The sequence below is a fragment of the Eutrema salsugineum genome, unplaced genomic scaffold, assembly GCF_000478725.1.
Source record: "Eutrema salsugineum unplaced genomic scaffold, Eutsalg1_0 scaffold_8, whole genome shotgun sequence".
Taxonomy (NCBI): Eukaryota; Viridiplantae; Streptophyta; class Magnoliopsida; order Brassicales; family Brassicaceae; genus Eutrema; species Eutrema salsugineum.
Window position 1 is genome coordinate 8,986,800 of NW_006256414.1, and position 68,810 is coordinate 9,055,609.

The 68,810-nt window shown below is 39.0% G+C and overlaps 8 protein-coding genes and 3 pseudogenes across 11 annotated transcripts in view; 5 read left to right on the forward strand and 6 right to left on the reverse strand.

Moving 5' to 3' along the window:
- Window positions 1–2,179: 2,179 nt before the first annotated feature.
- LOC18010349 (protein SUPPRESSOR OF QUENCHING 1, chloroplastic) lies at window positions 2,180–10,244 on the reverse strand. The gene is made up of 28 exons (XM_024159622.1): window positions 9,764–10,244; window positions 9,340–9,440; window positions 9,082–9,138; window positions 8,903–8,997; window positions 8,670–8,769; window positions 8,283–8,341; window positions 7,867–7,991; window positions 7,519–7,576; window positions 7,068–7,155; window positions 6,890–6,968; window positions 6,522–6,576; window positions 6,237–6,312; window positions 5,970–6,080; window positions 5,759–5,854; window positions 5,285–5,407; window positions 4,879–5,076; window positions 4,695–4,799; window positions 4,535–4,599; window positions 4,359–4,452; window positions 4,107–4,264; window positions 3,982–4,031; window positions 3,771–3,892; window positions 3,543–3,650; window positions 3,327–3,419; window positions 3,197–3,233; window positions 2,868–3,118; window positions 2,636–2,785; window positions 2,180–2,517 (listed from the first exon to the last, which is right to left on the reverse strand). The coding sequence occupies exons 1-28, from the start codon at window positions 10,155–10,157 to the stop codon at window positions 2,368–2,370; spliced, it is 3,198 nt and encodes a 1,065-aa protein (XP_024015390.1). The 5' UTR covers window positions 10,158–10,244; the 3' UTR covers window positions 2,180–2,367.
- A 1,597-nt stretch (window positions 10,245–11,841) lies between these two features.
- Window positions 11,842–15,630, reverse strand: LOC18010361. 4 transcript variants are annotated; one of them, XM_006392360.2, is made up of 7 exons: window positions 15,279–15,630; window positions 14,057–14,250; window positions 12,963–13,785; window positions 12,654–12,754; window positions 12,490–12,579; window positions 12,282–12,409; window positions 11,842–12,191 (listed from the first exon to the last, which is right to left on the reverse strand). In XM_006392360.2, the coding sequence occupies exons 2-7, from the start codon at window positions 14,198–14,200 to the stop codon at window positions 12,071–12,073; spliced, it is 1,407 nt and encodes a 468-aa protein (XP_006392422.1). In that variant the 5' UTR covers window positions 14,201–14,250; window positions 15,279–15,630; the 3' UTR covers window positions 11,842–12,070. The 4 variants fall into 4 exon arrangements, with proteins under 4 accessions (XP_006392422.1, XP_024004328.1, XP_024004332.1 ...); XM_024148560.1 differs by having other exon boundaries at window positions 12,963–13,806; XM_024148564.1 differs by having other exon boundaries at window positions 12,963–13,806; window positions 14,057–14,240; window positions 15,279–15,580.
- Window positions 15,631–29,265: 13,635 nt separating this feature from the next.
- LOC112088523 lies at window positions 29,266–30,552 on the forward strand (annotated as a pseudogene).
- Window positions 30,553–30,558: 6 nt separating this feature from the next.
- LOC112081450 lies at window positions 30,559–32,066 on the reverse strand. The gene is made up of 4 exons (XM_024147991.1): window positions 31,919–32,066; window positions 31,704–31,824; window positions 31,057–31,604; window positions 30,559–30,848 (listed from the first exon to the last, which is right to left on the reverse strand). Exons 3-4 carry the CDS (start codon window positions 31,599–31,601, stop codon window positions 30,821–30,823), a joined length of 573 nt encoding a protein of 190 aa, XP_024003759.1. The 5' UTR covers window positions 31,602–31,604; window positions 31,704–31,824; window positions 31,919–32,066; the 3' UTR covers window positions 30,559–30,820.
- Window positions 32,067–37,088: 5,022 nt separating this feature from the next.
- On the forward strand, window positions 37,089–44,774 carry LOC112088526 (annotated as a pseudogene).
- A 713-nt stretch (window positions 44,775–45,487) lies between these two features.
- On the forward strand, window positions 45,488–46,375 carry LOC112088528 (glutathione S-transferase T3-like). Its single transcript, XM_024158899.1, has 2 exons — window positions 45,488–45,743; window positions 45,885–46,375. Exons 1-2 carry the CDS (start codon window positions 45,488–45,490, stop codon window positions 46,373–46,375), a joined length of 747 nt encoding a protein of 248 aa, XP_024014667.1.
- Window positions 46,376–47,046: 671 nt separating this feature from the next.
- LOC112088529 lies at window positions 47,047–51,189 on the forward strand. The gene is made up of 4 exons (XM_024158904.1): window positions 47,047–47,236; window positions 47,332–47,640; window positions 47,817–47,906; window positions 50,945–51,189. The coding sequence occupies exons 1-4, from the start codon at window positions 47,047–47,049 to the stop codon at window positions 51,187–51,189; spliced, it is 834 nt and encodes a 277-aa protein (XP_024014672.1).
- A 1,323-nt stretch (window positions 51,190–52,512) lies between these two features.
- On the forward strand, window positions 52,513–54,486 carry LOC112088531. Its single transcript, XM_024158906.1, has 5 exons — window positions 52,513–52,798; window positions 52,880–53,086; window positions 53,168–53,715; window positions 53,783–54,110; window positions 54,218–54,486. Exons 1-5 carry the CDS (start codon window positions 52,513–52,515, stop codon window positions 54,484–54,486), a joined length of 1,638 nt encoding a protein of 545 aa, XP_024014674.1.
- A 152-nt stretch (window positions 54,487–54,638) lies between these two features.
- On the reverse strand, window positions 54,639–57,822 carry LOC112088533 (annotated as a pseudogene).
- A 222-nt stretch (window positions 57,823–58,044) lies between these two features.
- On the reverse strand, window positions 58,045–59,850 carry LOC112088534. Its single transcript, XM_024158918.1, has one exon. The coding sequence runs from the start codon at window positions 59,848–59,850 to the stop codon at window positions 58,045–58,047; it is 1,806 nt and encodes a 601-aa protein (XP_024014686.1).
- Window positions 59,851–68,696: 8,846 nt separating this feature from the next.
- LOC18010157 (proteasome subunit beta type-4) overlaps window positions 68,697–68,810 on the reverse strand; it is a 2,599-nt gene continuing 2,485 nt past the window's right edge. The window contains exon 7 of the mRNA XM_006392363.2: window positions 68,697–68,810. This exon is cut by the window's right edge and continues 182 nt beyond it. The gene's annotated coding sequence lies outside the window, so the exon portion shown is untranslated.

A 68,810-nucleotide genomic window follows, 5' to 3' on the forward strand; every position in this document is an offset into this window, starting at 1 on the left:
CCTGCACCTCCGTATTCTCCATATCTTCTATAAGATGAAGAAACTCATCGATGTTTCCTTCTATGGAGATGCTTTCTGACATTCTAAAGTTGTATAGCTTCTGTTTTAGATAGATCCGGTTGGGAAGAGCTTTAGACATGTACAGTTGGTCTAAAGCCGCCATCATTGAAGCTGCAGTCTTCATTTTTTTGACCTTCCTTAGGACTCTATCTGTCAGGCTCAAGACTAGCGTACTCCGAGCCATCTTGCATTTTTCTTCAAGTTTTTCTGATTCATTCTTGCTCTCTACGCGTGCTTCCTTCGAGGTATCAGCTTCCTTGAGAGCTACACTGAGGCCTAGTATATCTAGGTGTGCCTCGAGCTTTTCTTTCTACATAGTGTAGTCTCCATGACCGTCAAACTTTTCCATCTCAACTCTTGACGATGACATGGTTCACGGCTTTGAGATTCAGACTTTGGAACCACAGATACCGCAACCTTCGCTCAGATACCACTCTGTTAGGACTCAAAGACCTAAAGATGTCGACTCTCTTTAGCTTGAGACACAACAAACCAAGATCTGAGACTTTGACAGACAGGCAACAGAACACACTCAAGAACAAAGTTCTAAAACAGAGGAAAAAGATTGCAGAGATGATGAAATGCAGTAACAAAATGAAAGAAAAGGAGCACACGCAGGCTTAACGAGTTCACGCCATTAAAGGATGCTACATCTCGCCGAGGCTCACCTCGGAATCCACTAGAATCAATAGAGAGCAGCTGTTTACAACAAGAAGAATCAAGAGATCCGCCTAATGCCCTTCACTAGCACTTAGACACTTTTTGATTCTTACTTGTACCAAGAAAACTGCTACAAAGCTTATACTAAACGGTTTTCTCTAAGCTATAAATCTCTCTACAACCTCTCAAGTTCTTCTCACACCTCTCTCTCTTCCAAATCATCTTCCTTTTATCGTGCTTAGGCACCAAGGGCTTCCACATGACCCAGCTGCTTGCTCTAGTCGATCCAAAACGCTAAACGCCAGTTGTTGTTGCTTGCTTTAGCTGTTGCAGACTGCAGAGCGTGACTTACTGCTTTTGTATACACGCGACAATAAGCCCTTAGAGGATAGACAATGCTCTTGTTCTTCTATTTTAAGCAATCGCCATTTTCCCATGTATGTGGTCCCAAAAGTATGTTCACCTCAGTTCAAAAATAGTCAATGCAGTTAACTTCCTTTTGTTACCATTGGGTCATTCAAACAAAGAACAGACTTGCTCATCAAGACATTGTCTCCACAAGAACTAACCCAGATTGGGAAATCACGATCCGTTCAATTGCGTGGAACCAGAGAGGCAAAGTGGATTTAATTCTAGCTTGTCTGGCATTACAAGCTATGATCTATGGCATTTGGAGAGAGGAATGGAAGACGCCACCAACGCCCTTCTCTCGCTCCGCTATTCTCCTCACCTCACACATGATATTGACCAGTGGCGGAGGGAGCATGTTGGGAAGGGGTGCAATTGAACCAGGTGAAATTCAAATTTTTTTTATAAATATTTGTATTTTTTATGTAAAAATTAGATATAATATTAATAGTTTAGCTAAATGACCTCCGTAAAATTTGTTTATAATATATTATAAATTAAAATTGACCCCGTAAAATTTTTTTCTAGCTCCGCCACTGATATTTACAGAGATATCCGCTCCTGAATCGTCTCAGCAAGCAGATGATTCAGAATTATTACACCGTCGGCAAAGTGCTGGAAGCATTCCCCACCACTGATCGACATTCTTCCAAAATGCATAAAAATCTCTTTGCTTCTTTACTCCTGCTCTGCTTCTATGTTGGTCCGAATCGTCCGATGCAAGTTTATTGTTTCAACCAGGTTATTTTACTCTCCTTGTAAATATCTTCCTTTTGTTGATTGATTAATATTACATTTCAGCAAAAATAAAATAAAAAGAGTTAGAGACAGGAATTGGCCATTTTCCGATCATCTAATGTTGAAATATGTTGATAGTATACGTAAGAGGAACAATATCTTTAGATTTTAAATCTAAGCTTAATATATTCTGAACTTTGGCGCCTAAACCATATATGTTAAATTTCTCTTTCCAGAACTTATGTTTTCATTGATTTAGAACTGTTTTTAGCACTGAGAATTCTTCATAAAATTGGTTTTTAAAGCCTGAAGATTAGTGCAAAAGCTTTCCCACTTTCCTGTTTCAGCATTGTTCAGGAATTTCTTACAATATTTGGAAGACTTGTTCTTTGATCAGGTTCTTCTATATATTTCAGCTTTGGTCAAAAAGAAAAACTCCAAAAAGCACTAAATTTTACCATATCATGATCATGATAATAATCATGTGGTTCAGCTAGTAGCTTAAAGCTGTAATCCACCGGAATATGAGGCTCTTGGTTTAACGGTGAATGCAATCTCCCGAGAAGCAGATGCTTCTGATTCCACCTTGAAAGGTACCTCAAATTGAACGGACTGGTACAAGCAAACCTCGTCTTCTTTGCAATAGTACACCTGAAAACACAACTTTCATAAAATATCTTTGCAAAACATAAAAGCATACTAAAACTGTTTAAAAATACTAAAACTGTTTTGTTTTAGTTTCAGCTGAATCAAAGATACATAAACAAACCTTGCAACTGATTTTTCCAACAGAAGCCGAAGTTGAAGACTGTCTAAACTGAAGCATCGTCGAACCTTCAGGGCTGAGATTTCCTTCAAATGGATCGACCGTTACTGCGTTTTCAGGCTCAACATCAACTACAAACTTACTCCGCGCTTCCTGTTCACAACAAGCAGTGTGTATAAGAAATTAAGAGAGACCAAAAATGTATATATAAACAGGATAGGAAGAAGAGATGGACCTTAGAGAAATGGTAACCATCTGGTAATGAGATTTTAAGAGTCAAATTTCCTTCACGAGATGTAACAGCATCCACTGTAACAATCTTTGTATCGGCCGAGGCACGTTTCCTCAAACGTTTCAAGGATTTCGTCTTTGGCATTGGCGGTTGGACGCCGTTTAACTCCAACGTAAAGATTTTAGGGTCTTCTTCCTTGTTCAAATCTATGTATCGGATTAGACTATTGTTTGTATCCGCCACGAAAAGCCTCCCTGAAAACATAATAGGCAAACCAAATTTGCACTTGATCATTCCTCATTAATAATGGTTACCAATTAAAATTGTGTTACCGTTTTCAGTTAGAGCAAGTCCTGCAGGCTCTGAAAGCTGCAACAAACATTGGTAGTTTTTTTTTTGTTAAAGTACAAAACAGACCATTAATTGATTAACGTACAAGATTGTAGTAAACCTAGATCAGACCTGAGCAACCATAACCTTCCCATCTTTGAAACCGGCTTTTCCTGTGCCAGCGAGAGTCACAACACGTTTGGTCACAGGGTCCAGCTTCTTAATCTACACATCAAAAGTTTATAGTTAAGATATAGCACTGAGATAAGATCTTGTAACAGTCAAGAATCGGTGCGATCCATATAATATATTGACGATTGTTTTCTTGGATTTTCCAAATGAAGTTACCTTGTGGTTATAGCTATCAGTTAGATATATTTGACCGTCCTTTGCGCATAGCACACCTAACGGATGTTGCAGGAGAACTTCTGCTCCCACGCCGTCATTGTCTCCAAACTGTTCAAGACTTAGCCTGTGTTAGAGACTGATATAGCTAGAGATGACCATTCAAATTTGTAAAGTCAGTAACAAATGCCAATGAATAGTCAAGATAGATGCTTAAATTTATTACAATACCTTGAAAAGATTCTCAGAGAAATAAGGATCTCCACCAGCAAGCAATCTTGATCCTCCGGTTTGAAGATCAAGGGCACGAATAGAACTGCTCTCGCTATCAGCGATATAAGCTTCCTTTAAATCTAATAGTCACATTACGCCCATCGAACTCATTTTTTTCTATTAGCTTTGAAAGAATTAAAGAGACGAGTGTCAAGTTAATAGTGATTACCAGGGCCTAACGAGATTCCCGAAGGCTGAGCAAATGATGTCGTCTGAGGGCTGCATCAACAAGAAAAACAAGCATAAAGAAAAGCAAACAGTGTGCAAGTAATTCAACAGTGAATTTATACATACGTAGAACCATTGAGGTTTCTTTCATAGCCGTTTCCACTGAAAACTTTGGTAACACCATCAAGCACATTGTATTCCCAAATCTGGTGCGTACCCGCCATTGCAACATAGACCTTCTCATTCACCGGCTCAAAGCATACATCCCAAGGAGAATTCAAAAGCTGATATATTCAAAATCCAAAACGTTTACTCCGGAGTAGTTCAGAGTCGATAAGTTAACAGTTCAAAACCGATGTTCCGAATCAAGTTTCTTGCCTGTGAGGTTCCCTTTCTTCCACCTTGGTAGTCTGAGCCTTTAGTTCCATTACCAGCCAGAGTCTGTACTCTCTCGTTGACAAAGTCAATCTCCCTAGGAAGAACAATAAATGAGATTCCAACACAGCATGTCTACACCAACAATTTGAGATTCTTGGACATAAATCTATGCATACCTCAAAGCATGATTTTCAGTGTCGGCAACATAAAGAAGATTCTTTTTTGCATTATAAGCAAGTCCCTGAAAAAAAATACAATCATGTATACAAGAACAAAGCTATGGTTTGAAGACACATTGAAGAACAATTTATATAAAGTGAGACTGTTAATAAGTACCTGAGGACGATTGAATGCAGCTTCTTCAAAGGAACCATCACGGAAACCTTCTTCTCCGGTACTGCCAATTTGGACGATGAAATTTCCATCAAGATCAGTTACGATCTGAAATCACCGTATAAATGTTGATATCAGACAACAAGAAGAGATAACAAGGGTTACATAAAGAGTCTCAAGGACATACAATCCGGTTATGGTTACTGTCTGAGATAAATAGCCGGTTGTTAAGTGTATCAATCGCCAACTTCCCTGGGAATTTCAATGGAGACGCGGCCAAGCGCGGATCGTTATCTTTCTCCAAACGTGTAGGAAGTGGAGTACTGTCTAAGACATTCTTCTCACCATAATACTTTAGAGCTGCTGCCACCAAGTCATCAAGATCCTTAAAAGAAAAGCATCAATAAACAGATAATGAGTATTTTGGTGAACAAAATTATTATATAGTTCAGTTTTTAGCATTCCAAAGTTGAAAACAAAAACAAATCAACCTGAGATTCTTGGTTTTCTTTAAGGTTATATATACGTATGTTAGTTATTATAAACTTAGGGATGAGAGAAAAAATGGAATAACAAAGAGATGAGGATGTTACTTTCCGGTGACCTTCTCCGGCGATCTGTGCTATGAGTTTACCGTTTGGTGAGACAACAGCAAATGTCGGCCACGAGTTAATGCCTAGCTCTCTCCACATATACATGTCTCCATCATTCACAACCTTCAATGTGAGAGCATAACTACTTAAGCGATTACGCCGATAATTAATGAATAATGGTTATAAAAGACAACTTTGAAGGATAAATGCAAATGATAAATTCAACAAAGAAGGGGAATAATAAACGCTAAACCATGTAATTCACAAAGAAAGGACAATCTACACTGGTTGCATCAAACATGCGAAAATGATGCAAAATTCTGACCAGCTAAACTCTTTCCAATAAAGAAATGTGATCTCATAAATACAAATGCACCAGAACAGTCAGTTCACAAACAAAGCGAAGTCCAGGAATTGGCAAGTAACCAGTTTCACAAATAACGAAATATTCAAAATATGGAACATGGAATTTACCGGGTGAGTGATTTCGTAGCGTAGAACTGCATTTCGTATGGCTTCTAAGTCCTTCTCATTGTCGAACTTAGCCGAGTGCACACCCACAACGGTAAACTGCGAAAGAAAGAAAAAACAATGGCGAATCATAGGTTCAAGCGTTGTTCATCCCTAGTGAAATTTGAAGTTCGTGCAGATCCATATAAGAGCACAGAAACTGTAAAAGACTCACTGGCATGTCCTTGTACTTCTTCTCAAGAAACGCTAGATCCGGTAATACGTGCATACAGTTTATGCAGCAGTAGGTCCAAAAATCAAGTATAACCACTTTCCCTTTCAAATCCTGCTCACAAATTTCACAAGTTATTAAGAAGCATGTGTTGCTCCCTGTTATCACTCAAGAGCTCACATGGAAAAAAACAAACCAGAGAATTTACAAAAGTCTATAAACAAAAATCTATGTAATCCACTCTTCACATAAATTAAAATGAGAATTTACCCGGCGAAGCTGGAGAGGGGCAGTGTTTAGCCAATCGAGTTTAGACGGGAATTCTGGCACTACTGTAGCTGTTTTCCTAGAAATAAAAATAAGAAAAACAGAACTATTGAGGAACAGAGGATCATCAAACAAGAAGATCATCCCCAACTTCTTTTTACTTGTGATAATTTTCCATTTTGTATCTATAATACCAATAAATGATAATCCTTTTTCGATGAGAGAAGAAGCAAACTCTTGCATTGCCATTTATATTAGACTGAATTATTATCAAATAGTTATTCGTACTTGCTCTCTAGATCAGCAATGTATTCCACAAACTGTTGGACTCTGTTGAATCCACCTACAATGTACGACCAAAACCAGGATTCAGTAGCGATGAAACTTTATAGAATGTTCTGTAGACAACTTCTCTTGTAAGAAAGTCATTTTTCTGGCCCTAGGCATGTTCGTTTTTTAGCCATAGATGTTTTATAATGTATTAAACATGTCGATTTGTTCAGCTTAGTGCAATTGCAAAGCTAACTACTGAAAACATTTGTGTAAGTTTGCAAAGACCATATAATTATTCAAGAGAACTGAGTATTGGTTATAAGAAGGCTGTAAATAAAGTTTATCTTAAAAAGTCTGGTGGAAATTCTGACAAGAGGCCAAACCTTGGTTCTGTGTAAAAGAAGGGCTTTTTGCTCCGACAAATGCGTTCCACAAAGCTTTCGGAGAAGCATATTGCATTGCCTATACATAAAAAAAGCAACTCCATAACATAAATATATATATATATATAAAGCTTTGACAACAAAGAAGATGTTCTTGAATGTAGGCTTTCAGGTTTACCTTCCAGTTGGTAGCGGCGAAGTAAACACAAGAAAGAGCAATTCCAAGACTCCCGTACCTCAGTATATCTCGACGAGAACCCTGAAACCTGTTGGAAATTTTCATCTGCAATCTCTAGTATATGAAATTTTCCACATGCCAAATCATTTATCCAATCTTGTATGATGAAACCAGTCAATGAGTAGAATGTTTCTTTCTTTCTTCATAGATTTTACTGTCTCAACGTTTACTTAATGTCCATGAGATACATTCATGGACTTTTAAGTAGTGCGACTCAATATTAATATCGTAGAACTAAAACAGGGGGGCTCTAGAGGTTTTTGCATACTATAAACATAAACCCTATTCTTGATGCTCAGTTACAAACAACGTACATGAAGAATATGAGTATGACTGATAACAAGAGGACTTCTACTTGTTTTTTATTGTGTGTTTAATGAACCTTTCTTACCCGTAGCCGTTGGTTTTGTCACTGACAGTTTTCTCTTCGAGTATACTTGCAGAATTTCCTGCGGAAGCACTTAAGCTCTCAGTTCTATGGGGCTGCAATCTTATGAGTACTCAAGTATGTAAAACAAAAAGGTTGAAATTATGTAAGCTACTATGAACTTGATGAAGAATTATAGGCAAGAGATAACTACAGTATAAATGAATGTCTGCAGTGTCAAATTTGATATGATAAATGTAATCTCATTACAAAGAAAGCCCCTGTATTTAGATTTTCTTTCTTTCAAAAGGATAAACAAGAGATAAAGACACGAACAATGTTTTTGCAGCGAATTTCTTTGAGACTACATACTGGTAGAATCTGAGCCACCAGTGAGAATGTCATTGATTGAAATGTTTCCAATATCGTCTCGGATCATTGACGGACCAGCGTCCTTAAGAACTGCTTCGGATAAAGTAGTTTTTACAGCTATGCATCTGCAAAGGAATAAAAATGATCCAAAACCAAAGGTAAGATAACAAGTAGATGGATTTAACAATTACAGAGAGCTACAACTTCTTCATTCTACATTGTGAATAATTTGTAAATTCTTCGGATGAAACAATATGAATAAAGCAAAGTGATGGATTTAACATAAAATGGTAGAGACATCTTGAAGCTACTAATGTTGTATAAAATCAAGCTGAATACAAAATGCTATGAGAAATAACAAAATTTTGACTTGTAGTAACATTTTGCCTCATTCTGACACACATAAGCAAAAATACCTCATGTTTGCAGCTTGTGCAGCCTGGACTCCGGCAAGTGCATCTTCAATAACAACACACTACAAAATTTGTACAAAAGACATCAATTGTGTAATAGCTCTATCGACAAAACAAGTATCCGATCTATAACTCTGTAAGGCTGGTACAAGAAGTACTCTTTTACTCTACTTGATTTTTAGCTTCTAGAATGTGCAATTTATACAACTAATTATGTTGTTGGCGCAATTATAACTATCTTAACAGTAACGGATCCTTTCTCTAAGGCACGCTTTGTTCAACTATTCCACGAGACTTCTTAGAGACTACAAATGGACTTAAGAGAGTAAAATCTGAATCATGAGATACGGTTTTCCATCAATATATTTCGGTTATATCCATGACTATTACCTCGCTTGTCGGCACACCCAAGTTCTTTGAAGCAGCCAAGAAAATATCTGGAGCTGGTTTCAAATTCTCAAAGGCATCTGCTGAAACAATGGCGTCAAACCTGAAAAGTTAACATCAACAGACATTAAATTTAAACATGGAACCTGAAAAGCAGCAGAAACATCTCAAAATACATAAAGAGAAGATAATTAGGATATGATTACACAAGAGATCAGAGGTTGTTATAGTCTTACATGGTTAGAGACAAACCAGCAGCTTTCAGGTTTGCATCAACTTTGATACGGTCGGCGCTAGATGCAACAGCAACTTTAAGACCTCTGTTCTTACACTGTTTCAAAGAGTTTCACAAAAAATCATAATCACCAGAGCCAAAAACTATAATTGTGGCTACAACTTCAGTTTTTTTCCACACCTCGGTAACAAGCTCTAGTGCTCCTGGAAATCCAATCCCAGATTCTGGCTTTGCGTACTATAAATCGGTAGAAGAATATAAAAGTTACATAAAGTCAAACACAAAGAAGCATGACTTTTGGTCACATTCTCTTTCAAGAACATCAAAGAAACTTTCTTTATCAATCCTTAATGTAAAGTTGATTACTCTCCTAATGAATTCTAACCAAGAAGCATGAATATATCAATCTTCTATTATTAAACTCGATAGAGCATTTACCTTATCGAGATAAATCTCGAAGAACCTCTTCTTAGCTGCATCAGGATCAAATCCTTTTACTCCTTTGACGGAAGCAACACCTCCCAAGAACTTGGCTTCACCTGTGAATTGCCAAATCAAATAAATTGATTATCATCTTAAACGCTCATTGAAATCAAATCATTCTCTACTCATTAGACCTTAAAGTGACCAAATTTTGGAGAGGATGACATATTAATTTTGACAATTCGAGAGTGACCGGTTAAATGTGGTGATTTTTTGTTTTTCTTTCTTTTTGAATTGAGTGTAAAATTTATTCAACAAAAAAACTCATTTCTTAATGAAATTCGAGAAACAACATCAGAAATTTGGAATCATCAACATAAAAACCAGTTCAAATTTCATAAACGAAGAGCCAAAATTGGAAATTGAAATCTGTATTTACCTGTTCCCATAAAAGGAACGAAATCATCCACGGTGACTTCAACACCCATCTCTGTGAAAACATCGACGGCGGCGCGTCTGGAAAGATCCTCACTGTTGCAAAGCACACCGTCCATATCGAATAGCACCGCCGATACTTTTCCCCAATCCTCCGCCGCAACTGTCGCCGGAGGACTCTCCGCTGCCACACTCATTTTCCAAGACGCCGTTTTGCTCAGATAAACTCCGATTTTTGAGCGAAATCCAGAGGATGAAGAGGCTCTTAGTGTGGATTTTGATCTTATTGGAATCAGCGAAGAAGAGAATCTCCTTGATTGCGAGAACATTGAAGGTGGAGAAGAGAGGGAGTAGAGTTTCAAAGCCATTTTTTTGTTTTTGTGTTTTTTCTTCTTCATTTTTGTTTTTTCGGAGTCATTTTTAAACCGATAGTCTAATTTTAAGTGGCGGGTGTTAATTTATCCAAAGGAGGACGAAATAACCCTCATATCTTTTCGCATATAAAAATGGTTAGATTAGCAGAGGACGACGATGAAATTTAACTTCTTGGTTTTGCTTTTGTGATACGAACCTGGAACCAGCGGACGATCCATGGGTCGAGCAGCCAGACGAAACGCGGGACGAGAAACAAGACCTGATAGAGAATCTGACCGTGCCAAATGGACCGATGACACGATCATGTATTAAGAAGCTATCATTGGCTGTTTGGAGGTTATGTACGACCTACGAGTCCAATACTCGGACGTTACACCAAACGCTTAGGCTGTAACGCTGCTGACTTATTCGATCGGTATAATTCTTTAATATTCTTTTTTCTTGTACTCAAGTTTGTCCCAATAGGTTTATGGGATGGAATTTTAATGAGGTTAAAGGCTACGCCCAACTCATTGATCGTGGTTTGTTGGTGGATCGTTATATGGTTTGGAAGGCAAAGGATCACTCGCGGAGAGAACCGAAGAGTCAGTCAAGGGGAGTCGAGTGGTCATTCAACTGTTTTAAATGCTATCATTTATTTTTTATGTCTTTTTTCTTTTGCACTTCTTTTCGCCTCTATATAAAAACCAGACTCTTATGTATTTTCATTCACTTCTTTTTTTTATCAAATTTTCGAGATTTTTCTTGTTTTTTCTGAGTTTTTCTTTCATATGTAGTTAGCCTTGAAAGTTTCATAGGTTTATCGAGTTCAATCCATAGAATTCGACGCAGCCTCTATCTCATCTAGTTTCCGATTTCGTTCAAAGTAGTTTAGGGACAACAGAATTTTCGAGACTTGTCTCACGCCTGTTCATCATTTACCCGCGAAATCTCAAACTCGGTGTAATTATTCTCTCATTCTTGATCTGTTTCCGCGAATTGGGCCTAAGGAATTTTGAAATAATCTTTCACGCTTTAGCATCTCTCCAAGCAACGTTCCTGACCGAGTTTCTTTCAACCTCAACCGATCAAGCAAATGCAATTTCTTAGGAGGATCGTATCATTTTGCCCTTATATCTCGAGATCGTATCTAATGTTTTTAAGTTCACTTCACCTTAGTCGCCATAAATGGTCTTTAAGTCTGAAAATTCGATCATTATATTCAATCACATTAGTTCACTAGTTTGAATGAGTATTTGGTGTTGTCAAAGTTGGCATTTGGTCTTCTCTAACCGCAAACTTGCACCTTGGTAGACCATACAGCTTGGCTCATAATCTCAACTCTTCATTTCACCTTATCTAAACTCGTTGGCTACATCGGGCTAGACTGCTTAATATGCCAAATTTTTTTGCCTGAGTTTTTTCCCCACATTTATCCTTCTAATCGATTACTGTAGGTCATCTTATTAGATGTATAAATAGGACTTGCTTAGCATCATTGTAATATGGTCTTGAATTACTATAACTTTCTTCTCATCAAAAGTTTTTGATCTCAACAAGTTTGAGCTCCGAGCACACGCTATCGAACTCGTGAGCCCATGATCAAATCCTATTAACGGTGCATTAGTTGGTATCAGAGACAAAACGGTCCTATCATCATCATGCTTCCCAAGAAGACAATTCAGCAAAACTTAATCACCCCCACACAAGTCAAGTCACAGCCATACATCATATTCTATGCAATATAACATCATGAGATAAAAGCACATAACAATTACATAAGACCGTTTTCATACATCATATTCTATGTTTATTTACATACACTTGATTATTATAACAAAAACGCACAAATCTATATATCGGTTCGTTATACCATACCTATGTTGCTCCATTACTATTATTTACAAGAACCATATTATTTTCTGTCACAAACTTTAGTAACGGCTTGAATAAGCACTTAGCCTTTGATGGCCTTGTAGCATCGGAGGCTGCACAATGGAAGATTTGATTCTGAATCTCTGTATTTGTATGGGTTGGTACATTCTGGACCCGCGCATCTCTCCCGAGGTGGAGGATAGCTGCCTCGTTAAATCTCCAAATCAAAAAAATTGTATGCAAAAACATAACATTATGAGCTAATCCAAGTTTGTGTTAATAAAACCATATACCTGTGAGGTCCAGAGTTGAATATAGCTGGTAATCCAAGTTCTTCTGGGAAGGTTACAACGGTTCTTGAAGGACCCATCACCCACTTCACCGTGTCTGATCTACGGGCAAACGAGTCTGCAGCTTTCTCCTGCATAAAAACAGAAAATGGTTTATACAGTCATGAACCAAAAGAAACAAATACAAATGATCTTTCCACAGTTTTTATACCTTAGCCTTCTCTTCTTGGCGTTTCTTTATCTTATCTTCCTTCTTTTTTCTGCTAGAGTCTTGGCCAAGGATCTTCCTGATTGCTTCAGCCTACCAATGTGAGAAAGATTATGTAAGCTTTGATTTTAACCACATGCCAACTGAAACGAAAATCAGGACCAAACCTCTGACTCTCTAGCTGCTTTTTCAACTTGCAGTTTACGTCTCTGTGCAGCCTCAGCTTTCTTTAGTTGCTGATCACCCTCTAATCCATTTTCTTTCCGCTCTGTAAACAAACAAAACAAGTGAAAAAGCTTTAACTCGGAGAACTATTTGATAAGAACCTAGACTGGAACATAGATTAAGCAAATATATAGCCTATCTATTGTGTGCACAACATTGAATGTCCATAACACCATCACGATTATGATTTTAGTGACTGTCTTGATATATAACAGAAAACGAAGAGCAGGTTAGATGTTTATCAAGCTCACTTCTAGGTGGCGCCGGAGGTAGGCCAAGAGGAAACTCAATGGCATTTCCGCTATGTCCAGAGCGTCGACGAGTAGTCACAGTCATTTCTGGCTTAAGCTCACTAAAACCTTCATCATCTGCTCTTCTTCTAGTTCTCGCGCTCTTGTTTTCTACCCCAACCTCTGCCTCACTCAGAACTTCTTCCTCATCTTCCTTGACATAATCAGCATCGTCAAATGTTTTCACCGTCTTAACCTTCTTGCTTGACTTCTCTGATGTTCCTACGTTTTGTTTCATCACCTTGGAGAGCTTTTTATGTTTTCTGCTCCTTTCTCCATCGTCATCAACATCTTCTTCCACAGTAACAGCTTTAGCCATTTTCACCCTTCTGAGAAACTGAATTTTTTCGTCATCATCATCATCATCAAGACTATCGAGTTCCTCATCAAGAACCCGTCGTTTAGAGATCCGATTGCTTTTACGAATCGGATATGTGTTTGTTTTGCTATCTCGTGTATCATTACATGAATTTGCTTTGCTTGCTGAATCCAACGGTGTCCCTCTTAGTTCAGAAGCACTGTCGGATGCAGATACTGCATTTATAGTTCTTGACGAACCACCGATCTTGAGTTTAACCTTCTTGACGACGGGTAGAACATCAAAACCAGCTCGACGCTCTGATGTGTCTATCGAGTCTTTCTTATTGGAAGGGGCAAGAAACCCTTCAGTGGATGCAGTGCTGTGTCCTCCACCTTGCTTCACTAGGTTGCTTCCTTGGAACGAACCATTTGTTGAACCTTCGTCTGACTCCACCGCTTCTCTCTCTTCCATCTTATTCTCATTCTGCAAACAAAAGGCCAATTCCTACTCATGATTATTCATATAGTAGTAGTAGAAGAAATGAAGATCCACAGTAAGAAGGGACTCAAAAGTTTTCACAATGATTCAAAGGTTTCTTGATTTGGATAGGAAGATAAGAGAAGAAACTGATTACATAAATACTACAGAGTACAGAAGAATGAAGACACAACACTTACTGGGGAAACTAGTCTTGTCCTGTACTACAGAATGAGGTTTGGATTGCAAAAATGTACATATGTTGGTGGTTACTTACATTGTCAGGGATTGGTGTGGATGGCAATGAGGAAGCATCCTGTAACTGCCGTTCATTCCAAGGCCGGCGCAGTGTGGTGCTTCTCTTCTTCCTTGTTGTTGCACTGCTCGTGTTACTGAACCCTATACCTCCGAGACTTGACATAATGGTTTTTTCTCTGACTCAAAAACTGAAGCTGCACATACTGAACGTCCCTAAGATATATTCATCCGCATCAAATGACTAAATTGGAATATCCAACAACAGCCAAATAAGAGAAGGGCTTTAAGCTGTAAGTACAGCTAATTCAGATTCTTAGTAAGGAATATTTTCTTCGCATAACAAGGATGGACAAAGTATTAAAATCTCTTTTGTTTAAGAGGTTAGAATTTCCGACTATGTTCTGTCTATTTTAATAGGTCCTTAACAGACACGCTAGTATAAACGGCAATAAGCTCAATCTAAACTATTTGAAAAAAGATTGAATAATGAAGAATTTCAGCCTTCAATTTACAATTCATGTTCAACAATTCCCAACAAGACTGGAGAGCAAACAAAAGAATCAATCAAAGAAAACCCTTCACATAAGCGAAAACCCAACGCACAATTGGTGAATGATTTGAGTTTCTAACAACAAATCAAAAACTTGATGATTGTAGATTCTTTAAAAGGATCATGTTTTAGAGTCAGAAATCTGGTTGGATTGGTAGTTTGTTTTGAAAAACTTAGTATTCAGAAATTCGGGTTTTAAGTTCCATTTCAACTTCTTAACTTGATCACAGAAAAATGATTTTCTTATACCAAAACAAACTTGGATATCAAATTTGTTTCCCAGTTTCATTGGTTCGATCCAAACAATTGATAAGAAAGACAAAAGCTAACTAAGAAGCCGATTAGATCCAACGACACAATTCGTGAAGGCTTTTTTAAGTTTCTAACAACAAAGGAGCAAAAAATCTGATAGATTCTTGATTCGTTTCAAGAATCATCTTTTAGTCTGAAACCTAGTTGAATCGGTGAATACAGTGAAATAACAAAATCAACACACCCAAAATGTTGGTAATTCAGAGATTCAGGTTTTGTCAGTTTGATTTCAAAATTCTTAACTTTGATCATTAAGGATTAGATTTCGAAATTGTTACGATTCAAAGCAATTGAAAACAAACACACAAAGCTATGTGTACTCCAAACAAAGACAAAACAATTGTTTCGAAGTTGTGTCGATTAAACCAAATTTATTTACCTGGTGGTTTTCTGCGACACCAATCTGATTAGATTCCAAAAGGATCCAAAGTTTTGAGCAATCGAAAGTTGAAATTAGGGTTTATGGTTTATTGTAGTTGACGAAGAACACCAAAAAGTTGTCAAATATCTTTCTGGGTCACACTGACTTCACTCTTTTGTGCTTCTTAGAAGCCTAAGAAAAAAAGTGCGTAGATTAGACGAAACTACGCGGAGTTGGTGGACGTTAGCGTTCACGGACCGGGGTTACCGCCAAAGAGAGGCCTTGTACTTGCACCGTGTCTGTTACATCTACGCCCCAACAGCCTCCACCTCTCTATCAGTACCAGATGAGAGGTGTTCCGGCCCAGTCCAAATGAAAGGTGTTCTAGAAGGTGGTTCCAGATATTGACGTGGCAAGTTGGAGCTTTTAACCTCAGGTTAAGAAATAACCAGGCTTATATTCTGTTGCTAGGTATTTAGTCCGTAACTTGCGCGGACCAAAAAGTTTAAAAAAAAAAATTTAATGCTATAAATTAAAAATAATTAAAACAACTATTTAAAACATAATTTAATTAAGATAAATTCTAGTTTTTCGTTTCCTATTTAACTAAAAAAGTAAACAAAATTCAAAATTAGTTACTTAAAAAATACTTTATAACTGAATAGTCCACAAACTAATTTAATTAAAATAAATTCTAGTTTTTCGTTTCCTACTTTTTCCTCTTTATTATTTTTTTTCTTTTTTCTTCATCATTTTTTCCTTATTCTTCTTTTGTCCATATTTTTTCTTGTTTTTTTTCATGTCTTATTCTTCATTTTTTTTTCTTCCCATATTTCTTATTCAAATTTATCATTCACATTTTTTTTTTTATTTAACACATTCATCTTCTTCGTCTTCTTTTTTTTTTTACGATTTATTCTTCTTCTCCTTATGATTTTTTTTCATATTACGTACTCTTCATACTTTTTATGACTCTATATCTTTTGAGGTTGAGAAAAAAGATAAATACATATTTCAAACTTAAAACTCTCCATAAAAGTGTGTTATATTTATTGTTAGATAAGAAAACTGCATTAACTTTTATAGTTTGCTCCTTTCGAACAATCAAAACTGTTTCGGGGTAATCAACTTTAAAAAAGAACTTAGACATATATACCAAAAAAAAAATTCTCAAAATTTCTTAATTATGCTAATAACAAAAAAAATCAAAAATTAAACAAATATCAAAATAAGACTTTAAGTAAAATGGAGTCTCCACAAAAGAGTTGTGATATTTTCACGGTCAAATATTTGCAGATTTTTGTATATAATTTATCATCGATTTCTTTTACATTGTTGTGCTAGAATATTTATTTGTTACCATATTAAATAATTTTAAAAAATAAAGAAAATACAAAATTAGATGGAATTGAATCCTTCCAACATACAAACTTAAGAAAACTTAGAGTTTTGGCTACTTAAACATAAATTTTACATCTTTTGTGAAACTTAAGCAAGAGAAGCTTTACTCTGATCCAAAAACAACATTTTATAATTAACAGTTCAAACTCAACTGGAAACACATGAGATGAAAGCACTCCACATGAAAAAGATTTCAGTCGGAGAAACGTGCAAAAGATCAAAGTACAAATAGTTACCTTTTTTTTCTCCTGTCTTTGCCCATAAGTAAAATAAAGGAACCAGAAACCAATATAAAAAAATATCCCAACACTGGACATAAGAGACAAACACACACACAAAGCTCATTCAAATAAAGTGATGTTTGAATAAAAAATAGTAATTTTGTTCATGTATCATCATTATTATCAATAGAACTAACTTTGAGAGTAAGAATATGCCAAGTGGACTAACATTTTTGCTGGATCTAAACTCCTTGTTAGCTTGTTTTCTTTTGTTCTCGGCAGCGACAGGTGGGGTCTTGGATAAAACACAGACCACCAGGCACCATGTTCTGCACCTTGTTCACCGAAGCTTCTTTTGAACTGTTATAAATTTAGGATTCATCAGATCAAATAATAATCTATAATCAAATGATTAAACCTATGTTTTTGTATGTGTTCTTTTAAAGTTGCATGTACCTTTTCTAACAGTTCAATCAGCTTGGCAACCTTCACAAGAACCAGGTGAACTCACGTTCATTGCCATGAGGGATTTCGACACCGTATGTCCTATAGACCATTCTGAATCGTCACCAAGAGCCTACACCACAAAACAGAATACATGATCCGTTTGTAATAATTTCTTAAAACATATAAAACTCTTTTATCTGACTCCGAGAACTGGTTCGGTTCATGACCATAATCTATGTCTTCATCACCAGCAAATGAAATATGTTGCATCGCAAGATGAAAGAATAAAACGCGAGCACCTAAGAAAGAAAAAACAAAAACAATCAAAACTTAAAACAGATAAGAATCAATAAATAAAAAAAGGTTCGACTCAGCCCCAACTAATAAAAGAGAAAGAAAAGTGCACCAAAACTGGCTAATATATAAAACATAAATATGATAGTTAATAAAAAAATCACAAATCTAAACCTAAAGCACAAAAAAGAAAAGAAAATGTTACCCTTGGGTATAGCAGTAAACTAAACAATCAACGATCAAGAAAGTCTGGCTAAAACACCACCTCCTAAACAGAAAAAAAAAACATCAAACACTATTATTAATAAGAAGAATTTATAAAATATAAATATAACCTAACTTCTAATATACATCAGAACAAAATATATTCCTGAAAGAGCTATAAAAGGGAAGACACAAGGTATCGCCTAATATATATAAAAGAATGTAGATCTACATGAGCTAACAGAAACAAATATAAAACAAAAATAACAACCGAATAGAAAATTAGAAAGCACAAAAACTATTTTTTTAAGAAGTCACAAGATCACTAATGTGAAACACACGAAATATATAGCTTACATGATCGCCAAACATTACAACCGTGTAAGTGAAGAAAAAAAATTGGTTGAAAAATCTTTATAATTTATGCAAATCAGATAATTCATATATATTTTTATTAAAAACAATATCTAAGTATTTATTAAGACTTACTTAAAGATTAAGGGAGTAACATAACTATATATGATGATTTTTCATTTTTAATGTTTTTTTTATAATTCATATAAATATTTTTTTTTTAAAAAAAGAAAACAATATCTAAGTATCTATTAAGTAAGATTTACTTAAAGATTTATGGAGTAACATAATTATATATGATAATTTTCGATTTTAAATATTTTTTATAAAAATTAATTTAAATAAAATTAATTTTGTTTTTTATTTTTGTTTTAAAAAATCGTGATTTTAGTTGTAAAATCGTGATTTTTGATTTGATAAAATCGTAGATTTTGATCAGATTGAGATAAAATCATGTATTTTGATTTGATTTAATATTATTACAACTTATATTATAATCGTGATTTTAGTTGTAAATAATTTTTTTTTGTTTTTAAATTAAAAATAATTTTAAAGACGGGTAAAAGGTAATTAGCCACTCTAAGATTCAATGAGAGAGCTTTAAACGAAATTTTTACTTCGCTTATAATATATATGATGAGAAAAAGATAGATGTTGGGAATCAATCCAAAGTCTCACATCGGAAGTTTAGATCAATATGGTCTAGTATATAAGTAATGTCCAACTCCAATTAGTATGAGGCCTTTTGGGAAGGAGCACAAAACCAAATCCGTGCAGGTTTTGTCAGTTGGGCCCAAAGCGGACAATATCATACTAATTAGGGGAGTTGGACATGGGCTTAGAAAAGCCAATAAATGGTATCAGAGCCTAGGTCAAGGAAAAGTGAACCTGGAGAAGTTGGATTGAACTAAATGTTTGTTGTAGGAAGAAAAACCCTCAGGTTGACCTTGCGATTAAGAAGTACAAGATGGTACTAAGTATCGCTGTAGGTTGGAGATCAAGAGTTATAGGGTCTTTGGCTTAAGGGGGAGATTGTTGGGAATCAATCCAAAGTCCCACATCGGAAGTTTAGACCAATATGATCTAGTATATAAGTAATGTCCAACTCCAATTAGTATGAGGCATTTTGGGAAGGAACCCAAAACCAAATTCGTGCAGGCTTTGTCAGTTGGACCCAAAGCGGACAATATCATACTAATTAGGGGAGTTGGACATGGGCTTAGAAAAGCCCAATAATGGAGTCACGTGGGTTGTCGAATAAGGAGAGGAGAGTGTAATCGTTTATGTATTTAAGGGAATATTGTGAGCTGATGGTTCGGTGTGTTGTGGGTGTCAAGTTTTACCCTAATTGAAATCAATAGCCGCAAGTGCACATCTGATCTATTGTAGTAGTTAGGGATCGAATCCACAGGGAAGGAGGATATTTTCCTGCAAAAAGCCTTTGAAATAAGTTAAAGTAAGGAAGTCTAGAACAAAAACGGTTTAGTGGGGGTTTGGTAGTGTGTTTAAAATCTAAAAACAAAATATTAAAAGAGAATACGGAAATTAAATGACGTAATAACTAAACTTAATGAAAATGACTAAAAATGATAAACGGATATTCTAATGCTTAAAGGAAAGGCAATATTAAACTAAAACTTTAAAGAAAAACGGTGTAAGACAATGGAGAAGAAAGCGTTGGGGTTCAGGGAAGTTTTCTCAGTGGTACGAACGATTCAAAACATTGCTAGAGAGTAAATTGATAAGATCTTAGCTTAAACTTTTCGAACTGGAGTCACGGACGTATGAATACGCCACTGTCGTGATCATAGACAACTATCTCTCTCAACCCTGACCAGTAGGTTTCCACTCTGGCCCTGGAAGAGAAGAGATGCATTATGTTTAAGACTCGTCCTAAATCACAAATCGCCCATAGGTAGGTTTCCACTCCTATGTTTCTTTTGCTCTCCCAAACTAGGTCTGATACCTGATGAACACTTTCGTGTCACCAAGCATCTGGATCAGATTGTAGTTCATGACGCTACTCTCATGCAGTAAAAACGAATTCAGAAGAAAAATTTCTAAGATTCAGCTCAATAGCCAATGGAATCCTCACCGAACATATATATCCCCATCGAAAATCCCTTAATCACAACAATAAAACTACTCAGACATAATGAACGAAATCAAAGACATAATATTAAGAAGTAGAATAGAAACCGAAATTGAAAAAGAAAGAACAAGGGTTCAAGAGAACAAATCTCTCTCTCCCTAAAAGCTAAAGCAAAAACAATAAGAATATGAAGTAAATATTTCGGTGGTCTCTAAGGTTACACAATTTCTAGGGCTCCTAAGACATGTATTTATAGTGCTCAAGACCTCTCTGGACGTCACTTAGGGTTTCTCCAAATGTGGGCTTCAGAAATGGGCTTTTTGGGCTCGGAGGTTGCTGGCCGCGGTCGGGAGTGCTCTGACCACGGGGAATGGGTGGTTTGCCGCGGTCGGGATGCTCCTGACCGCGGGAAAATGCTTGTTGGCCGCGGGTGGAAGTGCTTGCCGGCTGGTTTACGCGACATCTTGCTCTTCGCGTATCTTTTGATTGAACCGTTGGATTGCCAAGCTGTAGATTGCACTGGAAAGCTGATACTTCCATCTTTAAGGTCTCCAAATTTGAGCTGGATCATACGGTGAGAAGGCCTTCAATCAGGGGTGAACTTCTGACGGTTTGACTCTGAGCTGAAATCTGGTATTCTATCCATTTTGTTAAGCTTTTCCCTAAGTTTCCTGAAAAGAGTCTTGGAAGTACAAATACTAGAAAAACGTGATAAAAGTACTTAAAAGCAATTAAAAACATAGAAAAAATATTTCAAAACGATCCATAAAAGTGGTCAAAATACGGTGTTATCATGAGCAGAGGTATGAAGAAATTGATCATTGTTGTGTGGGAGAGGAGAGAGACTCCCAGATATTCTCTCAAATCTTTGTACTGCATTTGATCTTCAATAAAGTTAATCTTTTGTTCTATTCATTTTTCCAAAAAGTCACCTTTACACGTAACAGTGTATCTCCTCTATTCATTTCGGGAATCAGAAAAGGAAATCACAGTAAAAGAACGGTAACTCGAATATTAAAACATTACTCAAAATATTTCCAACAATGAAATGGGAATAGAAAAGTCGGGTAACTAGAACATTTTAGAAAAGTTGAATACATAAAATCATTTCCAAACTCTCAATAATTTAGATAAAAAGTCAATTTTAAAACGAATAATTTGGTTGATTTCAAAAAATTTCAGAATTTTTTAATAATTTGGATAATTTTTTAAAATGAATTAGCTCAATAATCACATTTGCGGTCGAAATTGCAGAAATGACCAATATCCCCACACAAAATTATTGTTACTGTGAGAATGGTCATAGCGATTACCTTTTTACTCCCAAAAAGTTATGTTACGTTGTTTGTTGAGTTCTGACAGGAGATGTAGATAATTATATAGGGTGGCTAGGGAGATTTTATAGACTAAGAACAATATACATTATAGTAGCAAGTTACATATTTTGTTATTGATTAACAATTATTATATCATATATAAACATATAAATTTAGATATAATATTATGTTTTACACGATAAAGATAATGTTAGATTGATAACAATACTGAGTTATATAGATGATTAAAGATATTATTGCCAAAATTTAGCATATTACATATAAATTAACGTCTAATATTATAATTTACTGGGTAAAAGTATGTATGTTAGATTGATAACAATAATGAGTTATATAGATGATTAAAGATGTTATTGATATACTTAGCACATTATATATAAATTAACGTCTAACATTATAATTAACTAGGTAAAACATATGTTAGATTAATAACAATAATGAATTATTTAGATTGTTTAAGGTGTTATTTTTGTAATTAGTGCGCTACAAACAGTAGGGAAAGTAAGTAGGAGAGGAATCAGTTGACCCCTGTGAATTTTATAAAAAAATTTCTGCATATACTGTAAATAGAGTTAGTAGTCTGTAGATCATTTGGTAAGATGCATGTAGGGCTGACTCCGGTGCTCAGGTTCAATCTTTGGTCTTTGCATTTTTTTGTTTCTTTTTTTTCATTAATCGTTAGTTTTATTTGATTTGACATGATCTGCATAATTTTTAAATGAAACTTCCTTCTTCCTTTCTTTCCTATTTACATTAAAGCTTTCGTATATTAGGATACCTTCTGCATTTTTATTAATTTTTAATTAATATAGACAATAAACTCTTTGTTATAACACATATCATATATGGACTCTTATACCGGCCCATTAGGCCCATCAGGGCATTGTACTTAACCTAGATTTTCTATGTACTCTATATATATATTCCAGTGGTTAATAAAGTTTCTAAGTTTTCACAACATGTTATCAGCACGATAAGACTCTCTGAGCGAAAAACCCTAATAAATCCGGCCACCACCAAAACCCTAAAAGCAAGTCGAAACTTAAAAGACGCATATCTTCCAAACCGTGAGGAACCAGAAGACGATCTACATATCAAATCGAAGCCCTCGACGAGACGAATCTACTGGTGAAAACCGTTTGTCGATCCAACGTTGGACGCGCCCTCACGCACATTTACAGTACACGACGATCAACCGGAAAAAAAAAAAAAAAACCAGATCCGAGTTTTTCCTTCTTCAACCAGCAGCTTCTCCAGTTTTGGTGATCAATCCTTGGAATTTGTAGCGGCTAACTGAGGTCTATTAGCTCCCAGTTTCATTAGCCTGTCAGAAATCCAAATGTGGAAAAGGTATCTTCTAAAACTGAAAGCCATAGAACCTGTTGTTTAAACACTTCAAAACCCTATAAAAAAAAAAAAAATCGATCTCTAATTGATTGAAAGTGTTTGATACTCTGATGATTGATTGATAACTTGTTGATTGATTGTTTAAATTACAAGTTTATGCATGTTCAAAGGTTTTAAACTCGTTTTATAAAACCCTAATCTACAAAAACCTAACAACCGTTTTTGGCCATGTTTATGGCATAAACCTATTCGATTTGCCTCAGGCAGATTTCGACTGGAAGAACCTTCGGTTCCAGGACTACAAATCCGTAGATGATTACAACAACGAACTCTTTCGTATTGTTGCCATCCGGAAACTCTGTGGCGAGGATGTGACAGATAATGATCTCCTCGAGAAAACATTATCCACATTCAGCACAGAGAATGTTGTGCTCCAACAACAATACCGTGCAATGAAACACACATTGTACGAAGACTTGTTGTCCTGTCTTCTCCTCGCTGAGAAGAATAACCAGCTGCTTATGAGGAACAGCGCTATGAGGCCCCCGGGATCGGCTCCTGTCTCAGCTTCTCGTCAAGAGTCCTACCATGTTCAACCCGATAGATCCTCAGATCACCGCCGTGGACGTGGTAATGGACGTGGTAATGGCCGAGGACATGGACGTGGAAGACGTGGACGCGGACATGGTCGTGGCAACCGACCTAGCCTCAGTTATGGTCCTGGTCGTGGTCGAGGCATCACCAAGCCGACCCGCCACACCAACCCCGATCACTCTGCTTGTACCAGATGTGGGATGTTCAACCACCCAACAAAGCAATGTCGCACCCCCAAGATCCACTGCGATCTATACCAGAAGTACGGAAAAGCTCCTGCTGAAGCCAACATGACTCAGCCAGTCGATGCTGCTAACCTGGAAGGTGACGACCTCCTTGATGATGAGAACACCACAAACGAGCAGACCGACCCCATGGACTATGAAACAGCTGATCTCCTCGATTAATTCAATCATCCGAAACTCTGATACAATTTGATCTTGTTCTTTATTTTTTTTTTTCATTTTGGGATTTGTTTCATTTTTTTTTTTCCATTTGCCTTTATTCTCAGACACTGCTTTACTTTATGATTTATCACATTTTCTGAATTCCTCAATACTGAATTCTATCTTCTATTCATAATGAAGCACACCAGCAAATGGAAACCATAGTCGTAGATAGTGGATCCAGCCACACTATCTTAAGAAACAAAAGTTACTTCATAAACCTAACCTATCAAACCGCAAATATTAGCACCATCGCGGGTCCCTCAAACCTTATCGAAGAATATGGCCATGCCTATGTGTTGCTATCAAATGGCACACAACTTGAAATACCAGATGCTCTATATTCTCCTAGTTCGAAGAGAAATCTTCTGAGCTTCAAGGATATAAGACAGAATGGTTTCCACATAGAAACCCAAGGTCAAGGGAACAAAGAATCCCTCCTAGTCACTAAAACCGTATACGGCCATAAACAAATCCTCGAAACCATACCCGCGCTCTCTACTGGACTTTACCATGCTAAAGTCAGTATGATTGAAGCTAATACCACTCTCAAAGCCCGGTTTACTGATTATACTATTTGGCACGACCGGCTCGGTCATCCCGGTGCAAATATGATGCGTAAACTAATTCAAAACTCTCAAGGGCATACCCTCAAAGAAAACCGAGCTTATCCTCAACACCTCATGTGCACAGCTTGTTCTCAAGGCAAATTGATCACTCGGCCTTCACCAGTTAAAATCTCTAAACAAACACTTAATTTCCTAGAAAGAATCCAGGGCGATATCTGTGGACCTATACATCCATCTTCCGGACCATTCCGGTACTTCATGGTCCTTATAGACGCATCGACCCGTTGGTCATATGTTTGTCTCTTGTCCTCTCGGAACCAAGCCTTCGCTAGGTTCTTGGCCCAAATCATCAAATTGCGGGCCCATTTCCCTGACTTCCCACTAAAGACTATCCGCCTTGACAATGCTGGTGAATTTACCTCACAAGCGTTTAATGACTACTGTATGGCCATGGGGGTAACCGTGGAACATCCTGTAGCACATGTCCATACTCAAAATGGATTGGCTGAATCATTCATTAAACGCATTCAATGGATAGCCCGACCATTACTCATGAGATCAAAGCTCCCGGCCTCAGCATGGGGACATGCAGTATTACATGCTGCTGAACTCATACGCATCCGGCCATCTAGTGAACACAAATATTCCCCATCCCAACTACTCTCGGGTCATGAGCCAGACATCTCCCATCTCAAAACATTTGGGTGTTCAGTATATGTACCCATTGCTCCACCACATCGAACCAAAATGGGACCTCAAAGAAGGATGGGAATATATGTTGGTTTTGACTCTCCCACCATCATAAGATATCTCTAGCCAACCACTGGAGATCTCTTCAAGGCCAGATATGCGGATTGCCAATTCGATGAATCGGTATATCCCTCTTTAGGTGGTGAGACAAACAAGCTGGTCAAAGATCTTTCATGGAATCAAACATCATTAAATTGGCAAGATCCTCGGACTCTAGAATGTGATTCAGAGATCCAAAAGATTATTCATTATCAAAAGCTAGCTAATCAATTGCCAGATTCCTTTGCTGACCCGACCAAAGTAACCAAATCGTACATCCCAGCTTGTAATGCACCAGTACGAATAGCTGTCCCAACGGAACAGACCCAAGTTGCTACAGAGTCTGCACCACGTCTCAAACGGGGCAGACCTCTCGGTTCCAAAGATAAGAATCCCCGGAAATCAAAGAAAGGTGCAATAACCGAAACCGGGATTCCTGCAATATCAGACATAGCCGCGGCTGAGACTCAATCTAATGAACCCTCAATGGAAGTTCGGGACGCCGAATCTCCAGGTTCAGAAGATAACAATGAGATCTCCATCAATTACAATATGTCCGGAATACAATGGAATCGAAAAGAAGTCGACTTAAATGCACTCTTTGCATACAAAGTAGCACTTGATGTTGCGCTCACGCAAGAGGATCTAGAACCCACGTCAATAACACAGTGTACACATCGAACAGATTGGCTAAAATGGAAAGAAGCCATAAACGTGGAGTTAAAGAGTCTCAAACTCAGAAACGTGTTCGGTCCGATCATCCGGACCCCATCACACATCAAGCCAGTGGGCCACAAATGGGTCTTTGTGCGCAAAAGGAACGAACTCGGTGAAGTCGTTCGATACAAAGCACGGCTTGTAGCACAAGGATTCTCACAGAGACCCGGAATCGATTATGATGAGACTTATTCTCCAGTGGTGGATGCAACAACATTCCGATTCCTCATAAGTCTGGCCATAAGAGAAAATCTTGATCTGCGGTTAATGGATGTTGTAACCGCATATCTCTATGGGCCCCTGGACAACGAAATATATATGAGACTCCCAGATGGCATTGAACTAAAAGACAAAAATGCATCTCGAGATCAATACTGCATCAGGCTGAACAAATTCTTGTATGGACTGAAACAAAGTGGGCGTATGTGGTACAACCGCCTCAGCGATTACCTCATCAAAGAAGGCTACAAAAATGACCCCATCAGTCCATGCATCTTCATCAAGAAGTACTCAAACAAAGGATTTGTAATCATAGCAGTATACGTGGATGATCTAAACATCCTCGGAACATCTGGTGAGATCTCCCAAACAGTCGACTGCTTAAAAGCAGAATTCGAAATGAAAGACTTAGGCAAAACAAAGTACTGTTTGGGATTACAACTTGAGTACATCAAAGGAGGAATCCTTGTGCATCAATCGGCTTATATCGAAAAGGTACTCAAGCGATTTAATATGGACCAAGCTCACCCATTGACCAGCCCAATGGTAGTAAGAAGCTTAAGTGATGACCCTCTTGGTCCCAAAAAGGATGATGAAGAAATCCTTGGTCCTGAAAAGCCATACCTCAGTGCTGTAGGAGCGTTAATGTACCTGGCTAGTCACACTAGACCAGACATATGTTTCGCCGTGAACCTCCTCGCTCGATATAGTTCATCCCCAACTCAGAGGCACTGGAACGGTATAAAACATCTCCTAAGATACCTTCGAGGTACTCAAGACTTAGGACTCTTCTATACTAACCAAAATAAAGATGGGTTAGTCGGCTTCGCCGATGCAGGATATCTATCAGATCCGCACACTGCCAAGTCTCAAACTGGCTACGTTTTTACGCATGGAGGAACAGCCATCTCTTGGAGATCAATGAAGCAGACACTCACTGCCACTTCATCAAACCATGCTGAAATCCTAGCCATTCATGAGGCTAGTAGGGAATGCGTCTGGCTGCGCTCCATGACTCAGCACATCCGCAGAGATTGTGGTATGGACGAAGACACACAGCCCACGGTGATGTATGAAGACAACGCGGCATGCATAGCTCAGCTCAAGGAAGGATATATCAAAGGAGATCGGACGAAGCACATTCTACCGAAGTTCTTCTCAACCTCAGACTGGCAGAAGGACGGCACTCTCAGCGTTCAGCAGGTCCGATCCAGTGAGAATTCAGCTGACCTCTTCACCAAATCATTGCCTACTTCAACACACCGGAAGCTCGTCAAACAGATAGGAATGTATAGACTTAGAGATCTGCAGTGATGCTACAATCAGGGGGAGTAATGCGTGTTGTACTCTTTTTCCTTCACCATGGTTTTGTCCCACTGGGTTTTTCCTGGTAAAGTTTTAATGAGGCAACATTCCCCAGCGCATTATCGAGATCCCGATTGAGTAGCTGGCCCGGTTCACTCGTCCAAGGGGGAGTGTTATAACACATATCATATATGGACTCTTATACCGGCCCATTAGGCCCATCAGGGCATTGTACTTAACCTAGATTCCCTATGTACTCTATATATACATTCCAGTGGTTAATAAAGTTTCTAAGTTTTCACAACACTCTTCATATATTTGAGATAAGAAAACATTCTAAAAAGAATTCTTTTATCGTACGATTTTCTCTCACCAGTATTTCAGAAACAATAAAAAATAATAATATGGGATTATTAGTATGTTTTACATAAAACTAAATATTTCTATAACTACATATATGTATTCTGATTTAAAAAAAAAACTTTTTATAGGATTTATAACAATAATATTTTATTTTAGTTCTGTTTTATAATTCAAAACTAATAAATAAAATATTTTAAACGTTCAGTTTCAACAATAATATTTTAATTTAATTATTTTTTCATATATAATATATTAGTATTGATTCCGGTAGAAAATATTCTGGCTCCGCCACTGGCTATAAATACATCTAACACTCTATTAGATATGTTACCAGTCTGACAATAAATTTATAAGAGTAGATACACATTATTATATATGTTAATATTAAGCTGATAGAATCATCGGTTGTTATAGCAGTTGGAATACGAAGTTATTTTTCTTTACAAAGAAAAGCAGAAAAAAAAAAACAATTTGATCAACGATGGAGAGGATGAAAGTGAAGAAGATTACAGTAGAATCATAAAAAAAAAAGGAGAAAAGAGAGAGAAAAGATAAATGAAAAAGAGAAAAAGATATGATAGACATGGATAAAGCTGTAATAATGTATTGGTATTAAAAAAAATTAAACAGTATAGTTTATAATGTTTGGTCATTTCTACAAATTATGATGGTAGGATGGTCATTTAATATAATTATTAAATTTTTATTGTTTTTTGGTAAATCAAATATATTATTTTCATAAAGTGTTTGCAAGATATACAAACATTTTCAATAAGACTGTTAATACAAATAAAGATATTAAAATAATTTCGCTGAAAAAGTAGAGAGTAACCAAGTTTTTCATTTGGAAGTCTTATAACTTAACAAATAAAATATGTTATAACCGTCTTTCATACATTTTTTTATTAGCTATCATCTTGCTGATGAAGCTCCAAAATGCACTAACATTACTTTGATTAATAAGATAAAACCAAATGTTGTTGCTGAGGAATCTTAAATTTGTCCCCTCCTTAAAATAAAATATTTGAGGATTTTGGCAACGATCATGTGTCTATGTTGGAGGATATATTGATTTTATATTATCGAGAGAAAATTCAGAAACAAATCGACTATTTGGCAATGAAGCATCTTCTCTTTTCTCTTTGGCCATACTCGTTGTAATCTTTGCAAACAATCCCAGATTCATGCATGAAATCCCTTTATCAATTTAGATAGATTCAGATCAGATTCATATATTTTATAGTGAAGAAATTGAAACGTTTCAAAGATGAAATGACGAAAGCCAATTGGAAAATTTTCGAACGAAATGAAACCAACACAGATATATACTTCTAAGCTGTTGCCGAATTATGGTTGGACAAAAATTCTTCCTTAAGGAGAGAAAAAGAAAGAGATTTTGAAGCTTTGAAATCATCGATCTGGTTTTATTTGAGGAATTAGAAAATAATTACAAACAAGCAAAAGCAAACAAAAGGAAGGGTACGAACAGTGCCGTGCCTAGACTTATAGAGGCTTAAGGCAAATTTTAAATTTTTGTAAATTTTTTTTTTAAATTTTTGTTTTAATAATTTTATGTATTATCATAAACTAAATTCTATTTTAAAGTAAAAATTTAGTCATTTATTCCATTTTAGTATAATGATATAAGTATATAGATGTAAATATATGATATTTTATAGGGTAAACAACGTATTCCCACCCCAGAACTTTCGTATCTTACTAAAACCACACGAAGTTTAAGCCTCCTCTTAAAACCCCATATTTTGAAAGTTAAATACGTATTTCCCCCCGATCTTTGAATTCTACACATAAACACCCACATTCATTGGTTTAAATGGTTTACAAGCTTAACCGGACCGAAACCACTATAACCGAGACCCGATTAAAAAACATGACCCAACCGATTTCAAACCAAAAATAACAACCCGAACCGACCTGACCCGACCCGACCCGAGAACCTGTTCATGTTAATAATCCCCAAATCACGAAGATGAAGAAGACGACAACGACAATCGATTTCTTCACAATTCTTGTCTTAATTTCGATGAAGACAATGATGTTATCCAGTGGCAAAGCGATACTTCTCGAGAAGCTGCTGAGAAAAGAATGAAAGAACAGTTGAGTGCTGCAACTGCAGAACTGGTGATGCTCTCTGGTAGTGAAGAAGAAGAGACGAAGGTGCCCAGAAGCCTAGCGAACGGAGATGTGAAAATTGAGAAACCGCAGGAGGAGAAGAAGCTAGTGCAGGAGATGAAAGAGTATCTGAAGAAAGGTTCAACGATAAGCGAGCTCAAACGTTTTATCTCCTCTCGCTCTGATCCTCGTCAAGACGTCATGGACGCACTCTTCAGTGCTCTCTTTGATCGTGTGGGCAAAGGTTTTGCAAAGGAAGTGACGAAGAAGAAGAACTACTTGGTGGCTGCAACGCAAGAGGATGGATCAGATGCATCTTCTCAATTCAATTGAATCATTCTGCGGAAAGAATGGAAACGAAGAAGCGGTCAAAGAGGTGGCTCTGGTTCTTAAAGCATTGTACGATCAAGACATCATTGTGTAATGATCTAAGCTTGAATTTTACATTGTTTATGAGATTGTGTAAAAACGCATTTGAGAGGAGAAAATGATAATAGCAAGTAAACATAGACGAAATATAACTGGTCTTACAATGTATCAAACGACCATACAACTGGATGCTTCGTACTTGTTTTCAAAATAATAAAATCGTTAAAGAGATCCTAATAGATACCAAAATAATAGACCATAAAACTGGTCATAAAGCCGTCGTCATCATCGAACTCAAATCTGAGTGAGAACTCCTTGAGAAGATTCAGCCTGAGAGGATGCTCCAACCTGAGATGATGCTACAGCCTGAGTTGATGCTTCAGCATTCTGCGAAATGAAAAAAAAAGGAAACATTAAGCCAAAACCAGCGAATAAGGGTACTAAAGAACACAAAGCAAAAAAAAACTCTAATATGCGATACTATGAGCATAAACACTAAAGAACACAAAGCCAAAAGGAAACTCTAAACCAAAAATACACTAAAAACTAAGCCAAAAAACAAACACATATCAAAAAAAAAATGAAATAACATTACCGTTTTTGGTTTTTTCTTATGATGCCGTGAATTGTGATCTTGTCAAGAAACAAACGAGCAATTTGTGGGATTTTTAGCATCGTACAAACTCCGTTAGGAACACATGTATGAGGTCCCTCAAAGACTGAAACCTGCCACCAATCAGACTGTCCCGAAATGGAGCAATGGATGCGCCAAGAACAGCCTTTGCCTTCACAATTGAAGGCAAGCTTGGTTTTATCCCACCTATTCTGCTTTATGTTCCGACCCGTTTTAAGAGCATGATCGAGGACAGCCTCTTTGAATGCAATACCATTCATGAAAATTTGTCCAAGATACAAGTTCCCATTACCTCTCGGGACGTTGTTGCGTCTCTTAGCTGTTCGTTGTGCTTCATCACCTTCACCACCAAACTCAGTCTCAGGATAATCATTATGCCTGATGGGAGACTCATCGCAAAACAGAGATACAACTTCCTCTCTGTTAAAATCATTTCTTTCTCGGATGTCTTCACCGTCGGAATCAACATCCTGAACAAATGCATCATTAGCCGGCACTAGCGACATTGTCTACCTCGTGACATAAAAAAAAAACGAAATACAGCATCAAATTTTGATTCAGAAATTGGGATTTATAATGTTTGAAATCGGATTTAACAGTAAGCATACCTCGTGACGTGAAGAAGAAGGAAGTTTAGAAAGCAAGGTTGAAATCGCGAAATAGAATGGAAGCACTGCAATTGCTTCTGCTTGAGGGGTCGAAATCGCGAAAACACCTAAACCCTAAGCACTGAAATCGAAGAAAGCAAGAAGAAAGCAAGTTAGAAGTTGGAAATTTTCTGGGTTGGAAAGGAATTCTAGGATTGAAATCGCGAAATATATACCCGAAATAGGGCTTAGGCTGGTCGAAATAGTGCTTAAAATCGAATGGAAGCACTCAATTGGGGATTTAGAGACTGAATTTAGGGTTCTTCATTTAGGAATCAAAGTTAGGGCTCATAGAGTTCAATTGGGGATTTTTTCGAATTTTGGGGTTAGGGATCGATTTTAGGAGATTTTTTTTTGCTGTCGGGTTAAAAACGGGTTAGAACCGGTTTAGCTTGTTTACTTGGGTCATAATCTGGTCAACTTCTTCTAATTGGGTCATTCTTTGGTTTAACGATTTGTTTAAGCAATAAACCATAATTTGGTAAACACTAAACCGAGTGAAATAATGGTTTGTGTGGTTATTAGTATTTAACTTTTAATCTGTGTGTGTTTATGTGTGTTATTGAAAGATTAGAGGGAAATACGTATTTAACTTTCAAAATATGGGGTTTTAAAAAGAGGCTGAAACTTCATGTGGTTTTATTAATATGCGATAGTTTTGGGGTGGGAATACGTAGTCTTCCCTATTTTGTTTAAAATCCTAAAATTTAATCATACAATATATATTTATAATGGGTAAAACCACATACAAAAGTTAATTCAAACTACTAATTAAATTACTTGTTACAAAGATGTGGCCCTTAATTTTGAAATTTTGTTTGTGGCCTAAGGCAAATGCCTTTTTGAATAAGAGAAGGCACGGCTCTGGGTACGACCGATGCGGGGTTTTTTTTTGGTGTAGCCAGATTTTGTTGCTTTACAGTTTTCTACTAGCCTCCTCACTATGTAGCATGTTTGAAGCAGAAAATAGGCAAACTTAGAAAAAATCAGTTTGATCAGTGGAAAAGAAGAAGAAGATAGCGATGATAGCCAAAAAAAAAACAAAAACGTGAAAAATAAAGGATTTTAAAAAAATATTCAATTATGCGTGTTAACCAATTGTCCTAAATTTTCTCAGATTTTCATAGAATTTTTATTCTTTATTAATGTAGAATAAAGACTGTATGTAGAATAAGTATTCTACAATAACGTAGAATATAAGTCAAATAAGTAGAAATTTTATTCTACCAGAATGTAAAATCTAGTCTAATAAGTAGAAATTATATTTTACAAATATGTAGAGTATAGTGTGTTCAGTAGAACTTATATTCTACTATAGAAAATATGTTTTTCACCAATCGGTAAAATATATAAAGAATTAAAAAACGAATTCTACAACTGGTAGATTAATAAGGGAGTACAAGAAATCAGATTCTACAACTGGTAGATTATATGCTCTACGTACCAAGTTTGTTGCTGATCCAATAAGGTCCACTAAAAGTCTACCTCCACCCACAGGAGTCAAAAGGAAACAAGATCAGTTGATTAATGTCCATTACTTATATTTTACATACTCCTTTAGTTTTCTGTTCTTTCTTTTGTTTTTCTTTTTCATGTCATTTGAATAAGACTAGTTGTCTAGTTGATGAAGTCACAAACTGTTTTCAACTTCATGAGTGGCAGAGATAAGGTCTTACCAAGATACTTACACTGACATAATATTGTTTTGATTAGATAATATATATATATATATATTCTTTTAACACACTTTTTGGCAACATCGTTTCCTACTCTATAATATTTTTTTTTTCATTCGGTCTTTAGAAACCATAACATTGCTTCAACCTTTCCATAAAGGAAAAAGAAGTTGCAGGTATCATCGATACTCGAATCAGAAGTAAATGCAGGGTAGAACAAGTCATGCAGGCGGTAGCACAAGTTGCTTGAAGGTGTCTGGTGTTGGAACTCAATTTTAATAAGCAATTGGTCTTATAATATTAAGTATTTATGTAAATGAGAAATGAAGTTTAATAAGCAAATGTGTCTTATAAATTCATTTGAGATTTGAGTTTGAACCTATAGAAATAAAACGTTCTCATTGGCTATAACTAAAAGTAGAAGTGTAAAAGGCTCACATTGCTTAGCAAGGAGAGAAACCTCTTGGATATATATAGCCTTCTCACAATAAAGGTCAAACAGCTTTGTGGAGGTAAAAAAGGCATTATGCAAAAACACCTACGCGCACCGGTGCTGGTGCCGGTGTCGGTGCTCGGGCTCATTGATCATTGCATTTTTAATTGGTTTTTACTTGCGAGAAAAGGAGAATATCTCACGAATATTCCTTTTTGCCAAAATTTATTCCTTGCGGATCAAGCTAACTCTTCCATATAAATAGACGCCTCTTCTCTTTTCATTCCACACACCGAAAAACACATAAAACAATATTTTCCAGCAAATTCCTCTCGTCTTAATATTGTAAGTGTCTCGAGAGCTATATTGTAGTAATTTTAGTTCGCAGATTCTATTATGGGTGTTGCATAATAGTCTCATTACAGTTGTACCCAGAGATTCAAAAATCGCTTCAGACGGTCACACATTACTGAAGATTTATTGAGTTAAGAAAATTATCAAATCTCGACTCAGTGTTTTGTCTATTTTCAATCGGCTTCCAAAGTCTCGATTTACTCGCTTTCTTTAAATATCGTTTGTATTATTATTATTTATCTTCGTGATTTCATTCCGGATTTTTGCGGTCTAACATCTGAATCTGAAGAGAAAGAAACGACCAAGAATGAGAAAAGTGTGATATAATTGGAAAGGATTCGTTCTCTCCGGAAAACATGCAACCACAAGTGTATGTTAGTGAAAACGAGGAAGAAAAAGAAACCGTTGAATAATTGAGATACAACATGGCTTCTTCGTCTTCATCATGGTCTGATGTTTAACCAATGTTTCCGCTCCAAACACAGTATACCCCCCAAATAATCTCATGTATCTTCTTTTAAATTAGGATTTGGTGCTAGTGTGTAAGATATTTTCTATAAAAATCGCCAAGTGTCAAGTATCTGAGCTCGTTTGTGAAAGCTTGAAGGCATCAAACTCGAATTTTATATAAAGAAGATTAAATCTTAATAAAAACTTTAAGTAATCCAAATCATATATGTATGTTGTCCCAAAAAATAATCTGAACTGGATCCCCAGTTTTACCAAAAAAACTCCATAAATTCTTATTGATCTGAACTCAAAAATTTCATCAAGAAACCACCATGGTTACTAGTAAATCCACTACAGTACAAAGTATTTTAACAAACTCACATTAAAAAAAAAAAAAAAAGACAATGTCTTAATGGTTGCACTCCTCTGTTTTAATGGTTTATGAAAAGACTAAGAGTGTCAGTTGTTTGTTTTGATACATGAGGATTTTATATAGGTTTGCGATAAATTCGATCTTTCCTACGTGGACGAAATTCATGCTTTCACGTAATGTTTATGATTTTTTTGCAGGTACGGCTCTCCTGGACCAAATTAAGATTTGTATTGGGTTTACGGTCCAATACGATCTAAACATATAGCAGGCCTCAAATTCTTCGGATTCTAAAGATCCGGAACGAAAGACCACCTGTTCTCGGGTTCTTCGTATCTGACAGCACATGCAACACTGTCATAGACAAAGAGGTTGATAACGGAGTGAACAGGAGGAAGAGAGATTACTTTCTCTATGCTTAGACCTAAGTTCAGTGATCTGGAAGGTCGGGATATAAGGAAATGTAATCCGCACAGATACTTGGAGAAAGGAGTCAACTAGCGGGACAATCTCGACAGCCCGGTCCTAGTATCAAGGGATCCGGGCTAGGTATGAATGATCCATTAAGCAAGAAAATTGTTCAAATTTCCCTCCATTCGAAAATTAGAATATGCCTGGACTGATTCAATTTCCCATACTCTTTTCAAACCCATGAGACTGGCATTTAATGCACTATGCTAATACGTGTCAGGTGACAATGATAATTTGTAGAAGGCAGAAGAAAAGCAGAGGTACAGCAAAGACCATACCGTCTGAACTGCCGAACCTAATCTATATGATGAGGTGAAAAAAAAGCGCCAAGAAACGATCTTGCAGCAGGCGGAACACACCAGAGAAAGTTGGTGATTCTATCAGAAGTATGACGCAAGCAAAAGATTTGGATCTAATCAAACCGGATCATAGACCAATCCATAAAACCCACGACCCGAGGACCGACCCTGTATACTAATCCGAGTCAAGTAAAATTCTAGAAATATTCAATCTTTTCGCTATCTTAAGGTTCATGCTATCTCTCTAGATATCTGTGAATCTTAATCTACAACACTCTCACTTCTTCGGTCACTATTCCGACAATTTCAACCTTTTAACTCCATGGTAGTTCCTAAACCGTGGTGCATCTCCACCCTCAAACTCTTACACTTTTTCTCTTTCCACCTCAAAATGCCCACCAAAATCAGGTCCGATTAGATTCCACCTTTTTCAGAAGCTCTCGGTCCGTTATTCTATTTCTTTCCTCTCTCCAATTAACCACTATGTGGTCTTTTCATTATTGCTTTCTAACTTGAGCGTCAAAGAGTCCTCGAAATACACCCATCTATCGTGTTTTCCAGGCTTTCACATTTTGTTAGTTTTGTAGGAGACTTACCCCCAAAAAAACTAAAAATATTCTAACAGTATATGAGACGCATAGATTCTAATTTTGTTTAATTAGACGCATAAAATAGGTTCCTTAAGAACACATCTGTCGAGTTACTCTCAGCATGATTATGAATTTTGGATAAGATTTATGATAAGCGTACATACAACAATGAAACCAGAACTTCAGAAACCACCAGAAATATATAAGATTGGAGCTTGAAGAGGAACTAGAACTTGATACACAGTTTCAATATACCTGGAAGCAAGATTGGCTTGGCTTTATTTGATTTCCAGTTAAAAAAAAAAAAAAAAATTTCTGCTTACGAGATTGAATAAGAACCAGAAATCTTTACTTTTACTTTGCTTAATTTAATATTGTCCTTCGGAAATAAGAACTTGCTCATAATCCAAGAGACTCTGTGATTAAAACGCGTCTTAACTAAAACAAGTCTTAATTAAAACGCTTCTTATGGTCTCAGATACAGAGTTTCCATTTACTAATTTAGCAGCAACGGATTTTCCTTTCTTTAGAAAAAAAAAAACTTAGCCAAAGAACTTTAGAAACCACATTGGAATAGGGAAAGAATGTTTGTAGCGATTTGACACATAATGGTAACATAACTTATTTGTCTATATAAAAAGAGTGCATGGCAAGTTAAATTCCCGATATCTTTTTTCTTGAGGAAAAGTACCCTTTGCCAACAATGACGATGATTTCCGATCTTCCTATGGATTTGGTAGAGGAGATTGTTAGTGAACTTGAATCAACAGAGATCGAGAGGAAGAAGACAAAAGCAAAATGAGGAAAACATTTTCTGTTATTCATTCAATCTGTCTCGAGTCGTTACATATAGACATTGGTATATGAACAACTACCCGGTTATATCCGGTTTACAAGAGATTGACTGGTTAATCTCTAATATTCCCCCTCAAGATGGCGAGAATATTGAGATTAACGACATCTTGTTGATTAACGAGTTGAACTGAGTGGGAAATAATGTCTTGGTAAACACATCTGCTAACTAGAGATCAGTCTTCACGTGAAGAAGTTTAACCAATCCACTTTCCACACGATCTCTGACCATATGGCAATCTAATTCAATGTGTTTAGTCCTTTCATGGAACACTGAATTAGATGCTATATGAATTGCAGCAGTAGATTCACAATAAAAGCCAACTGAACTAGTTTGAGGAGCATCAAATTCCTGAAGAAGATGCACTAACCATTCGACCTCACGAACTGCAAATTCCATTGCTCTGTATTCGGACTCTGCAGAGGAATGAGAAACTGTAGGCTGCTTTTTAGACTTCCAAGATATGAGAGCTGAGCCGAGAAACATACAAAAGCCTGATGTAGACCTTCGAGTGTCAGAGCAAGATGCCCAGTCTACATCGGTGAATCCTTTCAACAGAAGATCAGAATCCACAGAATAGAACAATACAAGTCCAATAGTTCCTTTAAGATACTTAAGGATACGAAAAGCAGCTTGCAGATGTGATCTTTTAGGAGAAGATGTGAATTGACACAATCTGTTCACTGCAAATGTGATATCTGGACGAGTAATTGTCAAGTACATGAGCTTTCCTACCAATCGTCGATAGACCTGACCATCTTCAAGGACAGGTTCTGTAAAATCCAGGCGTAGTTTGACATTTGGATCCATTGGAATGGTAGATGGTTTACAAGCTAACATACCAGTTTCATCAAGCATTTCTAAAACATACTTCCTTTGACAAATGAAGATTCCTTTGCTGGAACGAGCAATCTCCAAACCGGGGAAGTATTTTAGAGGACCTAAATCCTGAAGCTTGAAAGCATACTTAAGATCCATTTTCAGCTGAATAGCATCATCATCACTGTTGCTCGCAATAACAATATCATCAACATATACCAACACTGTCACATATTTGCCAGCAACATTTCGGATGAACAGACTGTGATCAGCTTGTGATTTTCTAAAACCAAGGCCAAGTAAAGTGGTACTAAACTTAAGAAACCATTGGCGTGAAGCCTGTTTCAGACCATAAAGGGATTTCTTAAGTTTACATACCGCATTAGGTGGAAGAGATTCCCCCTCTCTTGGTGTATACCCTGGTGGCAATTTCATGTAGATTTCTTCAGTCAAACTCCCATTAAGAAAGGCATTTGATATATCAATTTGAGTGAGACTCCACCCTTTAGCAGCAGCAACAGCAAGCATAGTTTTCACTGTTGTCATTTTTTGCCACAGGAGAGAAAGTATCCACAAAATCTATTCCCTCCTGTTGGGTATAACCCTTTGCAACTAAGCGCGCCTTATATCTTTCTAAACTGCCATCAGCATTGAGTTTTGTTTTATAAACCCATTTGCATCCAATGGCATGTTTGCCTTGAGGTAGACTGACAATATCCCATGTGTGAGTGCTTTCCAAAGCAACCAGTTCTTCATTCATAGCTGCAAGCCATTCATCAAATTTCTTGGCTTGAGGAAATGATTTTGGTTCGGGATGAAGATTTACTGCACAGATATAGTCCTTATATCCTGTAGAAAGTTGTTCGAAGGAGAAATAACAACCAATGGGATAAGGGAGAGCAGTCTCAGTCATATTGCAGTAATAATCCTGCAGATAAGCTGGAGTCTTAGAAGCTCTCTTGTTCGCATTTTGATCTGTAGGTGAAACTGTAGGAGTAGAACTACTGGGGATATCATTTGAAGGAACATCGACCCTAGTATTTCTAGAACATATAGATTTAAGAACACAGTCAAAAACAGTGGTAGAAGAATCATTCTGACCTGCGAACGGGAAGATCTCCTCGTGAAAAAGGACATTTCTTGAGATATGTATCTTGTTGGTCTCCATATCCAACAATTTGTAGCCCTTGTACCCAGCCGGATAACCAAGAAAAATGCAGGGACGTGAGCGAGGTTGGAACTTATGTCTGCCTTTTGATGAGGTCAAGCAATAAGCTAGGCAACCAAAGACTCTTAGACCCTTGTAATCTGGTTTAGTAGATGTGAGAACCTCATAAGGACTCTTGTTTTGGAGCAGAGGTGTAGGTAATCTGTTGATTGAGAAAATCGCAGATATCACACAATCTCCTCAATATTCAAGTGGTAGATGGGACTGAAACATCAAACTTCGAGCTACGTTGAGGATGTGTTGGTGTTTCCTCTCCACAACTGAATTCTGTTCGGGTGTTTCAGGGCAGGAATGGTATGCAACAATACCTTTGCTTTTGAACAAAGGTTCAAATTTCAGTTCTGGAGCATTATCAGAACGAACTCCCTTGACAACAGCCTTGTACTGTGTTTCAACCATCTTCAAGTATTCTGGAAACACAGTTAAAACTTCATCTTTAGTTTTTAACAGATAAACCCATGTAACCCTTGTGTGGTCGTCAACAATGGTTAAGAAATGTCCGTATCCTTCAACAACAGTAGACACAGAGAATGGACCCCATATGTCTATGTGAAGCAGATCAAATGCATTAGCAGACATGTTATTCTTGGCGACAAAAGGAAGATGCTTTTGTTTAGCAAGGGGGCACACATTGCAGTGAAAAGTATCTTTATTCCTTTGTTTAAAACCAAGTACATGTGAGAGAGAGTCTATCTTTTGTATAGAAGGATGACCTAGTCTATTGTGCCAAAGACTAGAATCAAGAACAATATGCGAAACAAATGAAGACTGAAGATCAGAAGAGTTTGTGAGAACAGGTGCATCCATGACATAAAGGTTGGAGATGGCTTCACCCTGACCAATCATCAATCCCCTGATAGGATCATGTATAACACAAGTAGTCTGATCAAATGTCACTCTATAACCCAGATCCTTAGTAAGCTGACTGATGCTCATTAAGTTCAGTCTGAAATCTGGTATAAACAAGACATTTTGCAGAACAATATGCTCATTCAACCTCACTGTTCCAACACCAGCTATATTCACTCCTAAACCAGTCGGTAACGTTACTGATTTATTTGCAGAGTCAGATAATGATTCAAATATACTTCGATCATGAGAGACATGGTGAGTGGCACCACTGTCTATAATCCATGATTTCGAGACAACATATTTCCGGTGGCTCTCATAACTCAAACAAAACATAAAGTAGAGGATGAGAAAGCCATACCAGGAAGAGCCGAATCAGTATGGTCGGTTGAAGCTTGAGCATTGTAATATGCAATGACTTCCTGTATTTGGTCCTTTGACAAAGTCTTGATCATGTTGATAGAAGCCTGAGCAGGGTCATTGACAGCAATTTGAGAAACTACCGGAGTTGTAGATTCAAGAGGCTTGTTTGTGGATTGTTTTTGCTTATGTTTAAAACCCGGAGGATAGCCATGTATCTTGTAGCATTTGTCCACAGTGTGCCCATTGTAACCAAAGTGTGAGCATATAGGACGGTTCTGCTTTTGGTTGTTTGAAGAAGCTTGAGCTGCATTGATGGAAATTTGTGAAGAATCAGGGGCAGAGACAACGAATGAGGCTGCATTTTGCACCGAAGAGAAGTTTCTCTGATTATGGTCCTGATCCAACAAGTTGTAGATTTCCGAGAGCTCTGGAATGTGTTTCTTCATGATGATCTGGCTGCGAATAGTAGCGTAAGACTCATTTAATCCAGCTAAGAACTTGATGACTTTTGTGTGCTCAGCCTTCGTGGTGATGGCTTTGCAGCATTTGCAATTGTTACACATATCAACACAATTTGCACCATCAAGTTCATCCCAGAGAGTCTTTAGAGTAGTGTAGTATGAAGCAAGATCCAAGGATCCTTGTTGAAGTGCCCAAATCTGTTGAGATAACTGGTAAGATCGAGGTATATTTGTGATGTGATACCTCGTTGATAAATCTTTCCAGATCTCTGAGGCATCTTTGAAACGAAGGATGCTTTTGTAGATTTGCTTCGAAACAGAATTCAACAACCAGGATTTCACCATTGAATTGCATCTAGACCAGATCCTAAAGTTCCGATGAGTTTCACTAGGACGAGCAATAGATCCATCGATAAACGCTGTTTTATTCTTATCATCTAAGGCTGTAGCTATCGCAATACTCTAATTATCATAGTTTGTGCCATCAAGAACTTCAGAAATCAAAGAAATACCCGGATTATCACCGTTCCTCAGATAGAATGGGGAATGGATACTATCGATCGATTCTGTCGGTGAAGTCGGAGAAGTTTGAGCTGAAATCGGAGAATCAGGCGGCGAAGCTTCAGGATTAGAATTTCTTCGGGCCGATGCTGTGACTCGAGCACCACGACGTGTTGATCTTCGTATGACAACCAGTGGATGATTTTGAGCTGAATCGAAGGTTTTTTATGATGATATTTGGTGATTCACAGTGGAATAGCCGTGGAATCTATCGCCTTGAAGAAACAAAAAATTGTTCGCGAGAATCAACGAAGAATCGAGGTCAACGAAAGAGAGAAAGAAGATAGATCGATTGAGGTTTTGTGCCTCAATGGCTCTGATACCATGTTAGTGAACTTGAATCAACAGAGATCGAGAGGAAGAAGACGAAAGCAAAATGAGGAAAACATTTTCTGTTATTCATTCAATCTGTCTCGAGTCGTTACATATAGACATGGGTATATGAACAACTACCCGGTTATATTCGGTTTACAAGAGATTGACTGGTTAATCTATAATAGAGATACTCTCTAAGGTTCAGAAAATATCTCTGAGAACAGTGAGATCTACTTGCAAAAGATGGAACGAGTTATCCAGAGATCAAAGCTTTAAAAAAGAAGCACTGTGGCAAACTTGCCAAAGCGTTTCTGGCTATCATGATTAATGATTTTAGGGTTTGTTTGATGAGCATCAATCTCCATGGAATCAGTAAGCACAATGACTTCGTAATTCATCTATAAAGAAGATAGGTAATTTACTCAAAGTCGAGGTATATAAGGTCTTTCATTGTGAGGGCTTCTTGTTATGCATCACCAAAAATTTGAGGCTTGTAGTATGGAACCCATATTTAGAGCAAGCCAGGTGGATCCAAGGAAGAAGCAATTACCACAAATTTGATAACTATTTTATTGGATACGACGACATTAACAAAAACCAAAAAATTTTGAGGCTTTTGGGTGGGTACAGAGCTTTTGAGTTTGAAATCTACAATTTTAAGTCTAATTCATGGAGGGTTCTTGTGATCAATCCTAATTGGATGATGTATTATTATCAACAGGGTGTGTCTTTGAAGAGAAATACTTACTTTAATGCTCATGGAAGACTGGTAGTGGAAGATTATTTTCTACTCTGTTTTGATTTCACAAGAGAGAGATTTGGACCGCGTCTGCATCTGCCATTTCACTCTTTAGTTTGCCATGATTCTGTGATTCTACCCTCTTGTAGAGAGAATCAGCTCACAGTGCTACTTAAGCGTGAGGATACATATGAGATTGAGATATGGATTACAACTATGATTGAACCCAATGCAGTGTCATGGAGTAAGTTCTTCGTTGTAAATGATGAAAGAATCTGGTCTCATTTAGGTTATATTGAAGACGGGAGTTTCTTTATTGATGAAAATAAGAAAGTCGGTGGTTTGTGTCAGAGACAAAGAAAATAGAAACAACAATATAGGTCACATGATTGGAGAGGATGGATACTACAAAAAAAGTTGATCTCGGGGAGTCTAAATATCGGCCAATTATGTGCTCTTAGAGCAGGTCCATTGGGGGCTCGTCCAAAGTTTTGGGCACAGGTTTTGATGTTTTTTGGGTTTAAAAATAAAGAAAAAAGGCCCAAAGCTGAAGGATCGGTTCATCCCGATGAGTCCGACGACCCCGGATCCGAGCCACGTGGCGTAAGCAGATTGGCCAAGGAAAAAGGAAATTTTGCGGGCAAAAAAAATTTGGGGTTGAAAAAAATCATTTTCTTTCCCCGAGTCTTTTTTCTTCTCTCTTCGGCTTCTCCGGCGATTCTCTCTGAATCCGCGTAAACCGTCGCGTCTGTCATTTTGGCCGGTTTTTCTGTATTCCGATCATCGCCCTTCCATCTCCGTCATCCAGGTTAGCATCTGTGCTGTGTTAGTGTACTTCTTGTTTTCGATTTTGGGAATTTAGGGTTGGCGATTTTTTTGGTTAAAAAATCGAGTGAAATTTGCGGAGTTTTTTGGTGAAATTAGGATCGATTAGAGGTTCGTCTGTCGTGTTTGATACCCCAAAGCGCTTATGCGTAACGTATTTGGGAGATTTGAACTGTAATTTGAATCGATGAAATTATGGTTTTTTTTTTATTTGGGGGAAAAATTTGGAGCTTTGTTTTGGGGTTGCAATTGGGGTTTAATTTATTGATATACAACCGTGATACACCTATTTCGAAAACGTTTTCATGGATTTTAAGATTCATGAGCTGAATTTTATCCCGATGAAATTAGGGTTTTTGAAATTGGGGGTTTATTTGGGGCTTTTTGTTGGCATTAAAATTGGGATTCAATTAAATCCTGCTCAACATGCCTGTGTATTATAATAGCCATTTGTGGATAGGATTGTGTGTTTTTTTGATCGTGTGATTTCATAATGTGAATCATTTGGTTTTTGATATATATGAATATATGATATGATCATATTCTATTTGTGCAATTAAGATTGGCATTATCGATGATTAACTGTTTGGATTTTTGCGTTTACATGCTCGGTAGTGATAAATACATGCTCGATGATGATGAACTGTTTATGTGTTTGATATATATGGTCTTGTATCGTTTTTATAGTATCGTTTGTATGATCATGTATGTTAGGGTTTAGTACTTACCTGTATGTATTGTTTGCTGTTTAAGTTTAGCTGTTTACATGTATGTTTGTTTACGAATGACATATTATTTCGTGTACAGAATGCCAAGCTACAGCAGCGACTCATCTGAGGAAGGCCCACAGGTCCCGTACTGGGCTTACACGGATGGTACTTAAGGCATACCCAAGAAGTGCTTCTGTGGCCGGGAAGTGAAGCTCAATACTTACACGGACGGGCGCATGTATTATTACTTGCCCGGAATATGTTAACCAGGTATGTTTTCTGTCTACGTCAGCTGTGTATTTATTTGGGTTCAATCTTTACGATATTCTTACTAACAGTTTGTAATTCATGTAGTTTACTTATGAGCACATCCACCAAAGGTGGGATCATGCGGTAACAGAAGAATTCGAAATCCTCGAGAGAAAGATAGAAAAGCAGCAGGATCTCATCCTCAGTCTTGATCGTGGTAGAGTCAACTCCGTCGATCCAGCCATAGGAGAACTCTGCACGGAGATGGCAAGGGTTCAGGGAGAAGTCGGTGAGGAGCTAGCAAGGCTTCAGGGAGAAATCAGGGTTTTGAAGGAGCATTTCACTCAAGGTGACAGTTTCTCTATGTTGTTTTTTATTTGTGTTATTGCAGCCATCGCATACATCTTTAAGGTGTAGATATGGCTCGCATTTATTAGTAAGTAGTGTAAGATAAAGCTTTAACTTCGGCTAAAGTATTGTAGTTGTATTAATGTTCTTTTTTAATCTTTTTTGGTGAGGCTTATTTGGACTCTACGGGTACAAGGGTTGGACTTCATGGCATTCGGTTCACCGATGGCATATGGATCACGGAGTAAAGGTTAGTTGTCCTGAAACTATATGGGTTGTGAGAAGTATACTAATTGGAACTAGATTAGGTTGTCTATTTAGGGTTTAGTTGTTTTTAATGCATGATTGGACATGTTAGGTTTACGTAATAATATACAACTTGTATGAAAATTGAAAACTTCTTCGAAAACTTTAAACTCTCTTAAACACTCTCAACCACAATTTAAAAGACACTCAACCAACAATTAAAAGACACATAACTACTATCATAAAGACACATAAAAGACACACAACCATAAATCTATTTAACTCTCTCTTAAAAAATACCTCTCACTCTCTCAAACTCTTTCTTCTACTCGGTCACTCTTTCACTTCTTTCATTCACTCTTTCACTCTCTCACTTTGAATCCTTTAACTCTCGTTTTTCATTCACTCTCTTCAGTTTTTGTTTCAATCTTCTTTGAATCATTTCAATCGTTCTTTCACTCTCTTTGTGTTTCTTTTACTCGGTCTTTCATTCCTTTCTTCCGCTTGTTAAGTCCTTCATACTTTCTTTCATTGACATGGACTCGCAGAACTCATTCACGCCTGGGGAAGGGTTTGTTAATCTCTTAGGTAGTCAGTTAAGCTCTGATATTTACTCGCCGTGCATAGATTTAGGATCATCAGACGTTCCCTTGTTCAGCACACAAGGATCTGATGATCCGTCTGACATTGCAATGAAGAGAAAATTATGGAGTCCGAAAGAAGACTTGGTCTTGATTAGTGCGTGGCTCAACACCAGCAAGGATCCAGTAGTGGGCAATGAACAAAAGGCTGGTGCGTTCTAGAAGCGGATCCAGCTTCATTACAACGCATGCCCGGATCTGGGTGGACTGCCTAGAAGAGAATGGTCGCAGTGTAAGCAACGATGGGGAAGGATAAATGAGCAGACTTGTAAGTTTGCGGGTTCCTACTCAGCTGCACAGAAGGGAAAAACTAGTGGTCAGAATGAAAACGATGTGATGAAGCTTGCGCACGATATTTTCTTCAATGACTACGACATCAAGTTTGCACTCGAACACGCCTGGAGAGAGCTGCGGTTCGATCAGAAATGGTGCACGACCAGCTCAGTAAAAGATGGTGCATCAGCAAAAAAAAGAAGAGTGGACGACTTGGACCAGTCCTCCACGTCAATGGCTGGGAGTGTCAACGAAGACCAGTTTGAGGCTCGTCCACCTGGTGTCAAGGCTTCGAAGGCTAATGCGAAGAAAGCAGGCGGTGTAAAAGCTGAGACCAAGGATATGAAGGAGTTTTCATCAATGTGGGACATGAAACAAAGAAATCTAGAAATGAAAGATAAGATTAGGGACAAGAGGATTCTTGAGAGTCTTTTAGCTAAGACTGAAGCTTTAACTGAGATTGAGATTGCACTAAAAAACAAGTTAATTAGTGCTATGTATGGTCTTTAGTTCATAATTTACTTGTTGGTATGATGTGGACTACTCGTTTTTATCTTTTTTTTGGTTTGATGTTGTTTTAGTAAGTATGACCTTGTATTGGTACCTTTCAAGTATCTTTTGTTGACTAATGATATTTGCTTCCTTGTTCCATTTACTCTGTGATATGTTTTTTGCTTTCGTTATGGTATCTTTTGATATGTTTTGCTTCGTTGTTCCAATTATGCTTTATGACCTTTGCTTTTTGTTGGCAGGATGTGTGACAGCCACTTGGCCAGTACAAGTACCCTGAAACGTCTGTGACCATATGTTGTAATGGTGGAGGGGCCAAATTGCTTTTGTTGTTTTCCCTTGTAACCACATCTTCTCTTATGTAATATTGACCATATGTTCCAAACTAGGATTTTAGCCACATGTTTGAACAAGGCGCCGTGTATTTATATGTGTTCAAACGTATGTAACTTTCATTTTGTTCTCATATTGTTCTCAAACTTCCTCATCTTTCCTCTTGAAAAAAACGTCTTCAACATTTTGGTGACCACAAAACTCTCATCCCAACCAAACAAAATCTCTTTACCAAACACAAAAAAAACTTATCAAATCTCATACTTGGTCAAATTCTTTTCTGATCACAAACCCTTTCTCTCCTTATCTCTAGTCACAAACATCTAAATACAAATATTATGGCAGCATCATCAAGCAATGATCGATTGGATGATGCATATGATGATGCATTAGATGATGCTTTTGATGATGCATTCGATGATGCATTTGATCGAAAGTTTGATGCGAAGTTCGAGTCTATCGTTAATCAGCTTGCTAGAAAAAAAAATGAGAGCATATATCGAAAGATAGCGGGAGCAAGGCCATCCGGTTATGGAACGATTATTTTAGTGATGATGCTACTTACCCGCCACATACATTCAGACGCCATTTTAGAATGAACAAAGATTTGTTCATGCGTATAGTTGACCGCCTCTCCAATGAAGTTCCGTATTTCCAGCAAAGAAGAAATGCCATCGGAAGATTAGGTCTATCTCCTCTCCAAAAATGTACTGCGGCAATCCGTATGATGGCATATGGTACCGCAGCTGATGCAGTTGACGAGTATCTCCGGCTCGGTGCTAGTACGGCATTGTTATGTTTGGAAAATTTCACCGAGGGTATATCCTTGTTCGGAGATGAGTATCTGAGAAGACCCACATCTGATGATCTTCAACGCTTACTGAACAGTGGAGAGGATCGGGGCTTTCCCGGGATGATAGGAAGCATCGATTGTATGCATTGGAAATGGAAGAATTGTCCGACCGCATGGAGAGGACAATATACACGGGGGTCCGGAAAACCGACAATCGTTTTAGAGGCAGTTGCATCACACAATCTTTGGATATGACACGCATTTTTTGGACCTCTAGGTACATTAAATGATATTAACGTTCTTGATTTTCGCCAGTTTTTGATGACATCTTGCATGGTCGAGCTCCAAAAGTGAGATATTGGGTAAACGGTAACGAGTACCGTTTGTCATATTATCTCATGGACGGTATTTATCCCAAATGGGCAACATTTATACAATCAATTCATCTTCCTCAAGGAGAAAAAAACAAATTATTTGCAACAACTCAAGAATCCGTCCGAAAAGATGTCGAGCGGGCTTTTGGCGTTCTACAAGCTAGATTTGCAATAATAAAAAAATCCAGCTCTTTTTTAGGATAAAGAAAAAATTGGCAAGAATATGCGGGCCTTTATCATATTACACAATATGATAGTAGAAAACAAACGACATGGCTACAGTCTATACAATATACAAGAATTCGATCAACCAGAAGGAAGCAAAAATTCGCATGTCGATAGGATGTATTCTACAAACATGCCTACAAATGTCTCAAATTTGATGATGGCAAAACGAAACGAAGTCCGTAACAACCAGATACATGAACGCTTGAAAGCGGATTTAATCGAAAATCTTTGGAATAAATTTGGTACTTCTTAAATGTTTTAAGTATTTCTACATTTTAAATATTGTATGTTTTGTAATTTTCTTGTAATAAATTTTTTTTTATATTTCATGTTTTTAAAATTCTGTGTAATGAACTGTATTTCTTTTTTTTTAATACTTAAGTGTTTCACTTTATTTTCTATTAAAAACAATTTTTTTAAAAAATATATATATTAATTTTTAATTCGGGAAGAACCCCATTCTCGGATTCACTACTGGAACCACAAATCACACTCAAATTCTTTCCAAACTTTAAACAAAAAAAATACTTTTTTAATCTGATGAACCCTAATGAGGGGTTCACTAATGAGAACCCGCTCTTACATTCCAAGTTTGGTGCAGATCCAGTATGGTCCACCAGTACGTCTACATCTACCCAGAGGAGGCAAAAGGAAACAAAGACCAGTTTGATTATTAGTCAATTACTTATGTTATGCACTCCTTTTCAATCATTTTTTAATGTCATTTGAACAAGACCAGTTGATAAAGAAAGAAACAGTTTTCAACTTCATGAGTGGCAGAGATAACATCTTACCAAGATTAGATAACATACTTACACTTTTGGAAAGTTGTTTCGTTTAGATAATATATTATTTTCTTTTAACACAGTTTTTGGCAACATCATTTCCTAATCTATTATATTAAAATAGAAACAGTTTTAGTACTTGTATTCAAACACTCCCAAAGTTTTATTTAAAAATAATTATTTGAAAACTGTTTTAAAATTATCCTATTTTGTTGCGATATTATTTTTAAAAATACATTTTCTTTTATATAAAAAAGTAATTCCGAAAATTAGATATTAATTTAAATAATTGAAGATTTTTTTATATAAGTTAAATTACTTTAAACTTCTTTAAATATAGTTTAGATTTAATTTAACATTTGAAATTTAAATAATATTTTTATAATAAACATATGATTAACAAATATGTTATTGTATTTTTTTAATCATAATCAGTAAATCAAAAATTTACATATTGAAGATTGATAAATATTTATATTATACGGTAATTTGATGAGACATGTTAGATTTTTTTATAATTGTGGTCTTATGCGGGTTAAGTTATCAAAACATGTAATATATTAAGTTAAAAATATTTCAAAATTAGTAAATATGTTATTATATAGTAATATGAACAGATGTGTAAGAATTATGTTTTTATAACCACAGTTCTTTTCGGATTTAGAATGAATGAATTAGAATTATGTTTTTATAATAACTGTCTTTCTTTGATTATTCGAATGATCGGGTTATAACTATGTTTTTATGTCCGCGGTCATACTAATACTAACAGAAAATTTTAAATATAAATTATATATATAAACAAAAAATGAATCTTTATCACTTATTAAAAAAATTATATTTTAAAAAAGTCATAAATTACAATATAAAATTTGATAAATTTCCCGTGCGAATGCACGGGGTAAAATCTAGTTTATCGTTATAGTTTTTGCTCTGGGATATTCTACTACAGGATATGCTTTCTGTTCATGTAATATTTTCAGATACTGTCTCCTTTCGGCTTCTAAGTCTCTTACACTATGTAACAGATAGACAGAGAAATTTTCAACTCCCATTTGCCTTAAAAAAGTTGGCTGCTTCAGTTTAGCATAGACCTTCTCATTTCTTTTCTTTTTTTTTTGAATTTAATGTTAAATTATATTTAAAGAAAAAAAGACTTTTTACAACTTGAAATCAAACATAAGCCAAAATGAGAGCCCTATTACAGAGTTTTCGATCTTAGTCTGGTCTTGTATCAAACCAGGCTATCAAACCCTCGTCAAATCTTGCGTCTCCACTCCTTCTTTGCTTAGCTGGTTTCGGATAGAGTTGTCGATCATCTTTATCAATCGTAGTGTTGGTGATGGTTTCTCACCATATCTCTGATCGTTCCGCACTCTCCAAATCGTGTGGACAGTAATTTGGAATATGTATCGTATTATATAGAGATAAACAGTTTGAGGTGTGAGAACCACTAATTCTCCCGAGTTTTCTCTCATGCTTGTGTTGATCCTTGATATGGTGATAGTTCCATGTCATATGCGTCAGTTCGAATCATAATCTCTATTACTATTCCAAAATGAACAAGAAACATCATCAAGCTCTAGGAATGTTGCCTTGAGACGGAAGTGGCACTTCTGGTGTATGACTTTATTTCTCTGTTATTTATCAATAAAGTTCTGTGTTCTTATCAAATACCATCTGACAACACTAGTTTCAGATACCGAGATAAAAGACCAAGCATGAGAGAAGTGTCGATGAAATTGAAAACGAGGAAGAAAGAAGCTGCCATGTGTGTAGTATCGGAGCTCGGTTTGTTGAAACTTGAGGTAGAAATTTTTTCAGATGTTTCTGCTGGCTACAAGATTTGAATATTTTTCACCGGAGAACCGAGAGGTTATGGTGAAACAGTGTCAAGTGCAAGCCTCAAGAAAGCTAACTATCTATGAACACTTTATAAAGCCAAAGAGCATTACTTTCGACACTCAAAGTTCTGCTTTACCTTGAGACTTGAGTTTTCTGATTTTGTTGCCGAGGAATATCCAAAACTTAACTTGCTCTCGACTCAACCTTATAGCGTATGAAGGTCAAATTAAGCTAATACGAGGGCTAGTTAATGACGATGAGTCGATGATGATGTTCAGCCATGAAGAATGTTTGGAATCTCATGAACGCCTCCTGATACACTCCAGGTCAGTTGCTATTTTGGTTTCAGAGGAAGTAAATGGAGTCTTTCTCGCGTTGGAAGGAGATGGAGAGATATGCCACGAGGATCATCTCAGTGATTCTGAAGTTCCTGGTTTGAACATGTTGTTAAGATGATAAATCTCTACAATCGAGTTGTGATGTTCACTTCCAGCACGTACAATGATTCTACGGGGAACAAAACTTGATCATAATTTTGCTAAAGTTACACATCTCTGTTTTAAAAGAGTCAATCTTTTGTTTTAATGCTGTGGATCCTAAAATCCACACTCAGAGATTTAGTGTTTGGTTTAATGAAGAAGATGATGGGCAAGAATTCTGGCAGAGACTGATGTAAAGTAAAAGACAAAGCTCGACGAATTGGATTGTATTGATAAAATAATGAGTTTACAAAGGAGTTTTTAGCTCAAAATTAGATGATCTTTTACATGGAAACAATGTACTATTTATACTAGGTAAGTCGTTGCGAACTACTACGAGATTTCCGGGATGCCTCGATCTCCTCCTTTCCGAGATCTTCGAGATCTTCGGGATCTTCTCTTATCCACTCTTCCTTATCTTCGTAGCTTGCTGCGTCTTACCGAATATCCTTGCGAGATCTTCTTTTGGTTAAGTTTGCGGGCCTTAAAGCCCATAGACGCTTGTGCGATGATCTGTGTATAACGTGGGCCGGATTTGGCTAAATCCAACACCAACATTTGCCCCCCAGCCCATTTAGTGAGATGCGAGCTAAAAGGGGCGGACTATTATTGGAAAGCTTCGGCTTTCCCTCTTCTTCATGATTTCATCTGTACGGCCCAGATCGAGTTTTCCGTAAATAGAGGGTCGAGATCTTTTTAGCCGCCCAGGCTAAGATTTTCTTTGATTCGATGTACTCGAATCTTACTGATATAACGAAATCATGATGAGATATAATGAAATCTTGCTCGCAGATTAAGATGAACGGTCAGGATCCGATTCTCGCGAGAATTTCGTCAATCTCGATAGCGATCATAAGTGCTACTTTATAAAGATCAACTTCCCACGTCCTCTCACCATAACTGCACGCTTCCCACTCTGCTTCAAGGTAACTTCTCTCCTTCTTTTTTCATTAACTGCTCTAGTTGTTTTAAGCTCTTTTCTTTATTTCTAGAAATATCGTTTTCGACTTCGTTTCAAAACTTCTGAGAAAACTCCCTTTCACCGAAATTCAGCAATGGAGCATCCAGATATTCTGACCATTTTGATCGTCTCGCCCAACGACCTAAATCGTTTCCGACGGATCCACGACATTCCTTCTTCAATCGAGCTCGTCGTCCCGGATAGAGGAGAGACACCGAAGACGGTTCGGGCCGGCTACAGCATCGCCTACACTCCGTTTTTTACGCATGCGGGCTTTCTTTCCCCATCCCTCCGAGTCTTCTCACAATCTTGGCAGATTTGGGGCTGGCGTTTCCCCAAATGAACCCTAACTTCGTCCGTCATGCTTTGGCGTTACTGGTTAGGGCAGCCGAGGCAAGAATCCCCTTCGGAGTCGAGCAACTCCACAGGATGTGCTCTATCAAGAGCAATTCTTCTTTTCCGGGGTCTTTTTACCTATCTCCTCGAAAGACTCGAAGTGTTTTCGAAGATATCCCGGCTCGCGATGATCGTTGGAAGGAGAAATACTTCTTCTTCCGGGTTAACGCACACTCCGTCGGATCTTTCGATTTTGATCGGCTGCCCACAGTTTGGGCTCCGAGAGTTGGTTAGCATTAGGATGCTTAATCGATTTTTTCGTTAGGTTAGTAAGCTCGTTGCTGATTATTTGCTTTTCCTTGTTCCGCAGTTGTTCCGACGAACACCGGCCTAGACAAACCATTGATCGCTGCTTTGAAGGACGGTGATTGCTCGTGGCCCAACTTCACAAGGGAGAGGATCCGTCGCGCTCTCGAAACTGATAATCCGCAGCCTGCCGTTACTCCGGAGCCTGAAATTGATCCGTTGAACCTGCCGTCCATTAATCGTCTGGCCAACTTTCACCAGATCCCGATTGGTTAGTCCAACCGTTTCATATTCCTTGAGCTATACTTTCGATCTGTCAGACTATTAGATAATCCATCGTTTTTGTTTTCAGGTACTAGCTGTCGGGAAGTTCCGGACGCAACCTCTTCAAGCACTTCGCACCATTCCTTGATCCGCAGAGCATCCAAAGGAAAAATGACAAGGAGGCCATCAGCTCGCGAGGCCGAAAAGGCAAGGAAGAACCGGGCTCAAGCTGGGAGCTCGGGAGCTGTTCGCACTGGTGAGATTCGTCGCGCTGTGAGCGACGCACTTGAGCAAGCCTCTGGGGCTTACGAGACTCCGGCCACCGGTCTTCCCGCCGACCCCACATCGAGGGCTATCTCGCTTAGTTCGCGAGATTCTGAGAGGACTTCACGTCCCAAGAAGCCAAGGGTGGAGGACCCAGCTCCGGACAGGAGGTCGAACTCCTCAAACGGGTCAGGTGGATCGATCCCGTATGGTTGGACATTCAACCATACCAAAGGGTGCCCGATCGCTGACGATCCGGAGGGGGTAGCCTTCATTTTCCGGTACTTCAAGCCTCCGGATTGCGTGCTGCCCCCGGTTCGGGATATGGCGGAACATGCCGCCTATGTGAAGATGATGGCAGCTCACGGCCGGGTACGTGTTTATTTGTTTTTTTTTATTCTTGGCGTGTGCTCGTGCTAACAGGCTCTCTTATGATCAGGCTCTCGAGGCTGTCAACGAGTATTCTGCCATACTCGAAGACAAATCTTTGGCCATGCCTACCTCCGACGAGCTCGAGGAGATGAAAAAGACTGTGTTCGACCTCTTTTCGAAGGTCAAGAATGCGGAAGAGAAAGAAAAGCGTCTGGAGACCCAGCTTCGGTCTGCGAAGACGGTGGCGGACTCTGCAAGCCGGCGTGCTGATGATCTGACCGAACAAGTTTGTGGTCTCAAGGGAGAGGTTGATGCAAAGGTCAGGCGGCTGTTAGGGAAGCGAAGCGGGAATTTGCCGAGAAAGATCTGGCGATCTTCCATTCTCTCAAGGATAAGTGGGAGAAGAAAAAGGTCGAAGCTGCATGTGAGGCGGAGCTCCAGGAGGTCGAATCCAACTTGGATCTCATTAAGGACCTAATCAGCTGAGCTCTCAATGCTCCAGACGAGAAAGCTCGCCTCGAGGAGAAAATTCCCGAGCTCACTCAGAAGCATGCTGACGCGGAGGTGTCCGACTTCTCTCTTGCGAAGCTCGATCTTCCGCAAATTTCGGAGGTGTCCGTGAGGCCGATGGAGGTTGATCCGGTGTCGCAGGTTCCGCTTGGACTCGACCAGTTTGGAAGTAATGCTGCTGTTGGAGGTGGAGATGAGTTGGCGGATGACTCAGCGATCCCAATGGAGAATGAGGGCGGCGAGAATGAGCCTAAGGAGTGATCCTCCTTTTTCCTTAGCCCCTCCTTTATTTCTTTTTTATGAACTTAGCTGCCTGTAAGGCTTTTCTCTTTTGTTTCCTCGCACTTTCAGTACTCTTATTGCCCAGGAGGGTTTTAATCCGCATTTGGTTGTTTTGCCTGGAGGGGGCTATTTTATGCTTGCTTTTGAATTTTGTTTGCGAGCTTGTATACGCCGCTGCGCACTACTTCGGTGACTCTGTACGGGCCTTCCCAGTTTGTGCCTAGCTTGCCGGCGCCTCGCTTCTTAGTGTTGTCGAATACCTTGCGTAGCACGAGGTCGCCAATACTGAAGCTCCGGTGTTTACTCCGGAATTGTAATAGCAAGCTGCGGCCTGCTGGTAATTCTGGATGCGGACTAGGGCTCGATCTCGTTGTTCTTCGATCATATCTAGCCGATCTCTTAGCATTTCTTCATTGAGTTCTTCGTTATCCGGACAAAAGGTCCGACGGATGCTCGGTACCGATGCTTCGGCCGGGACAACAGCTTCCATGCCATAGGCTAGAGAGAAAGGTGTTTCTCCCATAGCTCGATGGGGCGTAGTCCTACACGCCCAAAGTACCCCGGGTAGCTCGTCGCTCCACCGAGATTTCTTTGAATCCAGCCTCTTTTTAAAATTACTTAGGACCGTTTTGTTGGCAGCTTCCGCCTGTCCGTTACCTTGTGGGTATCGGGGCGTGGAAGATGTGAGCTTGATTTTCCAAGTGTTACAGAACCTTGTGAATTTTCTTGAAGTCAGGTTCATCCCGTTGTCCGTTACGATCTCATAAGGGAGGTCGTGTCTGCAGACAATGTTTTTCCAGACGAAATTTTCGACTTCTGATCCGGTGATTTGCTGGTAAGCTCGAGCCTCTATCCATTTAGTGAAGTAGTCAGTTAGGACGAGCAGGAAACGGACTCTAGCACGTCTAGAGACCACCAGTGGTCCTACTACGTCCATTGACCATCTCATGAATGGGTAGGGTACGGATATCGAAGATAGCTTTTCAGCCGGTTGATGGATCATTGGTGCGTGCCTTTGACACTTGTCGCACTTTGTGGCATAGTTTTCGCAGTCTGCAATGATAGTGGGCCAAAAATAGCCTTGTCTTTTGATGCGGACTGCCATAGCTCGTCCTCCGGAATGGCTTCCGCACATTCCTTCGTGCATTTCAGCCATAATTGTTAGGGCCTCGATACCGTGCACGCATAAGAGGTAAGGTTCTATCAGGTTACGCTTGTATAGTTTACCTTCCATTATGCAGTATCGAGCACTTTGGGCTTTTAATTTTCTTGATGCCCATCTGTCGGTGGGAGCTATACCGTTCTGAATATACTCCATGATAGGAGTTCTCCAGTCCGGTCTGTCTAAGAACTCTTCGCAGTCATCCAGTTCAGGCTCGGGCTCTGGATGAACAGACTGGTTCTCGGGATCGGGCGGTGCACTGATCGAGTTGTCGGGCTGGTTAGTCGTGGCTCCTGGCCCCGGTCTATTGGATGGCCCGACCTCATCTGAGGTGATTACTACGTTGACTACCTTGGGAGCTAGGTCGATGCTTGGTTTTTCGATTCCTTCTACGGGAATCACCCTCTTGACCATTGGGTCAGAGGTGGATGCTAGGGCTGCCAAGGCGTCGGCGGAGGTATTTTCCCCCCGAGGAATTCTGGTCAGCTCGAACGAGCTAAACTGATTTGCTATTTGGCGTACGATGTTTAAGTATGCTTCCATCCGTTCGTCTTTTGCTACGTAGTCGCCATGAAATTGGCTGGTTACGAGCTAAGAGTCGCTGAATGCGCTTATTTCTCGAACTCCAATCCCGAGGGCTAGCCTGAGACCGGCTATGAGGGCTTCGTACTCGGCCTCATTGTTGGAGGCCTGGAACCCTAGTCTGAAAGACTGTTCGAGGACTTCATTTTTTGGGGAAACCAGTTTGATTCCAACTCTTGATCCTTGTTTTGATGACGCTCCGTCTACGTGGAGTGTCCACTTCTGGCTAGACGGTGATGCATCGTCGGGATCTGTTGTAAGCTCGATGACGAAGTCCGCTAAGACTTGGGCTTTCGCGCAGGTCCGGATTTTGTAATCTATATCATATTCGCTTAGCTCGATAGCCCACTTCGCAAGCCGTCCGGATTAGCTCGGACTGTGCAATATAGTGCGAAGGGGTTGGGAGGTCATCACTACTATGGAATGTGACTGAAAATATGGTCGTAACTTTCTGGCGGACAATACGACCGCTAGAGCCAGTTTTTCCATGGCAGGGTACCTTGTTTCGGCGTCTACTAGCGTTTTGCTTACATAGTAGATGGGTTTCTGCTCGTTCTGTTCTTCTCGAACGAGCACGCCGCTTACTGCGGCTGGAGATACCTCTACGTAGAGATACAAAGGCTCTCCTTCGACCGGCTTGGCTAGTATGGGCGGTTCACTCAAGTATGCCTTGAGTTGTTTGAACGCTGTTTCGCACTCATCGTTCCATTGGAACTTTTTGTTCCCTTTTAGTAGTTGGTAAAAGGGTAAACATTTGTCAGTTGACCTCGAAATAAAACGGTTAAGGGCTGTTATTCGCCCTGTTAACCTTTGGACCTCCCTCGTGGTTTTGGGGGATGGCATTTCGAGGAAGGTTGCTATCTATTTAGGATTTGCTTCTATTCCTCTTTCGGGTACGATGTAACCTAGGAATTCTCCAGATGGTACTCCGAACGAGCATTTGGTCGGATTGAGTTTCATTCGGTACTGATTTAGTATTGCGAAGCACTCTTTGAGCTGTGCAACATGGTCTTCTTCTTTCGAAGATTTAACGAGCATGTCGTCGATATAGACTTCCATGGTCTTACCAAGCTGTTTAGCAAACATTTTATTGACTAGGCGCTGGTAAGTAGCTCCCGCATTCTTTAGGCCGAATGGCATTACTTTGTAGCAATATGTGCCACGGTCTCTGTTATAAACGCAGTCTTTTCCTGATCTTCAGGGTTCATGAGTATTTGGTTGTACCCTGAGAAAGCATCCATGAAGGTCAACAGTTCGTGTCCTGCTGTAGCTTCTACCAATCGATCTATGTGAGGGAGTGGGAAGCTGTCCTTCGGACATGCTTTGTTTAGGTCGGTGAAGTCTACACAGACTCTCCATTTTCCGTTTTTCTTTTTAACCACGACTGGATTGGCTAGCCAATCTGGGTACTTAACTTCCCTTATTGAGCCGACTTTTATTAGCCGGTTCACCTCGTCGTTTACTGCTTTGGCTCGGTCTGGGCCGAGCTTGCGGCGTTTTTGTTTGACGGGTTTGAAGGTCGGGTTGACGTTCAGTTCGTGGGAAGTTATTTGCAGGTCAATCCCAGGCATGTCCTCTGTGGACCATGCGAAGGTTGCAATATTCTTCTTAAGAAATTTTACGAGCTCGTCGCGGACAGAACTCGAGAGTTCCGATCCGATGTTGACTTCTCGGTCGGGGTGTTTTTCGTCAATGCAGACTGGGACGACGAGGTCCTTGCGTGGACCGCAAGTTGTGGGGTCGTTTCCCCGTTTTGCTCGCTGCTTGGCGAGCTCTTCTTAATTCTGTAGTTGCTACAAAGGGGACTGTTCGATCTGCTTGTGTCCTGTCATGTAGCAACTTCTGGAAGCCCGTTGGCTTCCGCGGACTGTCTTGACTCCCTCGGCGGTTGGGAACTTCACGCATTGATGATATGTGGAGGGTACTGCTCTCATATTATAGAGCCATGGCCTCCCCAGTATGGCATTGTAAGGAGCGGAGCGGTCTACAACCTCGAATACTGTTAGTTGTAGGACTCCGCCGGATACTACCGGGAGCATGATAGTGCCCATCGAATAGGTGGTTTCACCTGCGAAGCCAGTTAGCGGCGATCTGGTGCCGCAGAGTATGTCGTCACCGAAACCCATTTGTTTGTACGCGTTATAAAATAACACGTCGACCGAGCTCCCAGTATCGATCATAATCCTGGATAGCTCAGACCCCCCTACGTCTAGACGAACTACTAGAGCGTCGTCGTGTGGTTTGTCTAGATCGAGTGTTTCACTTTCCAAGAAAACTACTTTGTGGTTGGGACCTTGTAGGGGAGCGCGCTCCCGCATATCGGTCTCGACCCTTCTTTGGTAGGCTTTTATCGAATTTACTGAATTTCGACAGTGTTTGGAGCCTCCCGATATGAAATTTATTCGTTTAGGCTTAGGTCGCTCGAAGAGTTCCAGGATTCCCTGAAATTTGGAAAGTTCTGGTTTTGCGGACTTGCGAGCTTCCACAAGCTGGTTGTTAGTTTGCGGTTTGGCATCCTTTTTGGGAGTGGGTGGAGGTGAGATCACCGACTTCATGGACCCTCCGCACCGAGTTATTCCCCTGAATATGAGATCTATTCTCTTTTTAGGGCCCGGAGGTGGAGAGCTTGGATTTTCATCCGTGGGAGCTCGATCTCTTTTCTTACTTGAAGTTTTTGAGTTTTCCGGCTCCTCGTTTTTCCCTGCGGGCTCCCCTTCTTGTTCTGCGGTCTTCGCGGCGAGTTTAGCCTTTTCGGCTAAGACTGTGTGGCATTCTTCTGTAGAATGCCCCTTCTTATTGTGATGAGTGCAGAATTTGTTCGCATCATAGGTTGACTTTTTCTCTTTTTTCGACTCTTTTTTTGACGAGCTGCCGACTGTGAAGGCGTGTATCCCTTTACCACCAGGCTCCTTTTTGGCTGCCTTTTTGGTTGTGGCGGGGCTAGGTACTAATAAGCCTGCCTCGTACTGTTTTCGGAGGATGTTTTGTTCCTCCTCGTACTGGGCAAAGCTTGCGGCTCTATGGAGCGCGTCGTCTATTGTTTCTGGACAACGAACCGATAGTTCTTGTCTGAAGGGTGAGTTGAAGCATAGTCCCTGTTTGAGCGCAGAGAGTGCTACTCCCTCGTTCAAATCGGCTATCCTGGACTTAATTTCTTTAAACCTGGCCAAGTAAGCCCGCAGGGGCTCTTGGTGGTTCTGTCTGCATGTCCAGAGGTCGGCCTCTGTGGCCTTGGAGGTTATAAACACTGAGTAGTGTTTGAGGAAGGCTGAGCCGAGCTCTTGGAAGTTGTCTATGGACCCTTCCTCTAGTCCGGTGAACCATTCTAGGGCGGATCCGACTAAGTTTTCGGCGAAGAGACGGCAGTAGCCTGCTTCTTTTTCTTCATCATTGAGATGAGCTCGGGCTACGGAGAGCCTAAAAGCTCGGAGGTGAGCTAAGGGATCTGCCGTTCCATTATATTCTGGGAATCGCATTTTCCCGGTGTCTTTGATCTTGGCGTTAGCTATGCGATCAGTGAAGGGAGTCCTTCTGGTTTCGTCCAACACGCGATCTATGTCTGGAGCCACGCTTGTTGCTTTATGTACTGCGGCGTACATGCGTTTTAGCTCGGCATTGTTTGCTTCAATGTATCGCTGGAGCGCGTCGAAGTTGTTTATAGATCGCCGGTCTATGATCTTTGGAGGATCCTCCGCGCGTTCCCTTGTTGCTGACTTTCGGTTTGGAAAGTGTCGTCAGCAGCTCGTTCTTCGTTGGATCGCCTGTCTGTAGGCGGGTTAGCATGGTTCGTACTAAGACCGTGTGATCCACGGAAGAGTGGCGGTGTTAATAGCAGGTCGTGGCGATCGTCGGCTGCCGGGGTTTTGCGCTCCGCTTGTCCGGATCCGAACACAGGCAGGTGGTTGGTCACATCGCTGAACAAAGGAGCGTTGTTGCTCCGTGGTGGAGTGACGAACTGTGTGGTCGGATCGCCACGTGCGAGGTGTTCGAACTCCAAGCGAGTTGTTGGGAGTGGACTTGGCGTCGGATTCAGATCTTCCTCTTCAGATAGATCATCTGGGTCCTCATCGTCGGTTGGAGTTGGCTGTGCCCGCACCTTTCGGATGTTGGCTATTCCCCTCTCGTTTTGCGCGAGGATAGCCCGTTGTTCGCGGGCTTGTTCGGCTAAGAAGGCTAACATTCTCCGAAATTCTGCCAGGTCGTCTCCGGTTATCGTTTGGGACGATCCAGTCCGGGCTGGTTCGGTTAGGTCCGAGCTGGTGGATCCGGCCTGGGAGGTTCCAGATCTTGTCCAGGTCCGCGAGTACGTGTGTATTGGCGGTCTGGGATCCGAGGGAGACACCGCGGTTGTTCCGCCAGGTCGTGTCACGCTTGTGGTAGCAGTGTGAGTCGAGCTGGGTGTCGGATTTACGACGCTCGATTCACCTGTTTGCTTTTGGCGAGGTGAGCTTTGCGCTCCAATGATTTCGACATCTCCAAGTCGGAGAGCCGATGTGCTGAGGTTTAGCGCGGGGCCAGAGCTTGTCTTTGGACTAGATGTTTCAGTATTTTTTGGATCCATTTCGTTCTTACTTGTCTTTGAGATCTGTCTCAGGTGTAAGAATTTCTTTGTTTCGTCCCTACAGACGGCGCCAAAATGTGGATCCTAAAATCCACACTCAGAGATTTAGTGTTTGGTTTAGTGAAGAAGATGATGGGCAAGAATTCTGGCAGAGACTGATGTAAAGTAAAAGACAAAGCTCGACGAATTGGATTGTATTGATAAAATAATGAGTTTACAAAGGAGTTTTTAGCTCAAAATTAGATGATCTTTTACATGGAAACAATGTACTATTTATACTAGGTATGTCGTTGCGAACTACTACGAGATTTCCAGGATGCCTCGATCTCCTCCTTTCCGAGATCTTCGGGATCTTCTCTTATCCACTCTTCCTTATCTTCGTAGCTTGCTGCGTCCTACCGAATATCCTTGCGAGATCTTCTTTTGGTTAAGTTTGCGGGCCTTAAAGCCCATAGACGTTTGTGTGATGATCTGTTTAAAACGTGGGCCAGATTTGGCTAAATCCAACACCAACAAATACCAACACACAAGTTTGTATATGCATAGAGTTTCCATCATACTTCTTTTTTTTGTTGTAATTTTTGATTTAAGAAAAACCAGAAATCCTTACTTTTACTTTGCTTAATTTTTTCCGGAAGAATATAAGAATTGCTCGTAATCCAAGTGACTGTGTGATTAGTGGTTGAAACGCCTCTTAGTTAAAACGCTTCTTAATGGTCTCAGACTCTCAGATACAGAATTTCCGTTTAACTAATTTATAACCAACGAATTTTTGTTTCTTTGCAAATGAAAAATTAGTAGCGGTTTGACACATAATGGTAAACCTAATTTATTTGTCTATATAAAAAGAGTGCATGGCAAAATTAAAAACCATAATTTATTATTTGCTAACAATGACGATGATGTCTGATCTTTCGCTGGATTTGGTAGAGGAGATACTCTCTAATGTTCCGATAACATCTCTAAGAACGGTGAGATCTACTTGCAAAAGATGGAACAGTTTATCCAAATATCAAAGCTTTAAAATGAAGCACTGTGGTAAAGTTGTCAAAGGTTTCTGGTTATCATGCTTTATGATTTTAGGGTTTATTTGATGAGCATCGATCTCCACGGAATCAGTAAGCATGAAGACTTGGTTGATCAATCTATAAAGAAGATAGGTAATTTACTTAGTCAAGTCAAGATAGATACGGTCAATCACTGTGAGGGCTTATTATTATGCGACCCATGCAATGATATAAGTTTGGAGCTTGTAGTATGGAATCCGTATTTAGGACAAGTCAGGAAGATCCATAGAAGAACCACCAAGAGAATAAGCGATTACCACAAATATGATAAGTATTTTCTTGGATACGACATCAACAAAAACCACAAAATATTGGCCCTTGTGTATGCTTACAACGAATTTGCATAAGAAATCTACGATTTTAAGTCTGATTCATGGAGGATTCTTGAGATCACTTCCTATTGGGATATATATCATTATCAACAGGTTGTGTGTGTGAAGGGAAATTGACAAATTAGAATATGAATGTTTCTGTGTCATTCATTCAGGTCAATCGACCTTGTATTTATACATGTACAAGAGAATCTCTAAGATAACAATAATAGGAAAGAGGATATATGCAAATCTAAGATCCTATCATATCGTAATATACGATGATATCGTAATACCCCCCCTCAAGTTGGAGCATGTAAATCGTGAATGCCCAACTTGAGAAGAAAAACATCAAACTCCTTCTTCCCCAAAGCTTTTGTCAAAATATCTGCAAGTTGTTCTTTCGTAGAAACATGTTGAGGCTTTATGAGTCCAGCAAGTATATCATCGCGAACAAAATGGCAATCAGTCTCGACGTGTTTCGTACGTTCATGAAAACTGAATTATTACTGATATGTATAGCGGGCTTACTATCACACATGATCGTCATTGGCTCAGCGTGAGTGACACCAAATGCCGAGAGAAGAGCCTTAACCCATTTAACCTCTGATGTAACCTCTGTCATAGCCCGATATTCGGCTTCCGTAGATGATCGCGAGACGGTGTCCTGCTTCTTAGTTTTCCAAGATATCAACGAATCACCAAGCTGAACAATATAGCCAGTAAGAGAACGACGAGTCAAAGGGCAAGCCGCCCAGTCCGAGTCACACCAGCCAGTAACATGGAGCGGAGAATCAGCCTTGAGAAGAATGCCTTGCCCAAGTGTACCTTTAAGATACCGAACACATTTTAAAACAGCAAGCCAATGATCCACTCGCGGAGCCTGCATAAACTGAGAGAGAATGTGAATGGCATAAGTCAAATCGGGACGAGTGGCTCCAAGATAAATGAGACGCCCCACAAGACGACGGTAGCGATCTGGATCAGCCAGAAGAGGACCCTGAGCAAGAGCAAGTTGGTGATTCTGAGCGATAGGAGAACCAGATGGTTTGCACCCGAGGAGGCCAACTTCTGCAACTATATCGGTCGCATATTTGCGCTGACAGAGATAAAAACCAGCAGGGCTGCGAGCCACCTTTATGCCCAAAAAATATTTCACAGGGCCGAGATCTTTCATGTGAAAGCAAACAGACAAATAATCTTTGAATGTCTGAATGGCTTCCGATGAATTTCCAGAAATGATCAAGTCATCTACGTATACCAAAATACGAAGAGAGACGTCGCCTTTGGAGTACACGAACAGGGAATAATCGGACCGATTTTGAACAAAGCCGTAAGTACGAAGAGCATCAGAAAGCTTTGCAAACCAACAACGAGGTGCCTGTTTTAATCCGTAAAGAGATTTCTGAAGACGACAGACCCGCGTTTCACCTGGAGCCGATTGGAAACCTTGAGGAAGTTTCATATACACTTCTTCATGGAGATCACCATGAAGAAATGCATTATGAACATCCATCTGGACAACTTCATGATTGTTCTTAGCTGCGAAATCCAAAAACACACGAACTGTTGTCATCTTGGCGACAGGTGCGAAAGTTTCATCATAATCCAAGCCTTCTTGTTGATGATTTCCAAGAACAACTAGACGAGCTTTATATCGGGCAATCGTACCATCAGATTTGTATTTAATAGTAAAGACCCATTTGCATCCCAAAGCTTTCTTATCGGGAGGCAAGTGATCTAATCTCCAGGTACCAAGAGTATCAAGAGAATGAAGTTCGGAATCCACTGCCTTGCGAAAATTTTCGGATTCCATAGCTTCTCGGAAAGAGCGAGGAGTGACCTCCGTAGCTAGTGCCATCAGAAAACTGCGATGTTTGGGTGAGAAACGATCACAAGACACATAGTTAACAAGAGGATATAACGAACCTGAGGGGAGCTGTGGATCGGGTGAGATTGAGGCGAGAGAAGAAGAGGGAGGAGTAGAAATCGTGTCGACAACAAAATCACGAAACTTTGCAGGAAGAGTCTTGGTGCGATGACCACGACCCAACAGTTCCTCCGAAACAGCTGTGCTACTATCATCAACTGGAGAGGTTGATGTAGTTGATTCCACTACTGAAAGCTCGGTGGAGTTAGATGGAAGAGTGTCCTCAGCAGTATGAGAAACGGGATCAGGAGGAGCAACAACAACCATAGGAATATCCTCGTCAACAGCAATCTGCGGAGATGTAATTAGTGGTAAAGCCTGATGTGAAAAAGAAGCCTTAGTGGCAAACGGAAAGACATCTTCGGTGAAGACCACATCGCGAGAAACAAAGAACGTCTCTCGTTCAATATCATAAAGTTTCCAGCCCTTTTTCCCATAGGGATAACCCAAGAAGACACATTTGCGACTACGTGAAGCAAACTTATCTCCTTTGTGATCCGTATTATGAGCATAGGCCAAACACCCAAAAACACGCAAGTGTTTGTAAGCCGGCAGAAGACCATAAAGCTTCTCAAAAGGCGTCTTGTGTGCGAGCAAAGACGAAGGAGTACGATTTATTAAATATGCTGCAGCGAGAATGCATTCACCCCAATACTCGATCGGAAGACTGGCCTGAAATCGAAGAGCTCGTGCAACATTGAGGATATGACGATGTTTACGTTCAACACGACCATTTTGTTGTGGTGTATGAACGCAAGACGTCTCATGAATAATGCCATTTTCTCGAAAAAATCTGGCAAGACAAAGACACTCCGTACCGTTATCGCTTCGCACTGTTTTTATCTTCTTGGAGAATTGTCTTTCGATCATAGATATGAAGTCACGAAGCTGTTGAGGAACTGCAGATTTATCGGGAAGGAGATACAACCAAACTGCACGAGAATGATCGTCTACAATTGTCAAAAAATAACGGGAACCACAAAAGACTGTCGTCCGATACGGACCCCATAAGTCAGCATGTATCAAATCAAAAATTTCGTTTGCATTATTGGAACTGTCTGGAAAACATTGGCGAGTTTGTTTAGCTCGAAAACACACATCACAACTCTTAAAAAACTCAGAACAACTACTAGAAGAACTAACACCCGAAACTATTCCAGTAATCTGAGAAGAAGGGTGACCAAGACGTTGATGCCACAGGACTAAATCATCACGAACCGATGTCTGACATGAAACTACTGCGTCCGTGCCTCGAAACCAGTACAGTCCCTCTCCCTCTCGCTCACCCGCACCAATCAGCATCCTCGAGACCCGATCCTGCAAAATCATAAGCTTATCTGTCAGTTGTCCAACCAAAAAATTGTCAGTGACAAGCTGGCCCAAGGAGATCAAGTTGGTATGAAATCCATCGACAAAGAAAACGTTCTGCAAGGACAATCGAGACGTAAGTCGAACTGTCCCTTGTTTAGTTGCACACGCATCCGAACCAGCTGGTAACAGGACCGAGAGAGGAGTGATAGCACGGATATTCTCAAGCAAGTCAATGCGACCTGTCATATGGTGTGTTGCGCCAGTATCTAAAATCCATAGAGAATCATTAGTCTTACCACAGGAGGAAGAATCGGATTTGCCCAGATTGATGAGCTTCTGCACCGTATTTCATTGCTCATCTGTAAGACCACTCAAGCCCTGGCGATCACTGTCGGTAATGGCGGAGGATGAGTTTACTGTCGCAGCATTGGCACTCCCAATCTGAGTCATGTTAGCACGCGGAAGAGAGCTACTACCACGACCCGCAGATGTTGCTGGAGCACCACGACCACGCGGAAACCAATCAGGATAGCCAATAACCTTAAAACATGAAGTCGCTTCATGTCCATACGTTTACACACTGTACACTGGCGAGAAGGATCGCGATTGCTAGATCCGATTCTACCAGTGTTAGAGGAATCCGTGGCTTGACGAGTTATATCTTTAGTCCAAACTGTAGAAGAAGGCCGAGAGGCATTTGCAGGCAAAGCTTGAGTCGTAAAGCTCATAACAGGTTCAGACTGGATGGCATTCATACGAATGGTTTCGTTCTGGACTATCGTTTGGTACACGCTATCCAGATCAGGCAGAGGTGTAATCGCACACAGCTGTGAACGGATAACCCCATGGACCGAGTCATCCAAGCCAGAAAGGAAATCATGAACTCGCAAGACTTCTTTCTCCTTTTCGTGTGCTGCATTGAGATCGCATTCACACTTACCACAGCTGCAACGTTTAGTGTTCATACACTCTGCAATCCCATCCCAAATCTTAGTTAATCGACCAAAGTAATCATCCACCGTAGAGCTGTTTTGTTTGCAGGTAGCAAGGGAATTTCGGAGCTGTTGTAGACGAGCTCCACTTTTGATTGAGAATCTCTTTTTGATGATATCCCATAGTTCTTTAGCAACCTCACGAGTAGAAAGAGAGGAGCGAATCTTGAGTTCAATTGTTTGTCTAATCCAACCAACAATCAGATGATTATTGGCAATCCAATTTTCAAGATCAGAAGAATCGGTATCAGGTTTTGGAATACTCCCATCAAGAAATCCAAATTTCTTACGAGAGCTTAACGCCATACGAAAATTGATAGCCCATTCGTCGTAATTCATGCCGTTGAGCAGCGGTTGTGAAATCATGGCGCCGGGGTTATCATTGGAGGTAAGATCGTACGGAGATATCGTTTTGTAGGTAACATCACTTGTGGCGAGAGCCATCGTGAGCAAAAGTAAGAACCGTTCGAACGCCGAGAGGCTTAAGAAGAAAACGAAGAAGGCTTTGTTTTCCGAGAGAAAAACAGAGTATGGGAGGAAGAAGAAATTTTAGGGTTTAGGGATCTTTTAGCTCTGATACCATGACAAATTAGAATATGAATGTTTCTGTGTCATTCATTCAGGTCAATCGACCTTGTATTTATACATGTACAAGAGAATCTCTAAGATAACAATAATAGGAAAGAGGATATATGCAAATTTAAGATCCTATCATATCGTAATATACGATGATATCGTAATAGAAATACTTACTTTGTTGCTTTGGTATAGCATAATGTGTGTGAAGGGAAATACTTACCGTGTCTGCCTCTGCCGCCTCACTGTTCTTTTTCCAAAACGATACTGTGATTTTATCCTCTCTTAGAGAAAAGCAGCTTGCAGTGCTACTCAAGCGTGAGGATACATATGAGATGGAGATATGGATTACAACAAAGATCAAACCCAAGGAAGTATCGTGGAGAAAGTTATTCGTAGTAATTGATGAAAGAATCTCGACTCGACTAAGTTGTGTTGATGCCGGGAGTTTCTTTATTAATGAAGAGAAGAAAGTCGTGGTGGTTTGTGTCCAAGACATAGAAGACAACAACATAGTTTGTGTGATTCAAGAGGATGGATACTACGAAGAAGTTGATCTCGGGAAGTCTAAATGTTGCCCAGTATTATGCTCTTATGTTCCATGTTTGGTGCATATTCAGTAAGGTCTACAACTACTACGTCTACCTTTAAAAAGAAACAAGACCAGTACTAGTCCATTATTAGTCCATTATTCAGTATTAGTCCATTACTTATATTTTACATAGTCCTTTTCTTTCATTTAGTTTCTGGTTTCTTTTTTTTTTTTTATTCAAGTCATTTGAACAAGACCAGTTTAAAGACATATGTTTTCAACTTCATGAGTGGCAGAGATAAGATATTCCCAAGATACGCACACTCACGGAAGTTTGTTTAGAGTAGATAATAAAATTGTAAAAGTATGAGGTGTGAGAACCACTACGTACTTCTTCCGGGTTTCTCTCATGCTTGTGCTCAATAGCTCCATGTCAAAATCCCTATTATTATTCCAAATATGAACAAGAAACAATATAAAGCTCCAAATCTTGAGACGGAAGTGCCACTTCTGGTTTATGAGTTTATTTCCAATGGAAACCTTTTCGAGCATCTTCATGACGAACTTACTGTCTACTGACTCCATTCTAGCACAAGAATTGACCTCGTCTTTTTCAAGAATCTAATTCGCATAACATGTACTCATAAAGTGGATGCTAGGTTTTCTTGTGATAACTAACTAGCAGTTTGATATGTTTAAGTTATTAGTCTTACAGAAGGATTACAGTGACTTTGGAGTTTGGAGATACTAATTTATGCGGTCTGGTCTTGTTTCGGATTCTTGTGGTGATTCGGAACTCTATCAAAATCTCGGTTGTTTCAAAATATTTGATATGTTTTTATTAACCTTTTTTCTTTTCCTATTCTATTAATATGGTTTTTGCTATACGGAATGTTCTCCTGCAGGATATGATTTCTGATCATGTAAGTTTTTCAGTTAATCTTGATCTAGATTTAAGTGAGCCGGTATGTAGTATCGATCTCTATAAAACTAAATGAAAATGGCCAAGTGTATACTGTGTTGTAGTATCGATCTCGTTTGTGGAAGCTTGAGGGATCAAACTCAAGTTTTATGCAAAGGAGATTTAATCCTAATTAAAAAAAAAATTATATTAAAAAATATTTTTGTATGTTGTCCCATGAAATTACCTGAACCGGCAAAAACATCACCAGAAAAACTCCATAAATTCTCATTGATCTGAACTTAAATTTCATCAAGAAACCACCATGGTTACTAGTAAATCCACTACAGTACAAAGTGCTTTAACAACATCACAAAA

What these genes read in the sequence shown, in the direction of transcription:
- LOC112088531 (XM_024158906.1), top strand. Translation starts at nt 52,513, where the DNA reads ATGAACCCTAACTTCGTCCGTCATGCTTTGGCGTTACTGGTTAGGGCA. An exon ending in AGTTTGGGCTCCGAGAGTTG is followed by an intron (nt 52,799 to 52,879) that starts GTTAGCATTAGG and finishes CTTGTTCCGCAG; the next exon opens with TTGTTCCGACGAACACCGGC. An exon ending in TGATGGCAGCTCACGGCCGG is followed by an intron (nt 53,716 to 53,782) that starts GTACGTGTTTAT and finishes TCTTATGATCAG; the next exon opens with GCTCTCGAGGCTGTCAACGA.
- LOC112081450 (XM_024147991.1), bottom strand. Translation starts at nt 31,601, where the DNA reads ATGTCGCTAGTGCCGGCTAATGATGCATTTGTTCAGGATGTTGATTCC. An exon ending in ATAAGAAAAAACCAAAAACG is followed by an intron (nt 30,849 to 31,056) that starts GTAATGTTATTT and finishes TTCATTTCGCAG; the next exon opens with AATGCTGAAGCATCAACTCA.
- LOC112088534 (XM_024158918.1), bottom strand. Translation starts at nt 59,850, where the DNA reads ATGTACGCCGCAGTACATAAAGCAACAAGCGTGGCTCCAGACATAGAT.
- LOC112088529 (XM_024158904.1), top strand. Translation starts at nt 47,047, where the DNA reads ATGGCAGCATCATCAAGCAATGATCGATTGGATGATGCATATGATGAT. An exon ending in AGCGGGAGCAAGGCCATCCG is followed by an intron (nt 47,237 to 47,331) that starts GTTATGGAACGA and finishes TCATGCGTATAG; the next exon opens with TTGACCGCCTCTCCAATGAA. An exon ending in GTCATATTATCTCATGGACG is followed by an intron (nt 47,907 to 50,944) that starts GTATTTATCCCA and finishes TCAACCTTATAG; the next exon opens with CGTATGAAGGTCAAATTAAG.
- LOC18010349 (XM_024159622.1), bottom strand. Translation starts at nt 10,157, where the DNA reads ATGAAGAAGAAAAAACACAAAAACAAAAAAATGGCTTTGAAACTCTAC. An exon ending in TGGGTGTGCCGACAAGCGAG is followed by an intron (nt 8,342 to 8,669) that starts GTAATAGTCATG and finishes CAAATTTTGTAG; the next exon opens with TGTGTTGTTATTGAAGATGC. An exon ending in GCACAAGCTGCAAACATGAG is followed by an intron (nt 7,992 to 8,282) that starts GTATTTTTGCTT and finishes ATTCCTTTGCAG; the next exon opens with ATGCATAGCTGTAAAAACTA.
- LOC18010361 (XM_024148560.1), bottom strand. Translation starts at nt 14,200, where the DNA reads ATGTCAAGTCTCGGAGGTATAGGGTTCAGTAACACGAGCAGTGCAACA. An exon ending in AAGCAGCTAGAGAGTCAGAG is followed by an intron (nt 12,580 to 12,653) that starts GTTTGGTCCTGA and finishes TCACATTGGTAG; the next exon opens with GCTGAAGCAATCAGGAAGAT. An exon ending in TTCAACTCTGGACCTCACAG is followed by an intron (nt 12,192 to 12,281) that starts GTATATGGTTTT and finishes TTAACGAGGCAG; the next exon opens with CTATCCTCCACCTCGGGAGA.
- LOC112088528 (XM_024158899.1), top strand. Translation starts at nt 45,488, where the DNA reads ATGGACTCGCAGAACTCATTCACGCCTGGGGAAGGGTTTGTTAATCTC. An exon ending in GGGCAATGAACAAAAGGCTG is followed by an intron (nt 45,744 to 45,884) that starts GTGCGTTCTAGA and finishes GTTCCTACTCAG; the next exon opens with CTGCACAGAAGGGAAAAACT.